This window comes from Mercenaria mercenaria, chromosome 12 (genome assembly GCF_021730395.1).
Source record: "Mercenaria mercenaria strain notata chromosome 12, MADL_Memer_1, whole genome shotgun sequence".
Classification (NCBI taxonomy): Eukaryota; Metazoa; Mollusca; class Bivalvia; order Venerida; family Veneridae; genus Mercenaria; species Mercenaria mercenaria.
In genome coordinates, this window is record NC_069372.1 from 39772605 (window position 1) to 39824266 (window position 51662).

General features: G+C 34.6%; 1 protein-coding gene across 10 annotated transcripts; it reads right to left on the minus strand.

Moving 5' to 3' along the window:
• Window positions 1-4900: 4900 nt before the first annotated feature.
• Window positions 4901-50466, minus strand: LOC123535450 (leucine-rich repeat-containing protein 43-like). 10 transcript variants are annotated; one of them, XM_053519772.1, is made up of 20 exons: window positions 50274-50466; window positions 48432-48510; window positions 47932-48125; window positions 47056-47166; window positions 45417-45547; window positions 44729-44849; window positions 43497-43614; window positions 42528-42604; window positions 41336-41521; window positions 40531-40618; window positions 38299-38381; window positions 37632-37772; window positions 36466-36519; window positions 30905-30994; window positions 28650-28871; window positions 28281-28334; window positions 21928-21975; window positions 13206-13293; window positions 11872-11996; window positions 4901-7201 (listed from the first exon to the last, which is right to left on the minus strand). In XM_053519772.1, the coding sequence occupies exons 1-20, from the start codon at window positions 50451-50453 to the stop codon at window positions 7097-7099; spliced, it is 2295 nt and encodes a 764-aa protein (XP_053375747.1). In that variant the 5' UTR covers window positions 50454-50466; the 3' UTR covers window positions 4901-7096. The 10 variants fall into 10 exon arrangements, with proteins under 10 accessions (XP_053375747.1, XP_053375748.1, XP_053375753.1 ...); XM_053519773.1 differs by lacking the exon at window positions 30905-30994 and adding an exon at window positions 32559-32645; XM_053519778.1 differs by lacking the exon at window positions 30905-30994 and adding an exon at window positions 33647-33661.
• Between the last annotated feature and the right edge of the window lie 1196 nt (window positions 50467-51662).

Below are 51662 nucleotides of genomic sequence, written 5' to 3' on the forward strand. Positions count from 1 at the left end.
ATATGAATCGAGAAATATACTATCAGGAACTAATAGGAACAGTCAAGGTATTGAATTTTTATTCCGTTTTTTAAATAAAATATCAATTACTACATAAATCTTCTACATATATATAGTTCGTAATACGTCATTTACAGCACGAGAGTCATCTTACACCCCGGGGTGTAAGATGGAGTTTTCCAGCACCGGTAAAAATACCGGAAATCCCCGTCTGGTATGCAAGAAAATATTTAACAATTTGGGTTAATGTCAAAATATCTATGTGAAAACCGATAAAATGACAGTCACAGTCTTTACCAAACTGCATTCAACGTAAGAGCTCCGGATTATTTGCAGGTATTGACTTTATTAACTATATTCACTATTTATATTGCATTATATTGCATTAGAGCATTTGAACGTGTTTGTCATGTAATGGGTGCTATGTAAGACTGGTATAATATACATGTACATGTAACTGTATTTTGGCGATATCCCGTGTCGTTCGCAATTTGACTGGAAAGAAAAAAAAGTACCTAAGATATAGACCTTACAGTTTTCCTTCTTACAACTGTACAAGTTCATAAGAACGTTTTCTTTGTCCATACTCATGTGTTTGAGGGTGAATTTCATTTTGATTTCAAATGTATAATGATCCGAAGAAACAAAATATACCGATAAAAATTCTGCAGACGATCAAATATGTTCAAGTTTTTGTAGTTTTAGATTTGTTAAATAATGAAAATCAGTCAGCGGTTAGAAAAGTATAGTACTGTGACATGTATACCATCCTTTTGCTGTAAAGAATGAAAATAATGTATCAACAATCAATGTCTTACTCTCCCTTTAACCCTTACCCTGCTAAATTTCTATAATGAACTTGTCCGTCTTTCAGTTTGGACAGTATCATTAACTGTTAAAAGGGGTGCTTACCTCAAAGATACTGACTGAATGGCGAACAGTGCATATCTTGATCAGATGCATGGATGTGCAGGCTGATCATGATCTGCCCTGGTCGCAAAGGCAGAATCAATCGTGTCCAGCTTGATAAAGTTTAAAAATATTCCAGTCAATACAATTACTGTTTTATTCAAATATGTACCTATAAGTTATTTCTTTGAAGTTCATTCCTTGTTGCAAAATTAAAAACGTCAATGTATACTGTTTATCATTTTAAAGATCGACGCAAGACAGGAATATGTTTTGACCTATACTGGAATATTGTTCTTTTGATAATCATCAGATACAGTACATGTATAAATATACACATGCTGCATTAATCTGTTACACGTGAGTAAAAAATGCATGTACATATGAGCCGCGCCATGTGAAAACCAACATAGTGCATTTGCGACCATTTTGGTCTGGATCCATGCTGATCGCAAACGCACTATGTTGGTTTTGACATGGTGCAGCTCATATGTATAAATATTAATGTATGCATGAATGATGCTATTTTACTGTTCATCATAAATTGTGCATGCTTATCTCCACGTGACCTTTTAGCTTATTGGAATTGAATAAATAAAATTCACTCGAAGCGTTAAATTCTTCATGTGAGGAAGCCATCCAGCTGGCTTACGGAAGGTTGGTGGTTCTACCCAGGTACCCGCTCGTGAAAAAATAATGTACGGAGGGGCAACTGGGGTCTTCCTCCACCATCAAAAGCTGGAAAGTCGCCATATGACCTATCATGTGTCGGTGCGACGTTTAAATCAAATAAAAAAATTCAATATTTTCTTATCTTCAGATAAATAATGTTTCATCAATGCCAGTTTCGAGTTAATTTTAAATTTGATAATATCATCTATGTATACCAGTAGAAACATTTGCACTTGTACGTTTTGCATCAGTCTCACTTTTTAAATGACTTTTTGATTGTGCTTTCTTTTTCTTTCAACGGATGTAAAGACATTATTCATAGTGTAAACCATTTATAAACAGTACAAAAAGTTACTTATCTGATGACAGTTTTCAAATTTATATAAACTTACAGTAGTTGTTGCTCAACGGCAATAAAGTGCAATTGTAATTCTGGTTTTATATGCATGGGGGGGGGGGGGGGGGGGGAGAGATATACGAGTTCGATTACAAGAGACTATGTCAGGAATATATGGCTCATGCTGAATAAATCGCAATAAAATGAATTTAGACCGCTGTTAAACTGTCCAATGTTTTTATATCCACATGGTAACTGCAGATCCGAACTTTATTCCTTATACCGAGTATTTACGGTTTTGTTTCCTTGTATAGTCACTATATTTCTCCCTTTAACAACAAAGAGGAACAGCAACTTTAAGCAAACATTCTTACTGAGTAGCATTAAAACGCAAGCTTGTTGTTGGGCAACTTCGGGGAAAATCCACGGTTTTTCGTGCTCTGCACAGAAACGTCGGCGAAAGGCGGTTGTTCTAACTGTAAATATCGCATCAAAACGCGCCCATTTTAATAGGCAACCGAAATGATCGGGCGCCGACGTGACACGCAAACAACACAAACTATTACTAACCGATCAAACGTTATTTCTGCTCTGTTGGGTAACTTTGAAAAAAAATCGTGAACATCGGTGTAAATTAGCTTGATACATTTTGTAATGTCATCTTAAGAAATGCATTCGGCAGCAAGTATTTTGGAAATAGTTACAGTCCAAGAAGCCGATGCATACCAATGCCAATGACTGATGATGATGTGACCTCAAAGCCGGAACATTCAAGAGGTCACAACGCTCGTTTACAGTCATGTCGAGATGTGAAAAACGTGCATTTCCATGGGACGCCGTTTAATTATTTTCGAGACAATTTTTTTAAATGTAAAACAGTAATTTCTTGATACGAATTCATTTTCTCGATATCGTTAATCAATTTCTTAATATAAAAAGAAATCAATCTTGTTTTCCTTATATCAAAAAGTCGATTTATCATGCCAAAATGCATATACCGGTACTGACTATTTAAAAACAGTGTATCTTGTAGCTGCACCAGACTTGCTTCCCTTGCTATTGAAAATCCACCCGATCAGTACTGACTCTCGTGATTTATTTTCAGAAACACACTCGGTGGTATTGTCCCTCATGTCTTAATTTTACTGAACACTAAGACGTCTAATGTCTGGTTCATTTATACATAGATGCAAATATTTGCAAAGATCACAGCCCATGATAAAAACAAGAGGACCATGATGGTCCTGAATCGCTCACCTATCCCCAAATGACCCAGTGTTCAACTGAGTATGACGTCGTTATTTCTATTATTTGACATAGTGACCTAGTTTTTGAGCACATGTGACCTAGATATCATCAAGATAAAAAATTCTTACCAATTTTCATGAATTTCCACTGAAAAATATGGCCTCTAGAGAGGTCACAAGGTTTTTCTATTATTTGACCTAATGACCTAGTTTTTGAAGGCACGTGACCCACTTTTAAACTTGACCTAGATATCATCAAGGTGAACATTCTCACCAATTTTCATGAAGATCTCGTGAAAAATATGGCCTCTAGAGAGGTCACAAGGTTTTTCTATTTTTCGACCTACTGACCAAGTTTTTGACCGCACATGACCCAGTTACGAACCTGACCTAGATATCATCAAGCTGAACATTCTCACCAATTTTCATGAAGATCCATTGAGAAATATGGCCTCTAGAGAGGTCACAAGGTTTTTTCTATTTTTAGACCTACTGACCTAGTTTTTGACCCCACGTGACCCAGTTTCGAATTTGACTTAGATATCATCAAGATGAACATTCTGACCAATATTCATGAAGATGATATGAAAAATATGGCCTCTAGAGAGGTCACAAGGTTTTTCTATTTTTAGATCTACTGACCTAGTTTTTAACCCCACGTGACCCAGTTTCAAACTTGACCTAGATATCTTCAAGGTAAACATTCCGACCAATTTTCATGAAGATCCATTGAAAAAAATCGCCTCTAGAGAGGTCACAAGGTTTTCCTATTTTTAGACCTACTGACCTAGTTTTTGACTGAACCTGACCCAGTTTCGAACTTGACCTAGATATCATCAAGGTGAACATTCTGACCAATTTTCATGAAAATCCATTGAGAAATATGGCCTCTAGAGTGGTCACAAGGTTTTTCTATTTCAAGATCTACTGACCTAGTTTTTGACCCCACATGACCCAGTTTCGAACTTGACCTAGATATCATCAAGGTGAACATTCTGACCAATATTCATGAAGATCTCATGAAAAATATGGCCTCTAGAGAGGTCACAAGGTTTTTCTATTTTTAGATCTACTGACCTAGTTTTTAACCCCACGTGACCCAGTTTCGAACTTCACTAGATATCATCAAGATGAACATTCTGACCAATTTTCATGAAGATCCATTGAGAAATATGGTCTCTAGAGAGGTCACAAGGTTTTTCTATTTTTAGACCTAATGACCTAGTTTTTGACCCTACGTGACCCAGTTTCGAACCTGACCTAGATATCATCAAGATAAACATTCTGACCAATATTCATGAAGATCTCATGAAAAATATGGCCTCTAGAGAGGTCACAAGGTTTTTCTATTTTTAGACCTACTGACCTAGTTTTTGACCCCATGTGACCCAGTTTCGAACTTGACCTAGATATCATCAAGGTGAACATTCTGACCAATTTTCATGAAGATCTTTTGAAATATATGGCCTCTAGAGAGGTCACAAGGTTTTTCTATTTTTAGACATACTGACCTAGTTTTTGACGGCACGTGACCCAGTTTCGAACTTGACCTAGATATCATCAAGATGAACATTCTGACCAACTTTCATAAAGATCCCATGAAAAATGTGACCTCTAGAGAGGTCACAAGTAAAAGTTTACGGACGCACGGACGCACGGACGGACGACGGACACCGCGCGATCACAAAAGCTCACCTTGTCACTTTGTGACAGGTGAGCTAAAAATAGAAACAAGTTTAATTTTTAAAATAAGTTTATTAATTTGTAAAATAAACATGTATACATTCTATATAAAACAGATAAAATATCACAGTCACATGCAATAACAAACGGAAACTGGATATGTACACATATCCAATGCTGAATGAGGAGTTCATTTGGCAAACAGAATAAATAACACTTAACCTTTACCCTGCTTTTCTAAAAATGGACTGGTCAGTCAATCAATTTTGGCAGTACCACATCTTATTTAAAGAGGTGTTCACTGAAAATTTTCTGACTGAATATAGCAACCAGTGCAGACCATGATCAGACTGCACGGACTTGTAGACTGATCTTGGTATGCACTGGTTGCAAAGGCAAAACCACTTGACGCCAGCAGGATAAAGGTTAAAAATGAAACAGTTCAGATAGAAAGTCTTGTACAATTACTGAACTATGAACTAGTTTGAAAAATTGGAAAAAGATAAAGCTTGTTTTTTTTCTTCAAGGAAAATGACTAACACTGGATGGTTTAAACAGTAATCAAACAGATATAATATATATTTTAATGCGAAATATTTTTGTAAAAAAAAAAAAAGATAAAATTTACATTTTAATTCCCTTTTTTCATTTACATACAAGTACTTTTTAATGGACGTAATGACTTAAATAAACTAAAATTGTGTCCATATGACATGCATTGCCTCCTCCATCCTCCCCCTCCCCGCGTACTGTGCCATCCTCTATGTAGCAAAAACAATCAAAGGGCGATAACTGCAGTAAAAATATTCACTGAAAAAATCTTCCTTTATGGTCATCTGCACATCAAGCTTGTTCATCTGTGAAAATCTGAAGCAAATCAGGCTAAAAGTGTGGGAGGAGTTGGACACACAATAATTTTCTCTATATTCCATAGAATAAAACCTATCAATGGGCCATAACTGTGGTAAAAATCAACACAGAAAAAAAATCCTTCCTTTATGGCCATCTGCACAAGTGAAAGTTTGACATAAATCAGGCTAATAGTGTGGGAGGAGTTGGACACAATATTTTTCTTTATATTCTATATAGCAAACCTATGAAAGGGCTGTAACTGCAGTCAAAATAGCAAAAGAAAATACTCCTTCCTTTATGGCTATCTGCACATCAAGGCCGTTCATCTGTGAAAGTTTGAAGCAAATCAGGCTAATAGTGTGAGAGGACACACAAGATTTCCGGACATGCGGATATCAGCAACATTATATGCTCCCACATAAATGTGTGTGTGTGGGGGTGGGGGGTATAAAAATATTTCACAAAACAGAAAAGACAAATATGAATATCTTTACAGGGTTTTCATAAAAGAGGTTTACAATACTGTTCACAAACTGTTCAATGTAGCATTGTTTTGGTAAATAAATCTATATAAAAAAAAGAATGTTTAAAATAAATCTGCTACTATCACAGTTGTTACAAAGAATACATATAAAACATTCAAATCAAATTAAAGCATACTTTCCAAATAAGATAAAGAATTTCAAAAATGTTCGAAATGGTTTCCATTACAGAAGATAAAAAATTAAGTTCATATAATCACACCAACTGGAGACACTTCAAATCACAGTGTAGAAGCTGATGATAAAACAAGTATTGTGTCCACAGGACACAGAATCTGATGCCCCCACATACTGTGAAATCCTCAATATAGCAAAAACTATCAAAGGACCATAACTGCAGTAAAGAAAAAAAAATGTCCTTCCTTTATGGTCATCTGCACATGAAACTTTTTCACATAAATGTGTGTGGGCATAACAATCATTTCTTTTTAAATTCAGTGCTTTATCGATTAAGGTACAGTAATCTGAGTAAGTTCTTACTTTCGCTAAAATATTCTGAAAAAAAATGAAAATGTGAGGAATATTTCAAAGTTTGGCAGTAAATGTGAAGCAGTCCTTCAAGAGACCTTAAAATATCTAATATTTTTTATTCGGGTTAAATGTGTAGCATAAATATCAATAAATTTATGAAAATGATAGATTTCATAAGTGTGATATACCGTAAACAACTGCAAAAAAATATAAAAAGAACATAAAACAGCAAACAGTTAACTGTACACAATCACTATTGCATTTTAACAATAAACAATACAAAGTTCACATGAAATGTTCAGTGGACACAGATCTCAGGTAAGTCTTAGTGGCCTCTTACCCAGACAGATCATTTAACAATTAGAACAAACAATTAGTTTATATCACTGTATTTCTGTTTGATTATCTTCCTCCTTTTTCTTTGCCTCCTCGTCTTTGAGCAGATCCATCGCTGTTTTCCAGTGATGTAACTGTACAACTACATGAATCTACGAACAGAAAACATGCATATTTATATTCTGTTAACATTTACCGTGCTAAATCTCTAAATTGAATGCAATTCCTTTTAAATCCTTTTTGGTCTCAAGGCTACTCAACAAGGTCATCTACTCACCACAATCATTCACTGGTAATTATGTAGGGACAGGAAGAGAACATATCTCTGGTTTACTGTAATTTTACTGGTTGAAGGTGCAGCTTGAGACCCGAGTCACAGCATCGTTATCGCAAAAAAAGTTACAGAGAGCTAGATATTTCTATCCATACCGTCAACTAGTGATACATTCTTTTTCTTGCATGCCACATTCTTCAAATAATAGAAGAAATGAAGTAAAATGAATGCTTTTCTTTTGAGCACTATTTTATTACAGTAACATACGAATTTACACATTCATTCATAAATTGCAGCACATGAGTCATCTTAACCCCAGGTTGTAAGATGAGCTTTTCCAGCACCGGCAAATACACGGAAAATCCTGTCTGGCATGCAAGAAATTGTTTTATTTACACTATTTCTAGGCTTGCAATCAATGACTTTCATAGAAATAACTAACCTCTTTGATCAGTGGCATACATGCTTTATATTCTCCGATTTCCCAGACAGAGAGAGAGTTAGAAAGGCATCGAAAAATCTAAGTGGTACACAGTATGGAGTTGGGGAGCAGTTCCCAAAGGAAATCGTCGAAACACGGAAGCGACTAATCCCAGTTATGAAGAAAGCCCGGAGTGAAGGCAAAGAGGCATATTTAAGCGTGGACAAATTGTACATTGATAAACGTCTATACAGAGGAGAAGCTTAGGACAGTTATGAGAGTGTTATAAAATGTGTGTCTTGGAATGTAGAAGGACTTACCTTAGCAAAAAGGTCATCTGACGATTTTTTAAATATTCTTAGCCAGTATGATGTAGTATGTTTAAGTGAAACTTGGACAAACAGTAAATCAAATATATCCTTAAAGGGATACAGTAATCCGTTTCATTCGTATCGCAAATTTCAGCATAGAAGAGCAAAACGCTGTAGTGGCGGAATAATAATATATATAAGAGATAATGTAAGAAAAGGAATAAAATTAGTTAAAAATACTGTAGATTGCATTGTATGGTTAAAGTTTGATAAAACATTTTTTCAAATAGAAAATGATATTTATCTGGCCGTAACATATATTGCGCCTGAAAACTCCACTTCTCATGATATGTACGATATCGACATTTTCCGACAGATGGAAATTGATATAAATTATTTTCAGAATAAAGGCAAAGTTTTTGTCACTGGTGATATGAACTCTAGAGTTGGCCGTAAAACAGATTTTGTCGATAATGATTATAATTTAGCCCGGAATACTTTTCAGATAATTGATACACCAATACCGCGTTATTCACGTGATCAGAGATCAAATCGTTTTGGGGATTATTTACTTGACCTGTGCAAATCTACCAATATTAGAATTGTTAACGGTAGATTGTATGATGATAGTACGAGTGGAAATTTCACGTGCATGACCCATAACGGGGAAAGCACTGTCGACTATCTATTGACTTCATCATCTAATTTTGATGATATAGCCCATTTCAAAGTTAATAAATTCAATGAATTTTCCAATCATGCGCCTGTTTCGTTTAACTTCAAAACTCATTGTAATACAAATATGAATAAAACAAAGTCAAGGATTATTTATAAATGGTTACCAGAACATAAAGAATCTTTTATTGCAGAAATTAGAGAAAATATTACAAATATAGAGGAGAGGCTGGCAGAGGGAATAGAAAACGGCGAGAATACCGATTACCTAACAAATATTTTAGGTGAATTTCTCAGTTCAAAAGGTCAAAAATACTTTGAGAAAAATGTTAAAACTTGCGAAGTTGTATTTTCTTCTATAGATAGAAACAGACAAAAATGGTTTAATCAAATGTGTAGAGATAAGCGCGAATTATATATAAACGCTATATATAAATATAATTTGGAGAAAAACAATATAACAAGACAGGCTGTACTGAGTGCAAAGCGAGATTATAAATACTGTTGTAGAAAAAGTAAAAATGAATACAATAGAAAGCTTGGAAGTAAGATGAATGAAATGAAACATAAGAGCCCGCGCGAATTCTGGAAAATGTTTAAATCTAACAAAAACCAACCTTCAGGTGAAAACATAGATATTCAAGATTTTTTAAATCATTTTCAACAATTATCGCAAACCACTGAAATAAACAATAATAAAGATGTTGACGATTTTTTAAGTCAATATTTAAACGATAATGCTGGAGAATGTACGTTTGAAGAACTTGATATGCCAATTTCAATGGCTGAAATTTTTGCAGCGGTCAAAGGTTTAGGGTTAAATAAAGCGTGCTCACATGATAATATTCTATACGAATATTTGAAAGAGAGCATTGAGGTAACAGCACATTCTATTGAAATGTTATTCAACTATATTTGGCGAAATAAAGTCTTTCCACGTAGTTGGTCAAAAGGAATTATCATTTCGTTATATAAGAAAGGCGATCCATGCGACCCGAACAATTACAGGGGAATAACGCTTATCAGTTGTTTTGCAAAGCTTTTTACAACTATCTTAAATAATAGACTTAAAAAGTGGTCTGAGGAATATGATATTCTAACAGATGCCCAATTTGGTTTTAGGGCAAATTTCAGCACAGTAGACGCAGTTTTTATTTTAAACGCTTTAATTCAGAAACAATTTCAAGATAAGTTAAGCCTCATGTGCTGTTTCGTGGACTACAAAAAGGCATATGATTTGATCGATAGAAATTGTCAATGGTACAAGTTACTTAAGTGCGGCGTTGATGGAAATATGTTTGCGATAATCAGATCTATGTATGACGAGGTTAAATTATGTGTTCGTCATATGAATTCACTTTCAGATTTGTTTGAATGCAACCTAGGTTTATTTCAAGGGGAGATAACCTCGCCAATACTATTTTCATTGTTTTTAAATGATATAGAAATGCAAATGCAGAATAATTTAGATGCAGGCATTACGCTTGATCAATTATCTATATATTTGTTATTATTTGCCGATGACGCTGTGTTATTCTCAGAAACGAAAGAAGGTTTACAAAAATCTTTAAATGAGTTAGAATTATATTGTAAAAAATGGAACCTTACTGTAAATGTAGATAAAACGAAAATTGTTGTTTTTAAGAAAGGAGGTAGAATAAATCAAAATTACAGATGGACATACGACGGGAAAGAAATTGAAATTGTTAACAGTTTTAACTATCTAGGTGTTGTATTTTCTAGCGGTGGCTCTTTTATTAAGGCAACTCAAATGTTAGCTGGTAAGGGATTAAAAGCAATGCACTCACTGTTTAGTGTTACAAAAGGATCTTATGTATCTGTGGATATCATGTTTAATTTATTTGATGCTTATGTTTTATCTATTTTAAATTACAACTGTGAGGTATGGGGCTTCTCTAAAGCTGAAAATATAGAAATAATCCATAGAAAATTCTGTAAATGGCTTTTAAATGTAAAGACGTCTACAAATTCTCTCTCGTTATATGCAGAATTAGGAAGATTTCCATTATATATTAATAGGTACGTTAGAATTGTTAAATATTGGTTAAAGCTTTTCTCAAGTAAAGACTGTAATTGTATTTTATCTACTGTCGTAAGATCTCAAATAGAACAATTAATCAGCAATCAAAATGTAAAAAACTGGGCAGCTAATGTACGTAACTTGTTGCAAAATGCTGGTTTTAATGATGTTTGGTTATACCCAGAATCTGTTAATATTAATTCTTTTGTTCCACTTCTTACTACCCGTCTTCGGGATATATATATTTCAGAATGGCATACTAACGTTTCTTCTTGTTCCTCGTTATTTTTATATAAACAATTAAAGCTTGATTTTCAACGTGCTTGTTATTTGAGAATTATACAAAATCCTAAAATGAGAAATGCGCTGGCGAAAATAAGGTTAAATTCACATAATTTATTTATCGAAACAGGACGCCATAGAAATATAGAAAGAAATCAAAGGAAATGCTGCTTGTGTACTTTAAACGACATCGAAGATGAATATCATTTTATTTTAATTTGTCCATTATATAGCGATTTAAGAAAGACATATATACAAAGATATTTCTATACAGCTCCCAGTATGTACAAGTTTATTGTTTTACTCAACTCGGATAAAAAGTCAGTTTTAAATAAATTAGCTACGTTTTGTACTAAAGGTTTTAAACTTAGAAATGATGTACTTAACAATTGAGCATATCTTGTGTATTCCAAGTTAAGCACTCTCATACATGGCATGTACGTTCTTGTTTACCTACATGTTCTTATTATAATATTCCATATATATCTGTAAAACTGTAAATGTATATTGTAAATGTATAAATGTATATTGTGATCATCATTTATGACGATGAGCTGTAAATGCTTAAGTCGAAATAAAGTTTCTGTTCTGTTCTGTTCTATATTAAAGCCATACCTTCAGGTACATGAATGGCTACAGAAAAATTACATCCCTCTATTGTTTTTTAAATGAAAAGACTTTTACAAGTCGGCTATTGTTTGCCAATGCATTCTGCAGTTATTGACCAGAAACCAAAAGGTCTATTAATTAACGGACTGACTGAAAGAAAAAACTTCGAAGAAATATAAGAATAAGAATAAAAGTATGTTAAGACAAACCTCTAGTGGTGGTGGTGGTCCTGGATCCTCTTCATCATCTGCAGGTGCTGCTGGCACCGCTTTCCCACCTTTACCCTTGTCCCCTTTTCCATCTTTGCCACCCTTGCCAGCACTTGATTTTCGGTCTGAAATCATGAGGCATGCACATATATTTGAATGATAGCTAATTCAAAGCCTAAATACAAACGAGTGACCCTCAGGTCCTGTATTGCCAGCATATTCTATCTGAATTACATCTGAAACTGCAGGAAATGAATTTTAAGCCCTATGACTTGAAACGCTTGAGGTCTAAAAGTCCGAGGGCCACTAGTTTTGACGACTGACTGGCAAGCCGTACACTAATTGTTTAATGACATGACATTACAAATTAATTTTCAGTTTTATCATTAATTTTCTTTCTGAAAACTGACAAGTCATATTATACAGCAACAAACTATGCACACTAAAGGTCCGGGGGCCACTAGTTTTGATGACTGACTGGCAAGCCGTACACTAATTGTTTAATGACATGACATTAGAAATTAAATTTCACAGTTTTATCATTAATTTTCTTGCTGAAAACTGACAAGTCATATTATACAGCAACAAACTATGCACACTAAAGGTCCAAGGGCCACTAGTTTTGACAACTGACTGGCAAGACATTCAGTAAGTGTTTAAAGACATGACATTAGAAATTATTCTATCACGACCAGCAAATAACCTACATAATTTATATGTAGAGCAAAATCTATCTCGGGTTATTCTACAACAAACCACTCGAGTGCAATGACGTCATCCGATCCAGGTGCATAGCATGGTCGTAAAAAGTAGTTACCATTTTTTCTAACACTGTTGATACTAGTATGTCATGTTAGAATCAAAATAATAAGTTCCCAAGTGTGATTTATTGTAGAATAACCAGAGTTTTTCGTTCTTATGCGAAACAATACGGCCTTCGTGATATACTTTTACGCATAAGAACTCAAAACATGGGTTATTCTACGATAAACCACGTTTGGGAACTTATTATTTCTTAAATTTTCACAGTTTTATCAATATTTTTTTTTGCCGAAAACTGATGCGTCATATAGCAATTAATTCATTTATTTAAAGATCCATATAAAAAAAGATAATGATGAGCCGCACTATGAGAAAACCAACATAGTGCGTTTGCGACCAGCATGGATCCAGACCAGCCTGCGCATCCTCACAGTCTGGTCAGGATCCATGCTGTTTGCTAACAGTTTCCCTAATTGCAATATGCTTTGAAAGCGAACAGCATGGATTCTGACCAGACTGCATTGGTTTTCTCATGGCGTGACTCATATAATAAAAGATAATAATGTGTTTACCCTTGCTTTTATCCTTACTCTCGTCCTTCTTTTTACCAGCTGAAGGTGGCTTCTTTCCTTTATCTTTTGAATCTCCTTTCTTTCCATCCTATCAAAGGAAATCAACAACATTGTTATAATCTGCATTTATTTCTGATATGGAAGCTAATATTAGTATTCTGTGGTGCCTAAAATTAAATGATTCAGCATGATGTTGTATTCAAACTACACAGCTTTTTTCCATTATAAATCTAGGTCAGGTAAAAGGAGGCATTCCAACAAGAGGGCCATGATGGCCCTATAGCGCTCACCTGAGTACCATTGCTCTTAATGATGAGATCAAGTCTTGTAACAGTCCCTTTTGACCTATGGGTCACTTGTCAGGGCCAATCTCCATACCAAGTTTGAGGGTCCTAGGCTAAAATGCTGAATTTTTGTACTAGCATGACTATTCCTTACCCTGGAAGACTTAACTAATATTTAAAACCAATCTCATCAGAAGCTGCTAACGTATATTGATTTACATAAAAACTAAAGGGAGATAATTTGTCATAAATTCAGTCAATATGTATCTAAACTGATTGTCCAAGTCCATGTGATGGCATAAATAAAATTTCAGATCAGTATCTTCATTAGTTACGGAGATATACCCATTTTAATTTGAAACAAAGGGAGGTAATTTGACATAAAATCAGTCCACAGTCATCTACCCTGATTGTCTCAGTCCAACTAATGACAATTATGAAATTTCAAATGAGTTCTATAAATACTTACTGAGATAAATCCATTTTTATTAAAATCAGGGGAGTTAATCATGCATTAGTATATGCACGCAGAAGATACAGAGTACAAGCCTTTACAACAATATATTAGAAAAGTAAGTAAAAGTAGAAATTTCTTAGCATGGAAGACACAAATAAAGTTTCAAACCAATCTCATTAGAAACTGCTAGTTCATTTACTCAAACAAGAGGACCATGATGGTCCTGAATCGCTCAACTGTTCGCACATGACGCAGTTTTGAGTATGACGTCATTTTTTTCTATTATTTGACATAGTGACCTAGTTTTTGAGCTCATGTGACCCAGTTTTGAACTTGACCTAGATATCATCAAGATAAAAATTCTGACCAATTTTCATGAAGATCCATTGAAAAGTATGGCCTCTAGAGAGGTCACAAGGTTTTTCTATTATTTGACCTATTGACCTAGTTTTCAAAGGTACGTGACCCTGTTTTGAACTTGACCTAGATATCATCAAGGTGAACATTCTCACTAATTTTCATGAAGATCTCATGAAAAATATGGCCTCTAGAGAGGTCACAAGGTTTTTCTTTTTTTATACTTACTGGCCTAGTTTTTGATCGCACGTGACCCAGTTTCGAAAGTGACCTAGATATCATCAAGGTGAACATTCAGACCAATTTTCATGAAGATCCATTGAAAAATATGGCCTCTAGAGAGGTCAACAGATTTTTCTAATTTTAGACCTACTGACCTAGTTTTTGACCGCAGTTGACCCAGTTTCAAACTTGACCTAGATATCATCAAGATGAACATTCAGACCAACTTTCATACAGATCCCATGAAAAGTATGGCCTCTAGAGAGGTCAAAAGGTTTTTTTATTATTTGACCTACTGACCTAGTTTTTTAAGGGTCGTGACCCAGTTTCGAACATGATCTAGATATCATCAAGGTGAACATTCTGACCAATTTTCATGAAGATCCATTCAAGGGTATGGCCTCTAGAGAGGTAACAAGGTTTTTCTATTTTAAGACCTACTGACCTAGTTTCTGATCGCAGTTGACCCAGTTTCAAACTTGACCTAGATATCATCAAGATAAACATTCAGACCAACTTTCATACAGATCCCATGAAAAATATGGCCTCTAGAGAGGTCACAGGGTTTTTTCATTATTTGACCTACTGACCTACTTTTTGACGGCAGGTGACCCACTTTTGAACTTGACCTAGATATCATCAAGATGAACATTCTGACCTATTTTTATGAAGATCCATTCACAAGTATGGCCTCTAGAGAGGTCACAAGGTTTTTCTATTTTTAGACCTACTGACCTAGTTTTTGACCACAGTTGACCCAGTTTCGAACTTGACCTAGATATCATCAAGATGAACATTCAGACCAACTTTCATACAGATCCCATGAAAAATATGGCCTTTAGAGAGGTCACAAAGTTTTTCTATTATTTGACCTACTGACCTAGTTTTTGAAGGCACATGACCCAGTTTTGAACTTGACCTAGATATCATCAAGGTAAACATTCAGACTAATTTTCATGAAGATCTTGTGAAATATATGGCCTCTAGAGAGGTCACAAGGTTGTTCTATTTTAAGACCTACTGACCTAGTTTTTGACCGCACGTGACCCAGTTTCAAACTTGACCTAGATATCATCAAGGTGTACATTCTGACCAATTTTCATAAAGACCCCATGAAAAATGTGACCTCTAGAGTGGTCACAAGCAAAAGTTTACGGATGGACGCACGGACGGACGCACATACAATGGACGCTGCGTGATCACAAAAGCTCACCTTGTCACTTTGTGACAGGTGAGCTAAATATAAAGGGAGGTAATCTGTCATAAATTCAGTCAATATGTATCTTCACTGATTGTCCAAGTCCATCTGATGGCATAAATGAAATTTCAGATCAGTATCTTCATTAGTTACGGAGATATACCCATTTTAATTTGAAATAAGGGAGGTAATTTGACATAAAATCAGTCCATAGTTATCTACCCTGATTGTCTCAGTCCAACTAATGACAATAATGAAATTTCAATTGAGTCCTATAAGTATTTACTGATATAAATCCATTTTGATTAAAATCAGATTCATCATGGAATCCAAGATTTATTGTTGTTGAAGATATTTTGCAAGTTTGTATCAAATAAAACCATAAATGAAGTCTCTATATGACTGCAAAAGCTAAAATAGCAAATTTTGGACCTTTAAGGGGCCTTAACTCTGGAACCCATGACGGGATCTGGCCAGTTGTGGAAAAGAACCGAGATATTATGCAAATACAAGTTGTGTGCAAGTTTGATTAAAGTTGATTGCAAAATGTTGTATCTATCGTGTTCACAAGCCAAAAATGGCAAATTTTGGCCCTTTAAGGGGCCACAACTCTGGAATCCATGATGGGATCTGGCCATTTTTCGAAAGAAACCAAGATATTATGCCAATACAACCTGTGTACAAGTTTATAAAGGTTGATTGCAAAATATGGTCTCTATCATGTTCACAAGCCAATAATATGAAATTTTGACCCTTTAAGGGGCCATAACTCTGGAACCCATGAAGGGATCTGGCCAGTTTTCGAAAAGAACCGAGATATTATGCCAATACAAGTTGTGTGCAAGTCTGATTAAAATTGATTGCAAACTGTGGTCTCTATCATGTTCACAAGCAAAAAAATAGCAAATATTGGCCCTTTATGGGGGCATAACTCTGAAACCAATGATGGGATCTGGCTCCGTGTTCACAAAACATTTTCAGTCTCAGCTGAGTTTGATAATGAAACGCTTTTTGTCATTTATATCTAAATAGCATGTTTAAAACTAAATTTTAAGTTCATAACTATTTTTAAATGACTTTTCAGTATTGATGGTCAGTTTCAGTTGGAATTAAGTCTTGAAGTTTTAGTAAAATTGATATTAAAATTTCAAGCTCAAACTCAGCTGAGACCGAAAAATGCTTTGTGAACACGGGGCCTGGCCAGTTTTCGAAAGGAACCGAGATTTTATGCCAATACAAGTTGTATGCAAATTTGATTAAAGTTGATTGCAAAATGTTTTATCTATCGTGTTCACAAGCCAAAAATGGCAAATTTTGGCCCTTTAAGGGGCCACAACTCTGGAACCCATGATGGGATCTGGCCAGTTTTCAAAAGGAATCGAGATATTATGCCAATACAACTTGTGTACAAGTTTGATTAAGGTTGATTGCAAAATGTGGTCTCTATCGTGTTCACAAGCCAAAAATAGTAAATGTTGGCCCTTTAAGGGGCCATAACTCTAGAACCCATGAAGGGATCTGGCCAGTTTTCGAAAGGAACCGAGATATTATGCCAATACAAGTTGTGTGCAAGTTTGATTAAAATTGATTGCAAACTGTGGTCTCTATCATGTTCACAAGAAATTGTGAATGGATGACGGACGGACAACGGACGAAGGGCGATCACAAAAGCTCACCTTGTCACTATGTGACAGGTGAGCTAAAAATTTAAAAGAATGTTGTTTTTTTCCCCCCAATTCTGAAGAAAAATTCCCAAGTGATTGTTCCTTTTTAGGGATTTTGCATTTTAGAACTGTTTTGCTCTTTTTTTTAAGTTTTCATGTGTATAAACTATAAAGTAAACAAGTAATTATTTTATCTGCTGACTCTCAACACCAAGAAATCAAATCTGAATTATGATGTTACTGTTTTAAAACAAGAACGCCCAGTGCTACCCATTCCATGAGGTGTATTTATTTTGTTAAGTGATTTGATGAGAATTAAACCATTGCTAAAGTAATGATGCAGCATTAAGAAATTTCTGTGTTTCACTGATTTCATTAGTCTCATCAGGCTTTGAAATCAAAATCCACCAAAATCACCCAATTTCAATTCCCACTATTAGTAAGTGACACTTTCACCCTACTGACAACTGAGTAAAGAAAAGTGATATGTGTTACTTATCAGCAAATCCTTGAACTTAAACACTAAAGGCAAACAATTAAATGAAATATCAGCAATAACATTCCATAACTACTGAATGGACATTACCGTAATACAAGCAATGAAATGAAATCTCTGCAATGACATTCTGTACCTATTCAGTGGACATTTAATTTAATGCAAGCAATGAAATGAAATCTCTGCAATGACATTCCATACCTACAGGGCTGACATTAATGTAAACAGTGAAACGAAAGACATTCCATACCTACAGAACAGACATTAATGCAAACAGTGAAATAAAAGACATTCCATACCTACAGAACAGACATTAATGCAAACAGTGAAATAAAAGACATTCCATACCTACAGAACAGACATTAATGCAAACAGTGAAATAAAAGACATTCCATACCTACAGAACAGACATTAATGCAAACAGTGAAATAAAAGACATTCCATACCTACAGGGCAGGCATTAATGCAAGCAATGAAATGATATATCTAAAATGACATTTCATTCGTACAGGTCGAACAATAAAGCAAGCAATGAAATGGAATCTCTGCAATGACATTCAATACCTAGAGGGGAGACTTTAATGCAAGAAATGAAATGATATATCTGCAATGACATTTCATACATACAGAACAGCCATTAATGCAAGTTATGAAATGAAATCTCTGCAATGACATTCTATACCTGCAGAACAGACATTAATGCAAACAGTGAAATGAAAGAAACACCATACCTACAGGGCAGGCATTAATGCAAGCAGTGAAATGAAAGAAACACCATGCCTACAGGGCAGACATTAATGCAAGCAATGAAATGATATATCTGCAATGACATTTCATACAATGTCATACAGAACGGATATTAATGCAAGCAATGAAATGAAATCTTTGCAATGACATTCCATGCCTACAGAATGGACATTAATGCAAGCAATGAAATGAAATCTCTGCAATGACACTCAATACCTACAGAAAGAACATTAATGCAAGCAATGAAAGCTGCAAGTTAACTAATTGATTAAATGAAATTCCTGCAATGACATCAAAGAAATGCAACCTCTGTAATGACATTTAAAGCCTATATGATCTTTTGCTTCCTTAAGCAACACAGTGAAGCTTTCCTTCACATCCACTGAGAATATGAAAGTTATTGAAATAGTCTCTATAAATGCAATGGAGAATAACAAGACTAGGAAAACACAGAAATGACATTTAATAAAAAATAATGACAAGACATTTCCCCAAATACTGTTTTGAAATCTAGATATTAAAATGAAACTATGAAATGACATTTATCAACAGTGGACAGTAAGCCACTGAACTGACATTTGATGCGAACAATAAAATAGAATTTCTGCAAAGACAAGACTTAGTAATGCCTACAGTTAAAGTAAAAACAAGTTGTAAGACGTAAAAAGAAATGACATTTAACAACAAAGATGACAATTACATTTTTATACAATATTACCTGAAATTATTATTTAATGAATTTGCTTGAAATGAAAACTAAACAACCAGTTCCAGTAAAATTAGTAGCAAACCAAGTGCTAAATATATAGTGCACTTTATATATACCTTTCTTTTCATCTAAATAAAATGTATTTGACCATTTCATTAAGCAATACAAACAATTTTCTATTTTTAGCCATAAAGATTTCAGAACTATCACCCTTTGTCTTAAAAGGAAAACAGACTGGTAACAAAACTGCAGCTTTAAGTCAAAATCTATGCAGTCAGATTACAATACAAAATTAAGTGAATGACATTTCTTAATTTTCATAAGATTTTATTAGAAAAAATATTGATTTTTATTTCACATAATGCCATTCTCTAAGTGTCAAAAAAGAAGTATTTTGCCTAAAACTGGCATTTTTCAGCAAGATATGAAAGTGTAAATATTCATAAATACTTTCTTTCTGCCTTTTCATGAAATTTGTTTCATAACACTTACAGCTGAACTTTGTTCGCTTGAACTTGTATAACTTGTACCTTTCCCTCAATGTCAGTCTCAGTCCCGGAAAAATCCCTATATATTAATAAATTTACCCTAAGCCTTCTTTACGCAAGGGAAACAATCTAATTATATAGCAAAATTGTTGAGTGAACACCGTTTCTTAATCATAATCCTGCCCATGTTATATCAGTGCAAAGGAAAAGTAACCTATCTATGACAAATGACATGTATAATTACACAGTTATGCATCCAACAGTCTTGAAATTGATTTCTCTGATTTTCTCATATTTCTAGATATTTTTCCCATACTTTGACACATATGTATGGGTAGTTGAGATTGTTCTCTTTCCAGCAGTAGCCTTTTCAACATATTTCACCTTGTGAAATTCTGTGGGTTTTGACTTTTTTTAAAAAATCGTCTGTTTGTTGACAAATTTCACCACAAAAAATGTCCTACTTTCCCCAGGGCAATCAATTATTTGATCTTTAAATAGTTTTGTATTAGGTTGCTTATCCATGTGGCAAATATGCATGCTTTTTTCATGGTTAGAGGTAAAAAGTGGGTAGTTTGGATGAGGTACTAGGTCAATTGTCACCTAAGCTTATCATAAAGTCTTTGCGGAGTTGTCTCCATTTTTTCCAAATATTTCATACGGGATCATTTTTTCCAGTTCAAATAACTCTTTTTCAGGAAATGATATTTTAATAATTTTTTCAGTCCTTGTATTCTGATGCAGTTAACTTCACATACATATAATATAGATAGCTCCTACTTGAAGTTTGTATTTTCAATTACAATGCCTATATATAATGTATTTTGTTTGATGGCTTGAGTTACAGATGAAAAATCCCTATATAATGTATTTTGTTTGATGGCTGGAGTTACAGATAACTCCAAAAAAATTTTGCTGGTCTCACTGAGTTCAAAAGAATAAAGTTCGGCTGTAGAAGACCATTACACTTACTAACAAGATTAAATTTCATGAACCATCGATTCTAAAAGACAACTAGTTTATCAGGCTATTAGGTCTAGGTAGATGTTATTTTCTATTGTGAACAAAAAAAAATCTGAAAGAAATATAATTAAAGTGTGCAATATTTAAACCAAGTTTTCACAGAATCTGTTAAATATCTTGAGAAATATTAAAGACACACAAATATAAAGGTTTTACAAAATTTTAAAGGTGTACCATTTAAAGCCTCAATACCAACAGGCCACCATATTAGGTTTAGCAATTGGCAAAAGGGATAAAATAAACTAGAGCTATCACTAAAGGTGATGAATGTACCCCCCGCATGCACTGACACAGTACATTGCAATTTGACACACACAAGACTGCATAGTTATGTGGACTGTATGTATATAGACTGTATGTATACAGTATAGTAACAAAAAACAAAGTCCCATAACTATGCTGAATATTTATCTAAAGGAATGTAACATGCCCCATGCACAACTAGGGTTGGTACTGATCACTTGTGTGAAGTTTCATTAAATTGTGTGCAAGGGTTTGGTAGATTAGGCACGCACAAGATTGCATATGCAGACTGTATGTACATAGTATGTTAACAAGAAAGAAAGTCCCATAACTCTGCAAATTTTGTCGCTGAAAGAACCTAACATGCCCCATGCACAACTACTGTTGTTACTGATCAGTTGTGTGAAGTTTCATTAAATTGTGTCAAGGGGATGAGGAGAGCTGATGCCCACAAGATTGTGTCTATGTCTATAGTATAGTAACAAAAAACAAAGTCCCATAACTCTGCAAAAAAATTTTCTAAAAGAACCTAACATGCCCCATGCACAACTACTGTTGGTACTGATCACTTGTGTGAAGTTTCATTAAATTCTGTCAAGGGGATAAGGAGAGATGGTGCGCACAAGATTGAGTCTACCGACAGACGGACAGACGACCAGACGGACAGACAGACAGACGGACAGACAGACAACCTGAAACCAGTATACCCCCCCTTACAACTTTGTTGTCGGGGGGTACAAAAAAAAAACATCTACAGGTATTGTTAGAAAAAAAGGGATCATCTTAATACATATAAAGGTAGAGAAGACGGGAGTGTGTGCTATAGTTACTTACATCCAGGCCTGATCTAGACGAGCGCGATGCCCTCCGTGACCCTACACCCTGATAGAAGCAGAAATAATGACAAATGAATTGTTCATAGACAAGCTCAAAACAGAAATGAATTCAGTTAAAAAGACGTCCCAGAAATATTCCTCCTACTCAATTCTACATAGGAACACAAACTTCCCCTACGATAATTTAAAAAACATAATATTAACTGTTAATTCCTTTCTGTCTAAATATTTAAAAATTTCAACCAGGAGAGGGAACAGGTTTTGTATACCTATGCAGAAATGTGCATTTGACAGGAGGGTAAGTCCTGGAATTACCACTGGAAATCCCTAAGCTCTAAGTACTGCAGACTTTTATAAAAATAAAAGGAATGAGAAACTAATGAGAAAACACCTACATACATGTATTCTAAAATGAGTTTGAGAATCTATATTGTATGAAAAAGGATGACAGAAAAATGCAACAATACAGAAGCTGAACTAGCAATGATTAAGTATGATGCAGTTATACTTCACAAGTATGAAACATTCTACAGCTATACATCTGAGCCGTGCCATGGGAAAACCAACATAGTGGGTTTGCGACCAGCATGGATCCAGACCAGCCTGCGCATCCGCGCAGTCTGGTCAGGATCCATGCTGTTCGCTAACATTTTCTCGAATTGCAATAGGCTTTGAAAGCGAACAGCATGGATCCTGACCAGACTGCGTGGATGCGCAGGCTGGTCTGGATCCATGCTGGTCGCAAAGCCACTATGTTGGTTTTCTCATGGTGCGGCTCATATCTAAAACTATTTCAAACATGCACAAACACTTCCATGAAGAAATGCAGTTAATTACTATATTAAAAGCTATGACTTTATGGGGTGAGGGCACTGTAAAATAAAAGAAAAAATCTGTAACTATGGGTAGTGCATGTCTAGTGCATGAATGTTTGTTTCAGTGTTAGACTGAAATATCTATTTACAAAATGAACATGGAGGTGCTTTATTTGCTTGAATTGTGTGAAACCACACTGTTATAGGTGAAAATGTAAGATCTGGATTTCACCATCCTTTTAATGAAAGCCAAATATATGTCAAAATCATTATGTTACCCTAATTTCATAATAAGTATATGAACAACCTCCTCACTTGAATCAGTAGTGGAGGAGGAGGAATGACTTCAGATGCACTGTATAAGGCTAGAGCATCTCAGAAAATATACACCTTGCCGGGGCATCAGCCAAGTCGTCATAGAAAGCGTAACCTTTGCCATGGTATCTTACCCTGTAACCTCCTGACTCACAGTCTTGTGTTCTACATTATATACTGACCAGGGGCCGTATTCATAAAGCATCTTAAGTATAAGTTTTGACTTAAGTTGAAGATTTTACTTAAGTTTGTGGTGATTTCAGCTTAAGTCTTAGTAAACAAGAGCTGTCTCCATAAGATGACACACGCCCCCGATGGCACTTTGAATGAATAGTTATGGCCGATGTTAGAGTTTAGGACCTTTGACCTATGGACCTGGGTCTTGCGCGCGACACATCGTCTTACTGTGCCACACATTCATGCGTAGTTATTTTAAAATCCATGCATGAATGACAAAGATATGGACCGGACATGCCCATCATTGCACTATCATGAAATATGACCTTTAACGTCTAAGTGTGACCTTGACTTTTGAGCTACGGAACTGGGTCTTGCGCGCGACACGTCGTCTTACTGTGGTACACATTCATGCCCAATAATTTTAAAATCCATGCATGAATGACAAAGATATGGACCGGACACGCCCATCAATGCACTATCATGAAATAAGACCTTTAACTTCTAAGTGTGGCCTTGACCTTTGAGCTACAGACCTGGGTCTTGCGCGTAACATGTCGTCTTACTGTGCCACACATTTATGCATGGTTACTTGAAAATCCATCCATGAATGACAAAGATATGGACCGGACATGCCCATCAATGCACTATCATGAAAAATGACCTTTAACGTCTAAGTGTGACCTTGACCTTTGAGCTACAGACCTGGGTCTTGCGCGCAACATGTCGTCTTACTGTGGTACACATTCATGCCAAGTTATTTGAAAATCCATCCATGGATGACAAAGATATGAACCGGACACGAAAATTGCGGACAGACCGACAGACGGACAGACGGTTCAAAAACTATATGCCTCCCTTCAGGGGCATAAAAACTTAAGTCCTATTCATAAAACAGCTTAAACTTAAGATACGTAAGAAATGACTTAAGTCAGAAAACAAAATAGCATTGTGATTCGTGAGTACCATTAAAATGTTGTTTTTCAGATAAAAGCACTTAAAACATAATTGTGCATGTTGTATCTGTCTGAAATTAATGTTGTCTTTTTTAATGTTTTCGTCCACTGTAAAATACATTTCTTACCTAAGTAATACTTAAGTAAATAATCAATTTCTTATACTTATACTTAAGATACTTTATGAATACGGCCCCAGATCCACATTTACTTTCAAGTACACATGTACTTTTAAATATTTATAAATAAAAACATTAACATAATACAGTATGAATTTAGAATATTAACTACAACCAACAAAACAGTGCAGGGATACAGCAACAAAATCAATCTAACTGTATCTAAAGAGGAGGAAAATGTGAGCCATCATATAAATAAGGAACAGCTTCTTAAACAGGTTGTTCTAAGAAAAAAAGAGTATCAACTTAATTTGTCTTTAATTATTTATTCTAATGAAATCAAATCAAATTTGTTTTGGGATATATTTTTCAACAAATATACACGAAAGATTCCGTACATACAATTCTTTTTCAAAATTAAGTTATGTTACATAAAAACAAAACTTTTTAAAAATTCAACTTCTGTGAAATCACTTATTTAAGTGCTCTCGAAATTTTGTGCTTTAGACCAAAACAGCCATTATATTGCGGTATAATTTGTTGATTTCCACTTTTTAAGTTTAATTAATAGGAACTTCAATTAAATTTTGTAGATTAAATTTTGTGGATTCATTCAACCACAAAATCCATGAAAACAATTCAGTGCCATTTATTAATAATGATTAATATATATGAATGATTTTTTGCTGTAAATTGCAGGTCCTAGTTGTTATGGTGATTCACAAATCCACATTTACAAAATGCAATGGCAATACTGTAAAAGTAACTTAACTGTGTCAAACATGTAACTGAATTATACGTGCATGAACTTAGCCAGAGTAGCAAGAACTAACCCTAACCCCTAACCCTAACTGGCTACTCTGCCAGAGTAGCTAGAAAGGTTTAGAGTAGCCAGAAGGGTTAGGGGTTAGGGTTAGGGTTAGGGGTTAGGGTTAGTTCTGGCTACTCTGGCTGCTCTGGCTAAGTTCATGCACATCTGAATTATATAGTTTCTTACACAGGCTGATTTCATATTGGAACATCTGAGGCTTGGTATATCTCCAAGCCTAGAATGCTGAATTCATAAAATTAATGTAACTAGAGATGTTTTTTTTTTTTTTTTTTTTAATCATACCTCTCCCAATGCATTTAATCTTTCCCAGCAGTTTTTTTTTTTTTTTTTCAGGAAAAAGAATGTGCTACTGATCATTCCTGTGAAATTTCATTTATGTCCAAACAATAGTATAGAAGAAGAAGTCCAGTTAACTTTATACAAAAATGACCATTGATAGGCCAAAAATCTGCTAAAACTAATCCAATTGGGGGCTTTCAAAGACATGCAAGACAGTCACTCCTGTGAAGTTTCATTAAAATCTGGAAAGGAAGTTTTGGAGATGAAGCCCAGAACAACAGTCCCTACATAGATTTAATGTATAATAAACAAAGGACAATAACCCAGTTAAAAACCATTCAACTGTAAAAAAAAAAACAAGAGCACCGCCTTGCGGGTGCTGACGTTCATCTGATTTTTTTTGTGTAATAGAAATATTGTCCTACCCATGATTTTCTAAGTCTAAAAAGGGCCATCATTCTTGCAAAAAGCAGGATAGAGTTATGTTTCTTGATGTACAGTGTCCACTTATGATGGTGAAAAACTGTTGCAAGTTTTAAAGCAATAGCTTTGATAGTTTATGAGAAAAGTTGACTTAAACATAATACTCAACCAAGAAAATGATTTTTAAGTCCAAAAGGGGCAATAATTATTGCAAAAATCAGGATGGAGTTATGCTGCTTGCTGTAAAGGGTCAGCTTATGATGGTGAACAAGTGTTGCAAGTTTCAAAGCAATAGCTTTGATAGTTTAAGAGAAAAAGTTGACCTAAACATAAAACTTAACCAAGAAATCTGATATTTTCTAAGTCCAAAAGGGGCCATAAATCTTACAAAAAGCAGGATGGAGTTATGTTTCTTGCTGTACAGGGTCAACTTATGATGGTGAACAAGTGTTGCAAGTTTTAAAGCAATAGCTTTGATAGTTTAGGATAAAAGCTGACCTAAACATAAAACTTAACCAAGAAAACTGATTTTCTAAGTCCAAAAGGGGCAATAAATCTTGCAAAAAGCAAGATGGAGTTATGTTTCTTGCTGTACAGGGTCAGCTTATGATGGTGAACAAGTATTCCAAGTTTCAAAGCAATAGCTTTGACAGTTTGGGAGAAAAGTTGACCTAAACATAAAACTTAACCAAGAAATCTGATATTTTCTAAGTACAAAAGGGGCCATAAATCTTGCAAAAAGCAAGATGGAGTTATGTTTCTTGCTATACAGGGTCAGCTTATGATGGTGAACAAGTATTCCAAGTTTCAAAGCAATAGCTTTGATAGTTTAGGAGAAAAGCTGACCTAAACATAAAACTTAACCAGGCAACGCCGACGCAGACGCCGACGCCGACACCGACGCCGACGCCGACGCCGACGCCGACAACCGCTCAAGTGATGACAATAACTCATCATTTTTTTTAAAAAAATCAGATGAGCTAAAAAAACAATAATATATCATAATATGCAACAAGGCTCCTGGGAGCATTAATTTAAATCCCAAGCAATCCGACAATTTCTATTAAAACATGACATTTAAGAGGCAATAATCTGCAAAAAAATATTTAAGGGGGATGTGCCAATGACATGCATAGCTCGGCTTCATAGAAACTACTCTTGCAAAGTTTCACTGAAAGCCAGCCAGTGGTTTATCAGAATAAACGCAGACAAGAATCTACTCTTGTAGATTCTATGTATAATAATCAAAGGGCCATAACTATGTTACAAAATTTAATCATTCAACCATAAAACTTATTACATGTATACAAGATGTGGTACTGATCATTATTATGTGACCTGTGAAGTTTCTGTCAAATCCCATCAAAAGTATAGAATAAATCAAAAACAATAACCTTTAAAGGGCCATTACCCTGAAAAAAAATAATCCAGGCTGTACATGCCAAAGATATGTACAACTAAATATCACATCTATCTCCCCTGTGAAGTTTCATTGAAATCCAGCTGAGATTTTTTTTAAGAAGCACAAACAAGCTGAACGTAGACAGCCAGATGGCAAAGGAAAAAAACAATGCCTTTCATGTAATTGAAAGATATAAATAATACAACACTCAGTATATTGATAAAAGTGACCCTAAATTTCCAAGCACTGTCTGTGTGTTGATTTCATAACATTTCATTTACAATCCAGGGCTGTCACAAAAGTATTGAGAAAGCTAGAATAACCGAAATAATGCTAAAGACAGCTCAATAAAATGTAAGATATGTTATATATTATCACATGTTCCATCTTCTGGGACAATTTCAAGACATTATAACACATATATCACATTTTTCCTGTACTGCAATAAACACATATATAATTACATCTTACAGTTACTGTAATATGTTTAACCTTTAGCCTGCTGGCAGCAAGTGATTCTGCCTTTACGACCAGTGCAGACCAAGATCAGCCTGCACATCCGTGCAGTCTGATCATGGTCTGCTCTGTTTGCTATTCAGTCAGTAAATTTTCTGTGGACACCCCTTTGAATATAAATGGTGTTGCCAAAATTGAATGATGGACCAGTCCATTTTAGCAATTTAACAGGCTAAGGGTTAAACTGCCTTGGAGATATTTGTTAAACTGGTTGAAATAATCCAGGTCAAATTCTATTGGGCAGCGTGATAAAAGGTTTGGTGTCCCATACCACACCTCAAACATCTACATGTCATTGTGCAACTAATTCTATATCTGTCACAAACTGACTAAATACATATGTATACACACACCTACACTGCAATTATTACATGCACTGAAAACAGTGAACACTATCTCGGACTTCTACTCAATTCTATTTTTTTTGCAGCCTATGATATCTATATGTACATCCGTATATACACTAGTGAGTATATTTTGCAATATTTGTAGCAATCCCTGTGCATGCTCTACTCACATCTTTTCTGGACAATCGGCTAGACCCTCTACCTGACCCTCGCGATTTTAATGCCTGCATTTCATAAATTATCAAAGAACTACAAGAAAACTGGTATGAATTTAGGTAAAATTTCATTAGATGATTTATTGAAAACTCCATTTTACAGTATGTGACATTAAGATCAATATGACATTGTATGGAAGACTTTTCTATTCTAACATCAGCCCATACCAAGCTAATTCCTTGTATGTCTACATGCTTAAAAAAAAAACCAACTAGATATAAAGAAAACAAACTGTTAGCATTAATTTCATTCAAGAAATCATTCATCCAAATTAATTAAAACTAAAGAAAAATCTAAAAATATGAATGTAATTTAAATCGCACCTTTCTAGCGGAGTCTGTATCCATACTCCGTACAGTTGATGCGACCTCTACCCCGCCTTGCGTGAAAACAGACTGGAACTCAAACTCTCCTTCCAGAAAATCAGCCAGTGGCACGTGCCATGTTGCGAGTGTCGTGTATGTGGGCGGGTTCTTTTTCAGTTCTTGCTCTGGTTCCCCCTTTTTCTTCTTTTTTTCATTTCCGCCTTTATCCTTACCACCAGCCTGAAACAGGAACCAGTCAGTCAGTTATTAATATGGCGTAATTAGTTGTACTACAAACCTAATACCAGTATACACTTTGCTTATTTTTCTGAAAGATTATGTATTTCATGTTTATTTGGAAAAGAATTATGGACAATTTTTCCCCCTAATTTTATGTACATCCTTAACATTTGTTCTGTTCTGCTTTATTCTCTCTTATGTGGTATACATGTAATTAAAATAAGCACAGTTAACAGGTACTTACTGTAACATTTCTTTTAAATGACGTATCTTCACAAAATTAGCTTGATAAAGATTGTCCTATTTACAATTTAACTTGTAGGTATCATAAAATGGTTTACATATAATCTAAAGCTGATTTACAGGAAATTCCTTCTTTTAAAATGTACTATAGGATATTAAAATCTTGTGTAATAATTTTATGTTAATAGTATGAATGCAAAAATGACACATTAAGTAATGGTACATGAATGAGTTAAGTATACGATAGAAAACACGGCAAACAGAATGAAATTAAAGCACTTGTTCACTCTAAAATAAGTGTGTTGTCTGTTTTTTGAATGAGCCGTGCCATGAGAAAACCAACATAGTGCATTTGTGACCAGCATGGATCCAGATTAGGCTGCACATTCATGCAGTCTGGTCAGGATCCATGCTGTTCGCTAACGGCTTCTCTAATTGCATTTATAGGCTTTGAAGGCGAACAGTATGGATCCTGACCAGACTGTCCGGATGTGCAGGCTTGTCTGGATCCATGCTCGTCGCAAATGCACTATGCTGGTTTTCTCATGGTTCAGCTCAAATTATTTCTAGCCGAACTGATTGCTCATAAGGCTGTCTAATTCTAGTAGCAGTAATTGTTCACATTTTCAAACAGGAAACTTGAGCATAATATATCATGATACACCTTTAACATACATTCGTTTTTAGAAATGCGGTTAAAATTCAACACACACATTTTCAGAGGAACATAGCCATTGGTAGCAAAACAAAAACGTCCCATCACCAATGTTGAAGATTGTTAAATCGTGTATTATACTTAATCTCTTCCTCTTGACCTGTAATCAATAGCTTAGACACAAACATTTTTTATAGACAGGAATTTTAGAATTTTTATCGGACTAAGTGAAAATAAGAAGAATTGGTCTTGTAGAAAGGTTAAAAAAAACAACAACAGAATCTCTAAAATCACGGCCAGCTTCATATGGATAAAGTTGTTTGTCTGTTGAAAAATGCACGAACAGATTCTTGGTGACACAAGGACCAACTTACAGAGAAATTGAAAACAAACTGGTAGAACATACACTTTATAAAACTGGTAATAATAGATTTCTTTGCCATTTTCTGTTTGTAAATCAAAATTGTCTCAAATTGTTGTAAACACTATGAAATGCAGTGAATCAAGTATCGGTGTATTTACATACTATTTATCCTTTAATTTCAACATTTTAGCTGATATCTTTTCTTGTAGTTCTGAATTGGGGTTTTATATGTGAAAGCTGCAGCAAAAAGAAAGTTTTCTACATATATATAACACCCTGCAATCATAGAAATAGACAGAAAATTTCACCTACTTCAATAATGCTAAAATACAACAGAAAGGTTGGAGAGTACTAAAACATCAACATTTGAGCCGTGCCGTGAGAAAACCAACATAATGGGTGTGCGACCAGCATGGATCCAGACCAGCCTGCGCATCTGCACAGTCTGGTCAGGATCAATGCTGTTCGCTTTTAAAGCCTACTGCAATTAGAGAAACCATTAGCGAACAGCATGGATCCTGACCAGACTGCGCGTATGCGCAGGCTGGTCTGGATCCATGCTGGTCGCAAACCCACTATGTTGATTTTCTCATGGCACGGCTCATTTAAGAAAAGACAAATGATAAAAAATAATCCTAAATAAGTAACCAAACCTAAAGCCATCAAAGCTTTTGTTCAAAGGAAAATTGGGGAAAACAAAATAAAAAGATAGATAAAAATTATAAATGAATGTTCTACGGAACAACAGTTTCGACCAACTACTTGGCTTACTTTTGTCTTTTCCTCTTTTTCTTTTTTCTTGTCTTTGGCGCTGGCCTTTCCAGCAACTGGTGTTGATGTTTCAACTGGGTATCCCTCTGTCTAGAATTGTTCAATGCAAACATTGTCAATAAATGACTTATGGTTACCATGGAAATATCTACAAATTAATCTATAGCAACCTGTGATTTGGAAGAAGCAAGTGGAACGTCCCGCTACCTTGCCTGAAAAACTCTTACTTTCTAAGAAAGATGAGACCTGTACTAATGAACAATCTAATTCTGAAAATAGCCAACCAGTATTATACAAAGTCCAACTACTAAGCAATAATTTCAACCAATTTACACCTGTTGAAAAACAATAATTATATGATGATGATGACGATGGTGGTGGTGATGATGATATTGATGATACTGCTGTGATTCTTTGAGTCAGAAGCATGGGTTTCATACCCTTGGGTTTTACTCCACTAATGTGATGCCCTGCTTCAGTAGCATGGGTTTTACATCACTACTGCAATACCCTACTTCAGTATCATGGGTTTTACTCCACTACTGTCATGCCTTGTTTCAGTAGCATGGGTTTTACACCATTAAAACCAATAAAAAATCTCTTAAGTTCACTTCTACAAGTAAAACTCATGTCTTATATTGTAAAATATTTATGCTAACAAACAGGGATCCATGATCTATCGATGTACAAATGAAAGGTCTGGAGACCATCCTCACATCTCTAGCCTCTGATTGGTCGATTAAGGGTCTATGGCATAGATATGTATAAACATTCAAAGACTGGTCTCCAAATTTTAAAGGAAAGCTGCAGAAATATGTAATCATGCAGAGCCTGTAAAGACAAAGAAAATCAGTTCGGCAAGATGAAGTGGTGGATGGTGAAACTGAAGTCCATAATATGTTCAGAAGGATATAAAGTTTCTGTGAAATGTAACTACTTAAATATATTTCAAAGTACTTCAAGTGACGTATATGTGCACAGGTGTTCCTGCATGTACATTAATTATGTGTTTACATGGATATTTAGATAAGTTTTTAAACAATATCTAAGCTTTAATTCATTCTATTTTATTCTATTTTCACAACATTCATGCAATCACACTGCCTATCAATCATAAGCAGAAATCTTTAAAAAAGGAGGCTTGTTTCAAGTGTACCTTACAAAGTGTGGTACAGATGTGGAATTTACATAATCATATTCATACCTCACTAAAAATCCCAATTTTGATACAGTTTCATTCTCGTAACCTATTCTCCTTGTTGTAATTTATTTTATATTAAACAACAGTCAAACTTAGTTTGTTTGAACTGGGATCATTTGAACACCAACTTTCACTTGAACTCCTTGTCAGGTCCCAGCGAAGTACTTATATAATGTTTTTTGTTCAATGGCTCGATCAACCTATAACTCAAACAAAATTTGCTGGTCCCATCAAGTTCAAGATAACAAAATTTGATTGTAAAATACAATTATTTCATTAAATTTTAATGCCTGATGTGCTGATACCCTCTAACCTGCAATGACTATAATCAGAAAGACTCAAAAGATGTGATATATCTGAAAAACGTGCATAGCCCTGTTCCACTCACACTATAAACTAAATATATTTGCACAGCTACAGATCTTGCCACTCTAAGTAATGTCTGTACTGTACCGGTTTTTGCGATTTTTGCAGTGTTTTTGACCCTTTTGATGCCTGACTCATCCTACTTGTTCTACTCATTCGACTGGAACCTTTTCTCTGTTACATACAATAAAATCTGTTCATATTTCAAATCAACAAAATCTATTTGATATATGGTAGACAACTGAATATATCTTTTTTAATTTCTATTTCAGAAAGAGTTAGTCACCATGTTAAAAACAAATTCCTACAAATAAAACTTCTACAAAAAAAAAAGAGTTTAGACTATATATTATATAATATACACACACCAGGAGCTATTTGAAAAATTGCTATTAGAGAAATCTTAAAAGATGCTTAAAATTCAAGTCTTACGATTTAGTGTAATATTACAAATACTACATTAAATATCTAGCAAAAACAGTGTACAAACACTTCAACCAAACAAAAAATCAACAACAAAAAAATGTTTTATAGAAACAAGATAAAACAAAGTGTAAAATGAGAATTTGTCTGCATCTACCAGAACAGACTAAATTTTGGATAATCCAATGATGATAATTAAGTTGCAAATTGAAACCTTGACAGCAAAGACAAAAAAGAAGCAAAGACTTTTAATCGTATCATTTTTAATGGTTTTTATGTGATTTAAGTCAATGAAGTCAATAAATTGGCACACTAAAGTACTTTAATGTTTGGAATTTAAAGGTAGACAAGTCCGGTAACTCTGTCAGACTGGGTCCAATATATCTGCCAGACAGGATCCAGACAGGGCCGACTATCTTTTTCAAAAATTGTATGTCTGCCAGATAAACAAATTAAGTCCTTAGATAGGGATGTTCTATGTTATACTTGGGTAAAAACTGAGACAAACTGGTCAATTAATATCCTGAAAACAAGGGGCAATAAGCCAAACAAAGCATTTCAAATACAGGTACACAGAATGCCAAAGCAAACCAACGAGACGTATTTCAAATGAAGCCAAACTTTTCTGTTTAATCTAATCTCTTCAATTCACAAAAGATACAAACATTATAGTTATTTGAAGCTGGTAAAATGTCTAGATTAAATACACCATAACCATGGCATACTGTACAAAATCTACAACAAAATGGTACCTGAGGAACATCATCCTAAAATAATTAGTTTTGCTTGATTTTTTTACAGTTGAGATTAAAAGTTACTTATTTCTGGAACAACTGATACGGGGACTGGAAACCGGCATTTATCTTATCTTATGCTGTCGTCCAATCGAAGCGTATGCCGTAGGTTATTCTGCTATTACTCAAACACTTACGTCTTACAGTTTAACTCGTCCTTTCAGTGAAAATCTGGGAAAGCATTTGTTGAATTTTTTGTTGAAAACAAAAGTTCTGCAATGAAATTATTGCCTGCATCTGTTTTTAAATGGAAAATATCTACATTATAATGTTACTTTTCGCCCTGTGAAAATGGCTAAATCTAGACTTGTCTTACCCAGAGAGAAAGATGTCGTTTTTTACATGATATTTGCCTTGTTGATTCAGAGTATTTAGAACAAAAAAATTAGGACATATTTTAATGAAAATAGCAAGTCAAAACTGTAAACTGTTGCCTGAAAATATTTGTTTATGATATTGCTCTGTTCTTCACCATTTAAATGCGTGTTAAACCTAGATGATTTTCTGCAGTTTTATCTAAAAGTTTGGAATACTAAATGTCACTTCGTTGTCGGCCTTTTTTTTTTTAAAAAATATTGTTATTTTAATTTAAATACATTGTATTTTTCACACATCAGTTTTAAGATTAAATTTATTAAACTAATTTTGGAGTTTAAACAACAATTTCGTTTGACACATTCCCTACGTTCAAGAAGAATGTTTGTTTCTGTATGTAGAAATCTGACATTATAAACAATAATTATAATTATGGCTCTACAAGATTAAGAAAAGTGTCAGCTTTCTGTTATTTTCCTTTTTTTTATTCAAATCCAACAAAAATCGGCCCTTTGATAAAGGTTTGAAGTTACGTGGTAAAATATTTCTTCAGGGAAGTGAGCTCGAGTTAATTCATAATAATTAAGCATATCACTACATGCAGTCGCATGCTGTTTTTGCTTCAGAATCCCTTTAGATCAATCTCTGATCATCTAATTATCACCACTTAAAATGTGACTGTTAAACCCTTTGAACAATAAGTGTTATAGCTCCATGATTAACATGAGGTAATATGCTAATTACATGCTGATCGATAGTGGCGAAAACAAAATATCGATCGCTAACGACTGGTCGATATTTACAGGTATGGACGACAGCATAATACAGATAAATGTACTGGTTTATACGGAGTTTCTACTCCCCGTATTAGACCTTCCTGCTTATTTACAATACAATATAAACACAACTTTGAATAAAAAAAATCATTTTGCCATTTCAATCAAACAGACAATTACTTATTTAAGAGCAAGTGTAAAATTTTCTGTTACCTCCTCTACCCGCTTCCCTCACCTCACCCACAGATGTTTTTTCTTCTTCAGATAATTATTAGCTCATAAAGATTTCATCAAAAAGAGGGCAGCGAATATTCAGTCATTTTAAGATATCCTAATACTTAGTCTTTGTTGTTTTCTCAACCGGATATAGATTCACATTTCTGAAATTATCTTATTATAAAGGAGCAACTTTTCTGTTGTTTGTTACGTAAAACTCTTTGTCATAGTTATAGGGTTCTGCTCCAAAAGAGACTGTAGTATATAAATGAAATAAAAGAAAATTTTAAAAAGTAAGCAAGGTAAAAGTTTTTGTACAATGCACTTCCCCTTCATGTCCTCACTTTTTGTACGCAGTTTGAATAAAATCCCTTAGACCCCAAAGTACTTTTAACAAGGCAAGGTAAACACACCCCTTCAATAGTTTTGGAGCTATACTACGGACAAAGGCATTAAGGACAGTCACACACACGCACAGTCAAAAGAGAGGGACCATTTCCATAATTATATCACTTGACCTTTTGGTGGGTGAGAATAATAAGGAAAATTCACCCAGAACAGAAATCTACAACAATGTTTGATAAAATGTTAAGAAAGGGAAATTAATAAGTGTGAGACAATTAATGCATTGACAGCGCAATGTGCTATATGGTACTTAGTTCTGGTAGGGTTACGTGTAAAACTTACGTATTAAAATGACCAAATACCAAGTATTATTTGATGTATAAGACAATATTAGCATCTGCTTAGTAGTGATAAAAATGGAACAGAGTTTTAATAGTCTCTAAATGGAGATATGTTGTCTTGAAAATAGAATCATTTTGGATGATTTCCCAATTTTGTCTTGAATGTCTTGTTTACTTCAAACATATGTGGGTTGGCAGGTCAGAAAAAGTCATTCATTCTGCATTTTACAGGTGATATGAAACTGCAGGGAATTGTGACATATAATACCAATAAAAACTACACATCATGTATTTGCAATGTGTATATAAACTAATTTTGCTGCAATGTTGTAAATCTAGACTCTATTTCCAGGCAACATATAATTACAATTAATCTTTGAAATAAATGAAGAATGGACAATTAACATGGTCACCCTATATATAAATGAGCAGATTTGTCCAAATTTATTTAGATGAATTATCTCATTTACATCTACATGTTCCTGCATATTTACTATTCCTACATGTATATTGTTTTAACAAACACTAAAATACAAGGTGTTCCAAATACTAAAAGATGTTTATTTAAAAAGATGCTAAGACGAATATTCTGTGAACTCTTTTTCTTCTCAACAAACTGAATTGTAACATTGTTTTTATGTATTCAATTTTGAATTCTGGCTGACTTTTGTACAAATTAAAGCCTGCTCATGTATATATAATCCAAGAACAATTAAATTATTGGTTACAAACAGAAAGTTATAAAAATAACAATTTTGTGGAAACAACGGTGCATTTACTACACCTTAGTGCTAGCCACTTCCTCGGTTTCCTCTGGAATCACAGGATAGCTTAACGTCTGAAATAAACGGCTGAATAGTTAATCAAGTATACACATAGTTACTAAATGAACTGTAAATAAATACCCAGATCATGATTTAAAAGCATGTTCAATATAAAACGTGTACATCGTTTAAGACAAATATGTCATCTCTAAAACACATAATTTATGTTTTACTCACTGTCAACTGAATTCATATATGAAGCTAGATTTTTTTGTTAAAAATACACTTGTCAAAAAAAAAATAAAAAAAATATGAAAATATTTATTATTCCTATACCTATAGTCCGACAGAAAATATACTTCAAAATCTGTTATTTTGGATGTGTCTCCATGTTATTCCATAACAAATTTCCATTGATCTCCTCTGTCTGAGTAAATCTGAGTTTATTATGGAAACAGTATGATTACATCTATAGTAGCTTTAACTTTTTATTTAGCAGCCCCCCCCCCCCCCCCCCCCTCCCCGCCATCTTCAGCAGATTGTATTGCTTCCATGATTGGCTGTTTAATACAGGTTTCACTGTACTCTCATGAATATATTCTGCCTTAAGGTAGTATACCCGTAATAATACTCAACAAAATCTGTGTGATTACTTGTTCTTGTTGGGCCATTCAGCATTCTTCAGAAGTAAATATAGCTAGATGCACTCATGGCTTTACGTAAAACCCAAAGAATGCCAAACTCGCGTATGATTTTTGTTTTGACTTTCCAGCTTTGACGATGGAGAAAGACCCCAGATGCCCCTCAATGCATTATTTAATCATGAGCAGGTACCTGGGTAGAACCACTGACTTTCCGTAAGCCAGCTGGATGGCTTCCTCACATGAAGAATTCAACGCCCCAAGTAAGGCTCGTACCCACATTGGTGTGGGGCAACTGATTTGAAGTCAGTGGCCTTAACAACTCTGCCAAGGAGGTCCCTTACTCACATACATTTGCTAATTGTCATTATAGACCCAATTCTTTAATATACTCTAAGAAAACTTCAACATTAATTAAAACAAGATTTAAAGAATATTATGTGAAACTGTTTTTCCTTTTATCTATTCCTGAACCCCATTCCTACGCAACAAAAAAGAACACATTTCATATACATTATCAAGTGAAAAATAAGTGCAATGCATACCATTTCTTCTACAACAGAAATCTGCATGCCTTGCTTGAAGAAATCTCTCAACAATAGCAGATCGTCTCGTACCACTGCCTGTGACCAGTTACACTCAACTTCCTCTGCCCAGACATGCTTCTCTGAATCTACAGGTGCAGTCTATAAAAATGAAGAAATTAAAAAAAGAATATTTAAAATTATTCCTAAAACTAGTTTTATAAAAGTATTGGATAGTAACCAGGTACAATGGTTTCTTCCTAGATTGTTGCTTTTAAGTTAGAAACTGTCTACTGCACAATAATTTGTTGTTAGAATAGTTCTTGCAGAACTATCTTGTATAAAAAAAGTGTGCACATTATTCTTCATTTGCAGCACCATAGGCTTATGAAACATATAATGTTAAGTACAACTGCTTCTAAAAGAGATGTTTGTTACGTTTGGTAGTTTTTTCCCTATAAATAAAGATCTAAAATTTCCCCCATTATACAGTTAAACTTTGTTCGCTAAAACTCAGATAATTCGAGTACCACCCTTCACTTGAACTCATGGCCAAGTCCCAGTAAAACCTCTATATAATGTATATTGTTTGATAGCTTGAACTACAGATAATGCAAACAAATTTTGCAGGTCTTGTTGACTTTGATAAAATAAAGTTTGACTATAAATGCATTTAAAAGTTTGCTACCTTGACTGTTCTGACTTCTGTCTCCGTCTCCTCCTTCTTTTCATCCTTCAAGTCTTGAGTTGTCTCTGGAACAACCGCATCACCTAAAATCAAACAAGATCTATTACTGAAGGTGATTAACACCCACCAGACATTGCTTTCATGCAGGTAAGGCAAAATGATGTGTTTCATAACCTTTGACTTCCAAGTAAGACCTTGACCTTGGACCAAGTGACCAGGTTTCTTGCACTCTCTTGATAATTTAGGAAAGTTTTATGAAAATTATGTCTAGTGGTACGTAGACATAAAATAAAGCTAACTGACATTTGACCTCCAAGTGTAGTCTTCATTTTTGACCTAGTGGCCAAAGATGTGTGCTGTATCAGCATCATGATAATTCAAACAATTGATGACAGCAGTTTAAAAGATACAGAGCAACAAAAAAGAAAAATGCAAAGATGGACTAACTGACATGCACAGTGATTCATTTTGCCGTGCGTCCTGCGTCAAAGACGCGTATTTTTCATGGGGGACGCGTTAATTTAAAATGTGTGCAGCCGCGGGACGCAAACAATTACCTTATCACTGTTCGATTTGTAAAGCATAGGGCTTGAGCTAGAGAGCGACTTGAGCGAAATAGTCGCTTTGTAGGTCCCCACTTCGCTCTAATCTAACATCAAAGCAAAATTCAAGTCGCCCAATTTTTTTTATCCACACTCCACCAGTTATCCGCTATCAGCCTGTTGACACTTGACAGGAATATACGATGGCATAATTTAAGCTCCGCCTACTTCAGATTACCGAGAAGTGCGAAGGTGACACTTGTTTTGTAAACTGACTGCTGATAAACAAAGTAGTAGAGATTTATATTACCGGTACATTAGCTTACACATGCATTTTTGACCTTTAGAAAGTATATTACCTTGACTGGCTGAATAATTTCCTTAAATCCACTTAATTTTACTCATATTTTTCAAAACCAAGACTTTAGAAACATAATTTTATCACTGACACTTTCTGAGATTAAAATAACGTAACTGAAATTTACCCAAATTTTTGACGCATCAAATTTAGCTAGAAATTGGGTTAAACATGTTTGACAACTGTTTCTTTTGATGTGAGCCCACACCAGCAGATCAAAGAGACACCAGCAGATCAAAGAAGACAGCATTGGATTGATGTCATAGTAATGTCACTGCTATTGACATGTATTTAATCCACATACTTGTTATTTAAAGTGACTGACTTTGAGTGCATTAGCGCTGGGAGCTTGATTTATTTTCTGCTGATATGGGAATTAGCATTTTTAATTAGAATCTAATTGTATTCATATTTAAAGGGTTTTCTTGGTTTGGACAATCATTGCAAGAGTGAAAAAAACTTTAATTTGCAGTTTAATCACATTAGATTCACAAAGTTTACAAAGATAAGAAAACAGAATCACTGACATTTTCAGTGAATTTATTTACTTTAAATTAAATTAATTTAGTTCCTTTTTCAACTTGCATGACTCATTACTCACTGGCTGGGACTCATTGTTTCAAAATATGTGAGTCCCTTGGACTCGTATATTCAGATTTCAAAATGAATCACTGCATGCATGACTCCAATGTCACTCCCATGTATTTTTTTTCATGGGAGTATAATAAAGTTCCCTTGTAATATTCATAAATAATACAAACTTTTAAAGAACAGCATGCTCAACTCTTCAGAAATAATTGCCAACTGACACAAAAGTGAACTTTACAGAAAACAATAGATGCAATTTTGAAAATACAGACAAGAGGTCTGCTGTGTGGAGTTAAATACGCCTAAAGCAATGTGCCTATGAAGTCTAAGAAGCATTCTGAAGTAGGCAATGATTTGCAAACAGACAGATGTATGTTCAGCACCATAACAAAATACAACCATCTGATCACTTTGCACGAAAATGACCTTTAATTAAGAAACATCAAAATCAAGAGTGGCCCATGGTGAAAGTTCTCTTTGTATCAACTGTCACTGTGACCTAACATCTAAATTATAAGTAAGGGATCGTTTACTGCCCTCTGACAATGTGCTTGACAATTTTGAGGGTTGAAGGTCAAGGCCTTCTCAAGATCATATTTAGAGGAAACAGCTATTGTACCAAAGGTAAGAGTAACCTTGACCTTTGCTCCACTGACCCCAAAATCAGTGACCTTTTACGATTCATTTAAAGGCTCTGAACCATGAAATCCATATATTTGTGTAAGGATGGTATAAATAACTCACCTGTGTTATCAATGGTATGTGTGACATGTGGCTCCTGTGTAAACAGGACATTCTTCTCTACCAATGTGGGGTCTCCAACAGTTGACTGCTAAATTAAACAATTAGAAGATCTAAACATGGTAAATCCCTACCCTTTGAGCAATTCAGGACAAAACATCTTAGTAGGCTTTTCATTTAAATCAACAAAGAATGCTCAATCTAGCATATACATGTATATGGTATTTAATGCACCATAACTTTGTTTATAGCACAGTTAGACTGCTTACTTTGGTATTTTGTAGTTGTTGGATGCATAATCATACAAAGCTGCATAAAGTAAAACATCCAAGGGATACAATTGTTTTCAGAGACAACTCGTCCTGCAGGACTAGTGACTTACAATTGTTACCCATCCTGAGTTCATTTGTCTTGCAATTTTCTGGTGTCCGACACTTTTTTGTAGACGATGCTTATACACTGTGACGGTGAAGAAACTGATGCCTGTTTTACGTCATATGCATCATAAAAACACACAGGTACCTGTTTTAGATGGATGATACATGTGGAATCAGTAATAAACAGCTGATAAACAAAGGCATTATGGAAGCACTGCTCCATTTATTTGGAACATTAACTGTATTACTGATATCCACCGGAAAAAGGCACTTGTCCTGCCGAACGACCTAACAGAAAATTCCACTTGTCCTTAAGCCATTCCTACTTGTCAATACAAGCAAAACAGTGAAATTTTTGTCCCTTGACATCACTCAAAAAATTCTGTCTATTATTGTAAGTCAAACTCCAAATGTTGCATATTAGCTCTTACCATCTCAGCAGTCTCAGTTAGCTCTGTTCTGTCTGTGGGATATCCTGAGATTTCAGTGATTTCTCCCAGTTCATCCTCTCTAGCCATGTGCTGACCTTCAAACTTCAAAGTTTGGTCTTCCAGAAACATAAATTGTACAAAATATTTTCTTTCTATCACAGGGAACTCTGGCTGGTCTTCAGGATTCTGGGAGATTAAAGCAAACAATTAAAATGACCAAAATTTACAGTAAATACTTGATGTAGTCATAGTGCTAGAGGTCAAAATAACTATGCCTTCTCTACTCCATAAAGTGATGTAATATAACACCTGTTTGGAAATGTGAAGTTTTGTTTCAAGCATAAATGCAAGTATCTTCACTAATTCACTTTTTTAACTGAATTGTTAAATTTAAATGATTTTCAGTAAATAATTAAAGCTGTCAATGATGCAAAGTAAAATCATACACACATGAATATATCCTTTTTGTCTTAACAGTGGAACAAACTATGATTTAATATAATGTTGTAAGCAATTTTCTCTATCTTTTTCTCAATGATGACAGTGCAAGACTAATAGCTGGATGCTTTACCAATATATGTACCTGATAGATATATAGCTACCTGAGGCAGGAGTTGCTTTCTTTGTGATCACAGATATATAAGAATCATCTCCGAACTTTTTTGAGACACAGTTAACAATAAGCACAGATTGACTTTACATTAAACTGCTTACTCTGAAATCACTAAATTTCATGGGGAACTAATTTTCATGGATTTTATGGATTTAATTCCATTCAATTTATCTTTAAATATCTTTAAATGTGGAAAACCATGAATTTATATTCCCTTGAAATAGCCATTTTTGCCAAAAACCATGAAATTTCATGTCCATGAAACTAAAAGATTTCACAGTATATGGTTAAGTGATGTAACTTAGTAATCAAATTTGCTATTTATATGTGACAGTAGTACTTACTACAAAAAATTCAAAAAATGTTGCAAAAATATATTTCTTTCAGAATATTTACTATCGTATTTACTAGCCTTTAAGACAGGGAAATTTAACTATTTCATGTCTGAAGTCGCCTCCCTGTCTAATAGGCGGTCAAAAAAATAAGATTTTTCAAAGTCAAAATCTGAAAAAAAATTGGTGAAAAATGGAAAAATTTACTATCATCTTTTACATTATAATTTATAAGACAAGCACAAACCTTGATTTCATCTGGCACAGGTATACCTTTGATATAGCTAACACTCAGCAGAACTTTAGCTTCATCCAAAATATGCTCTGAAAATAAAAGCAAAGCAACTGAAAAACTATTTCATTGGACCACACTGATAGCACATGTAAGAGCTAGTGCTTGAGTCACTGATGCCCGAGTCAGCAATGCTTCGCTTTTGTTTGTTTGTTTTGGATTTAACGCCTATTTTTTCAACAGTATTTCAGTTTAATATGTAACAGCAGGCAGTTAACCTAACCAGTGTTTCTGGATTCTGTACCAGTACAAACCTAAAGTAACCCAAGTACCTGCCAACTTTCCCACACCTATCAGAGGTGGAGGACCAATGGTTTCAGACACAATGACTTTTATCAAATTCTCACGGAGAACATACACCCCACCCTTGGATTGAACTTACGGCCCTGTGATCCGTAGATCTGTGCTCTCCCTATCAAGCTAAGTGGTCAGGCCAATGTTTCACTGTATCTAAAATGTTAGACATCAGAACTAAAATAATATATAACAGAAATTTGTCTTAATGAATTAAATGCTCCAAATCAGAAGTACCCCACACCAAAGAATTCACTCCTTTGCAAAAAATCATTCAGTAGCTTATCCTCTTTACCATGTTTACATTAATCAAAACACTCTAACTGCAATATAATATCTTTTAAATACAATCATTTGAAACTTTAAAGGCTTTTAAGTCTTACAAATGAGACCATAAGAAAAAAAAAAAATTTCCAGAGTCTATGTGATAAAAGAGTACACTCTTGGTACCTTGATATTGAACTTTTAATACATTTAAAAATGCCTCCTTATATTAAGACTGTCTAAGACATTTGTGGAACTTGCTTACATATAAACAAATTTATTCCAGCTCAATAAGAAGTCTGATTTTTTTCTGAATCATTCAAGTTTTGCTTCCTGGGAAAATAAGAAAGTCAAATGGAGTTATACCTCTTCTTCTAGCCAAGCCTTTAAAATAGTGTCGTTCATCTGCAGATATCATGATGTCATCAAGTATACTCAGTTTCCGTAGACTGTCAACAGTGTAACCACGGTAACCAGGTATCAGCTGAAAAAGAAAATATATACATTCGATATTGTATTAGGAGACCATCCAAGGTAGCGCAAAAAAGGGTGTCTCTTAACAGAATGGTTTCTTAACAGATTTGGAAAATTTCGAGACAAGAAATATTTTAGTTTAAAACTGTGATAGATATTGTTCAAGATTTGTTTTAAGATACCAAACACTTATTACAGTTGACTTTTTAAAAGGCTTATTGTATATATTGGCAATGAGATGGCTGCGAGAAGATTCATACAAGGTCGTTTAATAGATACTTTTGCAGGCAATTTTAGTTCCAGTGGCCTGTTTCATGTGGTCGCTGGTTAGGTAACAAAAATGTCATTTAAAGGGATGTATTTATATAGTAAAAACATTCAGGATTTCAAGCAGTCACTTAATAAAAAAACATCGCTTAATACAGGTGGTCACATGTATGTCAACTATAACAGCTTTTCCCTATAAGCAATTATTGTTGAGACACTTAAAAATAAAGCTTAAAAAAATGCACTTAGAGTAATGTCATTTCAAATAAAAGCTCTCACATGTCAGATATATCAAAAATACATATGCTTGATAGAATCTTATACTGGGTTTGGGGGGGGGGGGTCCTCCGTGGCTGAGTGGTTAAGGTCATGGACTTCAAATCACTTGCCCCTCATTGATGTGGGTTCTAGCCTCGGCTTACGGAAGGTCAGTTGTTCTATGCAGGTGCCCGCTCCTGATGAAATAATGCAGGATGGGGCACCTGGGGGTCTTCCTCCACCATCAAAGGTGAAAAGTTGCCATATGACCCATTGTGTCGGTGCTATGTTAAACCCAACAAAATAAATAAATAAATATACTGGGTTGATATTTCAGTTAAAGCATGCTAAAAGTTCTTACTCTAAGTTGATATTTCAAATAAAGCTTAATAAAAACTCACAATGGATTGAAAGAAAGCTCTATAAAAGCTCACAATGGATTGAAGGAAAGCTCTATAAAAGCTCACAATGGATTGAAGGAAAGCTCTATAAAAGCTCACAATGGATTGAAGGAAAGCTCTATAAAAGTTCACAATGGATTGACATTTCAAAGAAAGCTTGATAAAAGCTCTTTTATTAGACAGAATCTGTTTACTTACTGATAGTGGATTTCCTTGGAGCACAAGATTTCTCAACTTTGGAAGTGAGCTAAGTTTACGAACAACATCCAAAAGATCACTCAAATTATTGTTGCTCAGGTCCAGTGAAAGCAGCTGTGGCCTGCATATATACAGATAATAACAATTATTACTACTTTATTCAAATTCAAATCTTTAATGTGTTTTAATGCTTGAAAAGGGGTCATCTAAAAACATCCCTGTTGTTACAACAGTTTGAAGATGGAACACAAGTTGTATATTGTTGTGACGTGTGGGATGCATCCCATACATGTATCGAACCTGAATAAAAGCTCAAAAACATTTTTCGTAAAGTTATTTTTTTCTTTAAAGACTTTTCTTGATTCTTTGAAATAGGCACAATATATGTGTGCAGATTAATTACAATCAGACATGTATCAGTAAAAATGCAAGAGTTTTTGATTTTTTGGGAGAATCCTCATAATTTATTATATGTAAATTTTATATACAGAAAAGTCACCATGGCCCTTGGTAACTTTGCTTTTAATCAGTAGGAATAATTTGAACATTCTTCATAAAATGTCACCCAAGGAACATTTCTATATAAACTCATTCTGAAGCTGAGTCAGTTTCTGATGTGAAGTTATTTTTCACCTATATGTTAAACATATAAATGTTTTCACAGAATCAATCAATCTAAAATTCTTACCAATATTGTCCAGTCAAATAATCACCAATGAATGAGAGTTTGTTGTAGCCCAGTCCAAGGTGTATCAGTTTTGGTGGTTTCGCACAAAGTGAAGACAGATCACTTACTTCATTTGCACATGCTTCCAAAACCTAAATTCATAATACATGGAGTCTATATGTACTTATTTCAAAATAATCAAATCTGTTCAAGTCTGTTTTTAAGACTGACTTTTGTTATTGACACCACACTGCTATGCAATATTTGCATGCTTTGAAATAGGTTTCATTTCATATAGTTCATATATATGTTTGTAGTGTGACTGGTGGCTGCTGAAGCCATCATGTATATCAGCATTATTTACCCACATTTTCCGAGGGTTGTTGTAATATGCAGTTGGTAGATTGGTCAGAGCTGCCATTGCTGACACTGCCTCAGAGAGGTGACACTATAACCTGGCTACGGCTTGAATAATGCATACAATCAGACTTGTCAAGTGAAATAAAATAACTCACAAATAAACCTCAACCGAGCTATTTCATTACTTTACTATTTGTCACAATAATATGGTATAACATTTATTTGTATGTTTTAATATGTACAGTCAAACTTCGTTCACTCAAACTCGGATAATTCGTACACCATCCTTTTCACTTACTCATTCTCAGGTCCCGTAAAAATCCCTGTATAATGAATTTTGTTTGATCACTCAAACAAATTTTGCTGGTCCCGTCGAGATCAAGTTAACGAAGTTTGACTATAATATTGACAGTAACTATAGACTAATAAAGCATTGATCTACTGATATAATAATAAATTCCAAGCTGTATAGGCTAATCAATTTATGTATAACTTTCCTATGCAAAACAGGATAAATATCAAATACCTTTATAGTTGTGCTTTCCTATAAGTATAGTTCTCCATTAAGAAAAGGTTATTTTAAGAAAAATATGTAACATTATGCTACATACAATAAAACTACATGTAAACCGAAACTATCGGCATATATTTTTGTACACTTTTGAAATTCATAATGTCATTCTGTTAACAGACATAAGTATAAATTTTATTAAGCCTAAAAATGTAACTAGATTATCAGAAACTAAAAACCAGTCTTTGGTAAACTGGCATATAACACAAAATAATTACGACGGCTTGATAAAACTAGCCTTTGAGTTTAACAAATTTTAAAATAACATTTCTAGTAACAAATTTCTGGAATCTGAACAGGGATTTTTTAAGTCTGATTTTAGGGCCGAACATGTGCCCCATCCCAATTGCAAAAAATTGCTTATTTTCCCAATTCTTAGGTTTAAATTTCCCAAAATTTTACTGACCATTGAGTGTCTGCGAGTTTCTCACTGAAGAAATACCAGAAAATTTAAAAGACAAAAAATATAAAACAAAAGACTTGTAATATGACATCAAACAATAACAATGCTGAAATAAAGGTTGTATGATGGTAAAACTTATTTTTTGTATTTCCCAATTTTCAGGTTTTACGCACCATTTTTCCCAAATGAATAGGCCCCAGTTTCTAAACGGTAAAAAAATCCCTGCTGAATAACATTAACATTTTAAGTTTCATCTTTTTTAACATACCTTTAGATAAAATTCAGAAATTAAAAGAAACAACTGAAGTTATGCTTGGAACACAAACCTTGAGATTTGATGGCAAACATCTTGAATCTATTTCAGATATGAGGTTACAACTTAGTGTGAGCTCTTCAAGGTTCTTGAACTTTAATAAGTTGGAATCAATGTATGTAACCTGCAATTGTAATAAACAAATGAAACACTTAAAAAGCCAACATGTATACAGCAGCTAATGGAACTGCACAATCTGGCTGCTTAACCTTAAGCCTGCTAAATTCCTAAAATGGATTTGTCCATCATTCAATTTGGACAACACCATTTATTATTCAAAGGGTTGTTCACTGAAAATTTACTGACTGAATAGCAAACAGTGTAGACCATGATCAGCCTGCACGGAGGTGCAGGCTGATCTAGGTCTGCACTGGTCGCAAAGGCAGAATCACTTGCCACCAGCAGGCTAAAGGTTAAGGAAGGTCGCTGTCTAAGACAAGTTGAAATTAGAACAAAAAGTTGATTTGGAAAGTTAAGCTGACTGGCTGTTTATAGCAAACAGCTCTTTAACATGGGTGACCACTAAGACAGGTTCAACTGTACTCCAAAATTATTATGCAGAACATTCTGACTTTGTTTGTACTACAGCATTTCAATGAGTCATCAAAGTATAGAGAGTAATATAACATAAATGTCAAACAATAATGTTTTGAAAGGACAAAAACAGCAGCCTTCAATATCAGACACAGAAACAGCAAGATAATCAATAATGCATAATTCTAACTATATTGTAGATAAAAAAGCTGTCTTTACAAAGAAGAGAAAATTTTGTAAAGGGACTTTAAGTATACCTGGAATTGCTAACAAAATAAAGATATCAAACCATGTGCTTTTTGACTAGTGTAAAAAAATTCATGTATAAATCGATTTCAAGAACTATTCTACCTACATTTTTACCAACAATCCTCAGAGTTTTGAAGTAACTAAGTACAAAATTATCATCAATGAGCCACGGGGATTTGACAGAAATTTCACGGAGCTGTCTGGCCTCCTGGGACCAGCTGTAATCTAAATGCCATGGAGACTTTGCTGAACCAACATATTCTTCCAATGTTTCAGTTTTCTCATGCTGAGCACCATAATCTGTAAAGCAATTAAAATATCATTCTAATGCATACGGACCATGACACGATGACAACGATTCAAATTTAGTCTCATTCAACTGCAAAATAACTTTTTAAGTGCGACACCAGTAAAAAAATTTAAGAACCAACAGAACAATAATGAATTAATACACAAAGTATACAGATCAAGAAATGAATCACTTGGTAGGCCCATTGAACATTACCGGTAAGTTTTTCTTTAATGTGTAAAAATGACTGACAAGTACAGAATAAGATCTTCAACAAAGAGATGTTTTTTTCATTCCTAAATCATATTTTATCTTACCTTTAAGAGTCACTGAGTATTTGCTTTCAACTTTCAAAGAACTCTTTAAAGTTTTCAGCTTTCCTGGTGGAGTTTCCCGCTGAAAATATATAGGCATTGTTTGTAAACGCATTATTCACACATTTAAATTGTCATTTTATGTTCTGATACACTGTATATTTTTTGACAAATGTAACATGTTTTCTTTACTTACATTCTGGCACCCATTCCTGGAGAGAGAGGCTCAGTTATCGGAATGGAGAGAGAGGCTCAGTTAATCATTCTTGTATTAGATTTTAAGTTTTTATGAATTTAATGACCGTTTCAACAGTATTTCAGTTATTTAAGACGAGCAGTTCACCTAACCATCATTCCTTGGCAGCATTTGATAAATCTTGCCTGTCAACTGGCTTTACATTTTCTGGTTTTTTAATCTTTTTTAGGTAGTACTTTGAATTATGCAACATTCCCGGCAAGTAGATCTGTATCACAGATCTTGTCCTACATATCTGCGATGTGTCACATGTTTAATTGTAAAGCGCCTTTGAACATATATTACATAAGAAAAGGGCGCTCAACAAATCTGGTATAATAATAATAATATCAAAGAGTCGCATGCGGAAAGAAATCACCCCGATGACCTGGATATATACAGCGAATACCAAACATATCCGATTGCAACATTATTTATACTCATTTTACGTTGTACTTTTCGAAGTTTTTCGTACATAACCAAACATTAGTAAAAAAAAAAAAAAATGACGATTAAATTGGGAATTTTTTGCTTGAAATTGGGAAAATAGATACTTTTTTCCATTGGGAACATGACCGAATACCAGCCATAAAATTGGCAAAAAAAAAACTCTTGAGTCTTATATTTAAACTTTCTACGTGAAATTATATAAATTGATATTTAATTGATTGGAGCAAGTCTGACCACTATTTTTATTTTATGACTCTCGGGATATTTTAATGTCTTTGTTTTCATAACAGTAAAATGCAGGTACAAGTAAGGCTTAGAGGGAATATTGGCAACAATAAAATATCAGATCATACAATAAGCTGTCGCAATAAGCCAAACGTGTAAGGCTATTGAAAGCTGAACAGTTATGAGTTGACGCCTCAATCTCTGATTTCACGATAATGTTTTGTTTATACTAATTTTTTTAGCTCGACTGTGATGAAAGCTTCAGGCTTATTTGAACCACTCTCGAGTCTGCTTCCTGGAAAAACCAGTGTCATATAAGAAGTCATGGTCGTGACCCCAGTGGGGCTTGAACCAACGACCCCTGGATTGAGCGGCCAACAGGTTTATCCACTAGACCACCGCTCCACTTAGTGAAGGTTTAAGCCTTCAAAATGAAAATGAGGAGTGTAGTGACTCAAGGCCTCTGCTTAACTAGAATAATAAAAAGTGCAAAAACTGAACAGTATAAAAATTCTTTTTTTTATCAACACAACTGTGAACTGGAACCATCTGTCTAGTGATACAGTAGGCGCACAGAGCGAGACAGTCGAGGGCTTTAAGTCTGCCCTTCCTCAGTATTACTAGCACACTGTCCCCGGTGTTCTACGCTGTTAAAGGCCCTTCACCATATTGAAGCAGAAGAAGCAGAAGCCTGGCTAGCTCAATTTGTAGAGCACCTGACTTGCAGGCTTTGGTCACAGTTTCAAGTTCAAATTCTAAACTGGTTGGAAGTTTTTCTCTGCAAAATACAAATTGTTTTAAGAATTGTCTCATGAATGAGACATCTGATTATTTTGTTTTAAATGGCTAGAAGATAGTGGCTGACAGCGACGGACAATGGAAGGGGGACTGACCCTGAGTGTCTGTGAGACTGTGGTAAAATTCAGTCTTCTTACCCATGTCCCAGGACCACAAGGGAATTCCCTCAAGCAAAGTGTTTTAAGTTGTTTTTCAAATGCAGTAAATGCAGGATGTGTCTGTTGTTCCACTGCCATGAGTTCGAATTCGTTAAATTGACGTGTCTCCTCATAAATTTTGGTTGTCAACAAACGACTCCATTTTGACGCTAAATGCATCTAAGCAAAACCTTAAACGAAATATTTTCGCTTTGCGGATCACATTTGGCAATAACAAGACTTTCTTTCTTTCATAAATTTATAAACTATTTATTTTATATTGTCTGCGTTAAATACATTTTTCATATGACGTCATACGTTTTAAAAGATTGATTTTTTTATCATTTTCATTAATATTTTCCGCTTAAATTAATTTCCATTTGGCTTGTATAAAACCCGTACAAAATCATTCCGTATCCTCTATCAGGCCTAAGACCACAGTTATTTTTACTATATGTTCATTTAGACACTGGCCACTATTGCAATTATTCCTGCATTCCAAACCCCTTAAACTACATGCAGTCAACAGAACTATTCAAGAGAAGAATTCAAGCCACAATAAACATGGCGTTGACCGGCTCTTTTTTCCACCATCTTGAACCAAATCACATGCATATGAAGAATAATCTCTAAATGACCCCAAACAGGCAAAATTGGCCCTATCAGAAAGTCATGTTATACATATTCTGACATTTTCATCCTGTCAAATTGTACATGTACCTACTATTTCATATCTCATCTATTCAATTATGCCATTTATTGCAGGTCTTTCATTCCAAACTTCATCAATATTCTCAATCAAACAGAGGAACTTTTTTCCACGTAACCACTTCCTTATTGTGATCAACCAAGGGTAAATAACCGTGCTCTTGTGCCAATGCAGGAATACTATTAAACATCAATCCCTGCCTCGATGCAAGTACATGTGAGGGGATGTATCAATATGTTGTGGTTTGCAGAAACATAGCATAGAGACAATTAAACATAATGATACCAGACTCGGTTAGTGGACACAATGGTCGAGATGTCTAAGACGCTTTCCGACGGAGATGAAGGCCCCGGATTCAACTCCTGGCTACTCCCATTGCGATATGTTCTTTGGCAATTTATCATGATTGCGTCAGCCGACTACCAGCAAATTGTTGAGGGTAAAGCAAATGCGTTGGGGGAGGAGTCGCACTGAACCTTACATAAACAACGAAGATGGCGGCAGTACACGAAAAGGTGAGTTTTTCCTAAATATTGTGTTTTTTAAATCATTCTGGAGAAAATCACGTAGATATAAACCTACTACACACTTTTTGGAACAAACCAGTCTTTGTTGATAAGCAAAAGCTGTTGCAGTTTTCCCGGAATGTTGGTTACAGAATTCGAATCGAGGGAAAATGT

Coding starts and splice junctions, on each gene's coding strand:
- LOC123535450 (XM_053519772.1), bottom strand. CDS start 50,453: ATGCATTTAGCGTCAAAATGGAGTCGTTTGTTGACAACCAAAATTTAT. Junction 48,126..48,431: donor ATACTCAGTGACTCTTAAAG/GTAAGATAAAAT, acceptor ATTGCTTTACAG/ATTATGGTGCTCAGCATGAG. Junction 28,335..28,649: donor ATACAGACTCCGCTAGAAAG/GTGCGATTTAAA, acceptor TATGAAATGCAG/GCATTAAAATCGCGAGGGTC.